Raw genomic sequence first — 72,089 nt, 5'->3', positions numbered from 1 at the left:
TTACTCTGGATAACCAGAACCGTACATCTAGTGGACCCCACGTATCATTCGATTCTAATTGTCTTGTTGGGGGTATTCGAATGGGCCTAGAAAAGTCTGTTGGCTTTGGGCAAGATTATCCAGTGAGTTTGCTACATCTAAGAAAGTATTCACAATCACTGTTAATCAATCCAAGAAAAGTGTGACATACATGCATGCCAATCCCAACCGTCCAAACTATAGGCACGGTGTGGATGATTGGGTAAAATGTAACCCAAAAAGCATACATTGCTCATTGTAGTTTTGAAGCTGAAAAATGAGCAATCTTGCGTGAGACTTTGATGGCTCTCTGTGAAACTCCTGTCGTTGCTTTTCTTTACCTCACTACATGGGGGATGTATTTTGCTAGCTATTAGATGTAGGCTTTTTTAAAGAGCAAGCAATTAGCATCCAATATTTTTTCATTGAACTTGGACTATATTTTAATAGTTCATTTATGATCACCGATCTAATGGCTAGGATTGTCTAATCACTAGACCATAGCCTTCAGTTTCCATTCCTCTCATATGTGTATCATCAGGTGTGCCCAAGTTAGTATGTGCCATCAATGCATGAAGGACAAGGACAATCTCATTCACACCAAGTGTCAGGAGAAATTGGACCCGAAAGATAATCTAAGGTCCAATATTATAGCTTTTTATGGTTATAACTTTGCTATCAGTTACTTATTTCATATGTATAATATGCTATTGTGAAGAAATTAATGAGCTCTACATTACGTGCTGACCATTGCAAAAAAATAATAGACCTAAAAAGTTTTTCAAAAATACATTATTTAAGTGTTAACATTGAGTTTAAAGTTAAATTTTATTACTTTTAGTAAATTTTGATTTTTATTATTTTAAAGTATTTTAGAGTTTGAAGAAGTATAGCATACTTAAAGTCAAATATGTAAGAGAGTTGGAGTAAATTTAAAAGTCATTTAAAATCGTATATTACTTAAAATAAGTTACTTATGCCTTAAGTAGCTATCTTGATTTCTACTTATTAAGATGAAGTGATTAAGTAACTTTAAATAAATAAATAAAAACTACTTATAAAAAACCATAAACTAAACTTATCTCAAAGAAGTTACTTCTCCAATGTCGTAAATAGGAAAAGTAACTTATTTGGAGCTATCCAAATGGGCCCTTAATAATTTCAATAAATTTAAATATAGTTGAGTATTTCAAAAAAAGGTATGAATTTAATTTTTAAAAGTTGGGAATTTAAGGCTTTTAACTTATATAAATCACTACTTTTTCAATTCTTTTAAATAATACTATCTTTTTAGAGATTTTTCACCAAAGGATTCAAGGTTTAGGTTTACCTGTGGAGGAAACAGGCTGTGACCTCTAAGTTACCCATGGCTATAAAATTAGGCTAGTCCAGCGCAGTCGTACTCATACGCGTACATTGAATCCGGACCACCGTCACTTAAAACACATTACCTACTTGACCGGCTAGATTTTCAGGACACGGAACGTACACTGAACCCAGTAGATGATGGAGAATGACCACATACGTTCTAACATTTGGTAAATACCATAATTTTGAGTTGTGTGGGCCCCATTATAATGTGAGAGTGTGATCCAAACCGTCCATCAGATGTGGCCACCATTGTTTCATCTAGATCCCAGTAACCAGCCAGATCCATTACCTGGACGAACACACACCAAAGGGAAGACCGGAAGGAGGACACCTACAATAGAAACTTCCAGATGGAATGTGGAGTCCACCGTATTGTGTACATGCCATCCAACTCAATCATGACTTACGCATTTCCAAAATTTAGGTGTGAATATATAGTGTTTTGGTCGCTATCATACATTGCTCCCTGCGGTGTGTCGCACCTGAGTTTTTGATAGGCATGAATTTTGGGATTTACGGTGGACATGAGGAGGTGCACCAGATGCAAGGTTTGGATTCCACGTACACATCATGGGTGGGCCCCACATAGCTCAAATGTCGAACGTATGTATGATAATTTTCGCATATGAAATGGCCTGCATCTTGCCCACATGCCACACACATACCACATTGGCACGTGTGTGAGATTCGGATTCGGACTGTTAGGCTTGCATACGAAAGTAAGGGTGTGGTGGGCCCACTGTGGTATAAAGAAGGTGGTTCCCTCCATGTCACGTTCCAAGCCAGCTGCCTTTGTTCTCTCCTAATGGGACAAGGGTCCCATAAAAAAGTGCACTAGAATCGCTTCCTAATATTAAAAAATGAAAAGAAAGAAAGAACGAACAGTAAACCATCTTCTACTAAAATAGAAAAGCCCAGCCCACCAAAAATACTTGCCTTAGCCCACCACCCCTTCTCTCTCCTTTCTTCTCCTCCCATCTTCCTCCATCCATCAACTGGCCCTTTGCATCTCTTTCTTCTTTCCTTAGAGAGATAGGAAAGAGAGAGAGAGAGAAGATGGGTAGTGGGCCTTTGAAGGCCTTGGTTGGAGTCATTGCATGTGTTATGTTTCTTGGTTTTTTGTTTGTTGATGTTGATATTGTAGCAAATGGAGGAACAACCACAACAACGACGGCGGCGATGACGACAACGACTGCTACTACTAGTAGTACTGCTATTATTACCACAGGAAGTTTCAAGCAATCAGAGGTCATGGGAAGAGATGGGCCCACTTTTCATCATGATCTGGACCTCAATTACATGAGCAAGAGAAGAGTTCCAAATGGGCCTGATCCCATTCACAACAGGTACACATCTGCTTCGTACTCTTGTATTTTTCCTCTTGTGGAAGGTTGTTAGCTGGATACTGACCACCCATCCAGTGGCTCCTATCCTTGGATGGCTCATGGTTGAAAATCACACCAGCAAACAATCCTAGCTTTTAAAATTTTCATTTCGAATACTGACCATTAACTATTTCCATTTTCTTTACCATCATTTTAAGGCCACTGTTCATGTGGTTAGGATAGCTTGGTGTGATTTTAATCTGTAGCCCACCTTCCCATAGGAGGATGATTGCAGGTAGATTTCTATAATACATTAATTCCAAAATACCAGTAATTATAGTTTATTATTTTTTAATTTTACGTACAAAGTGTACCAAAAAATAAAAGTGGTGTTATTTCATACATATAGGGAAGCCAATGTGCAAGGTTGCAGATATTCTGTCCAAATCTGCATTTGATCAATATTCGGGAACGGCTGGATTTTACTCCTACCCATATTGTACATATTTTCAGTTCTTAATGTACTTACCTATTACCAAAAAAAGAAGAGTAAGATTCATTGCCGATGGACAAAAGTTCGTTAATTGGAGGTTATGACTGTCCAATTGGCCTGATATTGTTACTGCAGCACATCTAAAGTTGGGTCCACATTTTGGACGGTTTGAGTTGAGGTACGGCCGCCGTGCATGCATTTGGATCACCGTACTCTGCCAATGTATCAATATTGAAAATAGAATTAATGGTTTTCTTTCTTATTTATTTCCCTTTTTTTTTTTTCATTTTTACCACCTTTATCCAAATGATCATACATGATTCTTTGAGTGGAAGTATTAAAAAAGAATTGAAACCTTTCTTTGTATTAGAATAGTTCTAAACTGTATTATTGTAATGTAAAAGTAGGAAAGATGGAAATGTGGATAAAAAAACATAAGGTGTACGTATCATTTTCTTCATGATAAGGCTTTTTGCAAAATGGAGCTTGCAATTTTATTTTTATTTTTTTGAAAAAAAAAAAAACCCAACATAGAATAATATTCTGATCTCCTCTCTGAAATAATTTTTAATTATTTTATTGTAAAATAAAATCCCACGGTACGATTATCGTGCCATAATCTATATCTTATGTGTTCATGGGCCCACAGTTATAGGTTTCAGTAACCCCAACCACTCAAATCAAAAAAGGAAAAGAAAAAGAGAATCTCTTCACTTTATTCATTATATCCACATTTCCTAATCATGGTTAGCTCCCTTTTAATTTGTGTACACTTGTGGGGCCTATATTGGGGAAATAACCGTTGGATCCGGGGTCATGTTAGGTGATCCAAACCATTGATCTGACAAGATAAACAGCTGATGATGGACACTAAAAACCTTCAAGATTGGTTGATTCTAAACTTTGGATTTATAGCCTCACGAAATAACTTTTAAGAAGATGGTCCGTATTGAAAGGAGGAATATAGCTGAAAAATCAAAGGGCTGAAATAGTCCCATATATGAGATTTTTTTGGGTATTCCACATTCACAGTGACCCATCACGTAAACGGTTTGGATCGTTCAAGCATGACCACAGATCAACAGGTAGTCCCGACATATCCGACAACATTACATCGAGACGTACTGTATACCATAACTCTTAATTTCCACAGTAATTTTCTCTCTTTTTAGAAGGTTTCATGTCCAACCAGTTGGACCACGAGTTATGGTTCATCCAGTGGATAATTCCCAACCTATTAAGGGAATGCGACATCCAACCCTTCCAATAGTTTGGTCCAGCCACGAGGATTATTCAATGCAAGAATCAGAATCATCTACCCATCAGGTGGGCCATATCCTGGAAAATAATGTCTAGCCATTGATAAATAGCAAAAAAAAAAACAAGCATGGTCAATTCAATGAGTATGAAAAGTGAATCCTCATGATGGGGCCAACCTATTGGACGACAGGATTTCACTGGTCCCACCAGTTGGACTTGAGACCTTTAATTTCACTTACATATATGCGAAAGTTAGAATTTTCAAACGACTACTTTATATTATATTTATAATGAAATGCTTGTTGGGTGTATTTCCAGGAGGGCAGGGAACTCTAGAAGACCTCCTGGTCGAGTTTAGACGGTGAGGATTGAAGCTGTTTTGTAGAAGATGGATTACAAGATGTGGGGCCCATGTTGTATGTCATCTTTGGAATGGGAAACTATAAACACTCCTCTCACGTTAGCAAGCATCCCTACTCTGCAAAGTGATGTACTTTGTCTTTATACAGTGTAATGGGGAGGTGGTGGGTTGTTAAAGAAGCCATGCTTCTCTCGTACAAACTACACGTACAAAAGAACCTTAAAAAAGGATTTGATTGCTTTTACAGACTCCTGCTTTAATATGGATGCTAATTGCACTGACCTCGCACGTGGAAGTTATGCATGCATGTGTAATATCAGAGCCACTTGTGAGGCGATCCTAGTGGTCTGGATGATGGATCCAAAGAACCAGGCCTATCCAATCATCAGGTGAACCACGCGCACATGTATGAAACAAGTGAACGGTTGTGAGAAATTGAGAGATGGTTTTAATTATGCGTGCTTGTGTGGCCCACCTGATGATCGTCTTTTCCTGGTTTTAGGTGCATGGAATATGGATAGTGAGTGTCAGATAAGGTGCCGATCCGATCTTGCCCACGTTGCTCAAAGTGATCTCCTTTAATTGAGAGATGCTCACATACAAGCAGCTGGATAAATTTAAATATGCTACACCCAATCCGTCGAATAAGTTGGCCCCACCATGAGGCAGTCCCGTCCACTCATCAGTAGAACTAAACTTGTATTTTGCTATTTATCATATTTTCAATGGTGTGGCCCACCTAATGAGTAGATGGGGCAGATATTTTAACAAGGTGATCATCATGGTGGGGCCAACCTATTGGATGGGTTGGATGTCAAAGTACATTATAAGTTAAAAGTTGTTCATTGGGTGGACGGTAACTTATTGTCCAACCAGTTGTATGTGAGTATTTTCATCTTTAATAATTTCATTTGTTTTCCTTTAAAGAGAAGGAGAGTATATAGTGACTGTGTTTGCATGTAAAGACCAAACTAGCAGATGCCATAAAAGGAAAAGTGGATGGAACGTGCCCCAAGAAATGTTTTAGCACATACGAGATGATAGAGCATGTAATAAAGAATAATTGAATAAATAAATAAATGAGGCTGGCTCCTCTACCTTTTACAAGTTTGTAGAATAAGCTTACTTTAATTACAAAGCAGTGTGTGGGGCCCACTGTAACTTGTGTATGCCATGCAATCTGTCCATCATATATGGTCCCCTCATGTCTCGGTGGAGCCTATAAATTGAGGTAGACCCAAAACTCTGGTGTGTCATAACATGTAAAATCATGCCTAAAATCTCTAAATTTTAGTAATATAGTCCCTATGTTTTGGAATGGCCTTATTTTCAGGCGTCCATTCACCTGCTTAGGGCGAATGTTATGAATTGATGGGATGTAGTATGTGAAGGACCCACACACAAAGTGGAAGGTTTTGATGGCTAGCTGGTGTCCCAGTTTCAACTGTCACCTTTAGTGTCAACCACCTCTGTTTTGAATTAGCCTGATTTTGGTATACAGGGGGCACATGCACATGGACATATTGAATTTGAGCCATACATTACTGTGTGGTAAGGCTGCTGAGCAAGTGGCATAAAAATAATAAAATAAAATAAATAGAAAGGAGATGATTGTGATTGGCTCTTTTTTGGTTGCCGACCAGTGTAAATATCTCCCTAGAGATTTGGATTATCTTAAGCTGCTCACTTTCAGTTTGTAGGTTCATTGCAGATATTTCTATCAACATGTCAGTACAGTTATCTTTGAGAAATTGACCTGCTATCATGGATAACTTGTTGAAGACATTTAGTCCTATACCATGGTTGAATGTATGCCATCCTACCTGTCTACTATGGCCATATCACCATAAAAATGAAATTTGGAAACCCAAAAATCAAGTTATCAGGTGGCCCACCATGTAGATATGGAGATTTTTGGGCAGATGTGGCCCACTTGATGATTGGATTCGCTTGATTTTTTTGGTGTCCAATATTTATAGTACTGGAAGGACCCCATTAGCTAGGTTAGATACCATTAACACACAACAGCGGGCTCCACCTGGCCATTAAGAACTCATAAAATGTTGGTATTTTCACCAAATTTGGTGCAGATGTCTCCGATATCTCTGGCATATATAAGGACGCACTTGCAATATTCAAAACCAGAGAGGAGAGGTTTTCAATTATCCCAAACAGAAAATAAGAAGAAAAAGAAAGAAAGCGTGTGATTCCATCTATATATATATATATATATATATATATATATATATCGCTCAACCAAAACATATTTCCTTTGGTTTGGCTCTTTCAGGAGTTAATGTGCCCAACTAAATTAATCTCCACATTGAATTTTTGATGAAATGTACTATACTCCAACACAGTTCGATGGATCATTCCATTGTGCATGAGCATACGTGAACATGATCCAAACCGTTCAAATTTTGGGCATGGCCCAAAAAACACACTTAGCAGATTCCTCTAACAATTCGACTAGTGACTATTAACCGTTAGACAGGGAACCCATCAATGGTACAGATTCAATTGGAAATTTTCGGTCAATTGGATAGGAAGGAATAATCCAAATAAGGTGATTTTTTGTTGGGCATCAAATCCACTTTGGGCAACAATACGAACCTTTTGGATTGAGTGCACATCGACAATGTGTAAACACGTGGACATGTGATTGCCTATTATCCATCGTACTCTACCAAGTAAATTGGATTCTGTGAGGGATTGACCGTCTTTGTTCCATTCAAAATTCTAAAATTGCATGGGGAGGGCTAAACGACTATGCTAGTTTAACACCATTTTCGAAACGGTGGTGACTCATCCTCCTCACATGTGTCGACAATGTGCAGCTATCCAGACCATCCAAATTGTGGGCACATTCTGGATGAAGCATATATCTAAAACTACACTAATCAAGAATCCTAACCGTCCAATTAATAGTCATCAAATGGATGGTTAGAAGTAAAATAATGAGTACGGTTGAAGAATCACCACCACTTGTTGGTGCAACAACTAACAAAAAGAGTGTTGCTCGCATGAGAATTAATCTCTTACGTCTCGTAGTAATCATAAAAAAAAAAAAAATAATGGAAAGCAAAGGAAATGAAAGCAACAATCTCTCTCATATGCTCTTCTCTTTTTCTCTACTTTCTCTTTTTAACTTCTTTTCTTGTATCATTTTGAATGGATCGAGAATCAAAGATCCGGTCTAAAGTTGAAAAGGATTCAAACATAGGGCTGTTGATCCATGGACACCACAGCCTTTTGTGTCCTCTTGCTAACCCACCTAGCCTTTTTTCTCATACGTATGCCTCATACATTGATACGATTGGATGATGGGCCCACCATGTGGATGACGTGGCTCAAAGATTGTGGTGACCTGGTGACCTTTTTTTTTTTTCAGTAGCACATCGTTTTTGTATGTGTGGCCCAATTCACCATCCATATGGTGGATAATCAGTGCTGACCGTTTAGATTTTCACCTTGTTTGGATGCTTTAGAATTTGGGTTTTGTATGACATCTCTAGATTTGCATGGTGATAACATATCTCCGTAATTTTCTTCTAAAGGATAGACGGTTGTGGGATTTCAAATATCATTTTATTATTCTGTTGTGACTAACTATATCTATTTAATAAGATGGATATATAATTCGATCCTAGTATGGATTAATTTTGTGTTTGAATGAAAAAAATCATGGGACCTTATTAAGATATTATAATGCATTTAAATTATTGGACAACACTTGCTATATGTGGTACATGTGGGATCAACGTAAGTATGTGTAGCCTGATTAAAATGGTACACTCACTGGTGGGCCACACATATACAATCAATATTGATATGGACTGTCCCCTATGTGACCCTACGATTGATTGACCATTCTCCCAAAAATCTCTTTGACCAAATAAATCTAATTAACCATGCTATTACTCGCCTGGAAAATGAGTGGTTAATATTGATAATATTAAAAATAAAAATAAAAATAAAAAAATAAAAAAGTAAGACCATTGACTAGGCCAAGTGGAGTCCACCTTTGATTGTCCATCTTACTCAAAGATCGCTTTGATTAGATGCTCCTAACCATCCAACTAATGATTGAGAAAATGAATGGTGTGGATACCTCATTTTGACATCCCACTTAGACAAAACGAATATCACTTATACTTGTTATTGTTAGATTTTAATACCATTTAATTTAATTTTGACAATTTTCACTTCTCAATTGCTCCTAAGCCCCATGCATTCATTCATGCCTTACTTCTTTATACTTTTTTTTTTTTTTGGGTGTCTGTAAAGGTGTCAAGGTAAGTCCCCTTTGAAAGACATTCATTCCGATTCAATGCGCGTCATGGGCCTTCATGTGTCATTCATAAAAACGATGAAATGGACTAAAGCACTGCTCATGATAGCGACATTTGGATGTTGATGTATTGTTCGAAACAAGAAACCGGGCAAATACAACACCAGTAAAACAAGTTGTTGTATCATTATTCAGAACCTAATAACAAATTTAATTATACCATTGCTTTACCAAGAATAAAATAAAATGTAGCATTATTGATTATGTTAAATTATAAGAGATTATATTGTGAAAATTGTAATTTTTATTTTATTTTATTAAGAATGAAGATAATATATAACAGAGGTTGGAATTTTATGAAAGATTTGTAGAGTTATGAACGTATATATATTTCAATTATTTGAAATGGCTGATCTTCTTGGTAATTTAGGTATACAGCAGTCAACAAACCATTTGCATGAAACTCCAAGGAAGAGAGATTATCTTCTCAGGTACCCACATAATCTGGCCCATTCGTCAGTGAGGATGGCAATTTCATCCTGTGGTCAACCAGCCCAGCCCACTTTTGATATGAGCTCAAGCCAAGCTAAATAGGTAGTAGGCCCAGCCTGGACTAGAAAATGTGGCTCATTTAAGAAATGGGTCACATATAAGTTGAACGCTACCTGATCTGACCTGCCCATACAGGTTATCAATGTGCTAAGCTAGATGAATGGACATGATCAACCCGATCGGGGTAGGTGTAGAAATAGATTTGATGTATGTATCCACTAATTGGGCCATCTCGGCATGCTTTCCCACCTCACATTCCCTTCTTAAATTTGAGTTTGGTTGTGGACCTGTGGTGGGTCAGTTCGGTCATTCAAGCCCAACTGAATTATATTAAAAGGGTTGGGTTGGGTGCAGGCTTGAAGAATTTTAAGTGGGCCAAGTCAGGTTGCAAAGTTGAGAAAACAAGAGAGAGGGTCTACATCCAATGGATGAAAACAAAAGGGAGCAGGTTGTTAGACCCATCAGATCGATGATAGTTTTCAATACAGGCTGGGGCTGTCAATGGGCCGTCCTAGGCTAGGCCAAGGCTGTGAAAGCCCAACCCAATAGTAGATCAACAGCCACATTTACTACTGAGCTCATGAGAAGCCAAAACGAACAAGCCCAAGTCTTGGTAATGATGATTATGCATGGGCCGAGCCTACAGCCAGCCATACAGTGTTGTGCAACATCTGGGCTGATTGTTAGGTGTGCAGCAGCATGCATGATATATGACAAAAATACACATGAAACCCTAAATGAGCTGGGTTGGGCTGGTCTTAGGACCTTAGATCAGTCCCATCCCAGCCCAATTAATTAAATTTTAGATTAGGGCCAGTCCTCCCACCGAAGTATTCCATCTCAAACGGACGTGGATTAGGTGGTAGGGTGATGGCACAGTGATGTATGTGTTTTATATCCACGTTGTCCGTTAATTTTTAACTAATTGCCTGGCTCTAGGAATGGTCAAAGCCATACTCAATCGAAAAAGGGATGTTACCCAAACGCATCTCAAGTCGTCCATTTATTTTTAACTAATTGCCTAGCTTTATGAATGGTCCAATTGAAAAGTGATGTTATCCAAACGCATTTCAAGTAATTACAGTAAAACTCACCAATTGACTTTTGGCTTTTCCAGCTATATAAACATATCTAAGTAATTGTATGGCTCATTTTAGGGCATTAAATAAAAAATGAAGTAAATTTGAGGCTCAACTAAACCACATCACATGGAAGAGTGAGGATAATGACATCCACCCTTGAAATCTTCCAAAGGCCCACCAAAATATTTATTTTTCATTCGACCTGTTGATAAGGTCACATACACTTAGATGAAGGCAAAACACAAATATTAGCTTGATCCAAAACTTTCGTGGCCCCAATAAGTTTTTTATGGTTGCCATTCCATCACTACTGTTTCCTGTGGTGTGGTCCACTTGATCTTTGGATCTGTTCCATATTTGGGTCCATGCCCTAAAATAAACTGCAAAAGGGATGAATGGTGTGGATATAAAGCACATACATCACAGTAGGCCCCATAGAGCCCAACACACACATCAACACACCACTGCTGCGGTGGTGACCTGTTTCGTGTCCATCCCAAACTGGCCGGAAGTGGTTCAGGTTCAAAAGGTAGACGGTCCATCCTATCCTATTGACAGCCATAATCAAGGGCCCATCGACGGCTTGTCTCACTGATCAAAGGTACTGCTCACCACACTTTCGAATGTCTGTGACCAAAAACTCACAATGATCATATGATCCTAGCCATTGGATCAACGAGTCATTGTGCGTTGAATGAATGCTGTCTGCTACATTTTTGAGCCATTAGAACAAACTACTCTAATTCAACCGTTGTTTCGGTGTGTGATCTCCTGATTTCGGGGCAATAGCATCACCAGCTATGTGTCTGGGATATCCCACACATGTAGACCACCATTACATGCGCAACGAAGGGTAGAAAACACCTCAGGCTAGAGTACAGGTGGCAATGGGCTAGCAGCCAGCCCTGGGCCAGGGCTTGAGCCCCAAGCTTGGCCTCAGAACTGGAGACGAGGGCCTTGTATCCGGGCGATGAATGACCTGTCCCGACACACTAGCCTGATCCAATATCATTGGATGGATCAAGCTGATATATCTGTTTCCCTCCATTCATGTTTATGTGACTTTATGAATAGTTTGGATGGCAAATCAACATTGCAGGTGTGGTCCACTTAAGCTTTGGATATGCCTCATTTTTTGTCTCGTGCCCTTGAGCTTGGAAAAATGGATGGACGAGGTGGATAAAACACATGGATTATGGTGGGGAAATGGAGCTTTGACCCCCACCATGACCTAGGTAAGAGAGGATAGGTCCTGTTAGGGGCTCTGTGGGCCCACCACGATATATGTATTTTATCTACACCATTTATCCATTAGACATTTTAGATCATGATCCCAAAAAGGAGGCAGAACTAATACTTAAGTGGACCTCACTATGGAGAGTCGTGGTGACAATAATGCCCACCATTGAAATATTTTTAGAGCCCACCTTGATGTTTATTTGCAATCCAACTTGTTCATAAGGTTGCATGGACGTGGATGAAGGGAAATCATAAATATTAACTTGATACAAAACTTATGTGGTGCCTAAGACATTTTCAGCAGTAGGCATTCAATCCCAACTTCTTCCTTTGGTGTAGTCCACTTGAACCTTAGATCTGACTCCTTTTTTAGATCATTCTCTAAAATGACCTATCAAAATGGATGGATAATGTAGATAAAACGCATACATCATAATGCGCCCACATAGCCCCTAACAGGATCCTCTGTCCCCAACTAGGACCTGGTGGGGGTAGTACCCAATCCACACCCACAGCTACGCAGATGGGTGCGGCTTGGTCCACCGAGGTGGGTGGGATCCTAATCGGTGGTGCCTACTACGATTTATGTATTTTATATCCACGTCTCCGTCCATTTTGAAAACTCCATTTAGAGATGATTCAAAAAATGAAGTAAATCCAAAACTCAAGTGGACTACAATAAACGAGACAGTGGTGATCGGCCATTAAAAGCTTCTCGTGAGGCACAAAAGTTTTGAATCAAGTTGGTATTTGTGTATTATCTTCATCTTTGAGACCTTATCAACAGGTTGGATGATAAATAAACATTCCTGTGGCCTCCATGAAGTTTTTAATGATGCAGATTCAATCACTATTGTTTCCTGTGGTATGGTCCACCTAAGATTTGGATATGCTTTATTCTTAGGATCACACGCGCGAACCGGGGATCCACTCAAACTGTGCCCGGCTAGACGGTGAGCCAAATTGGTTAGGGTGGAGCAGGAAACAGATGGATGCGGATTTCCTGCCAAATCCTTTCACATAACTCATAAGTTCATAAAGTAAAATGCTAGGTGGGGCCCACCGTGATATTTTTGAGAAATTCACATTGTCCATCTATTTTTCCATATCATTTCAGGATATGAGGTGAAAACTCAGGTGGATCCAAAACTAAGGCCACCATATGAGAAGGAAAGCCAAGCAAAGAGGATATGAGGTGAAAACCCAGGTGGATCCAAAACTAAGGCCACCATATGAGAAGGAAAGCCAAGCAAAGAGTTTACAACTTCTAAAATTTTCCTAGGATCTACCTTGATGTTTATATGCCATCCAAGCCATTTATACTGTCATTCCTACTAAGATGAAATCAAAACACCAAAAACTCAGCTTAATACGAAACTTTATGGTCATAAGAATGTTACATGGTCATTGAATCCTCACGGTTTCCTCTCGTCCATACCGCTTGAATTTTGAATCCACCTCATTTTTTATCTCAGGATTTAAAATTAGCTCTTAAAAGAGATGAGAAATATAGATTTTTCACAAACATTGCAGAGCACAGAAATAAAAACAGGTATAAATCACAAGTAGATTACTCCATAAGAAACAACGCTGATTGAAGGCCCAAAATTGAATATTTTCTAGGCCACAAAAGTTAATATTTATGTTTTCCCTTCATTCCGGTCGTGTGATCTTTATAAGCTAGATGGCTAATAAATATCACTATGGGAGGTAAGAAGATTTCAACCTATGGCTCACTTGAGCTTTAGGTCTACTTTAGTTTTTTAGCTTATGTACTAAAATCAGCGAGTGAAATGAAAGGACGGCATGAATATAAAACCCATATACTACACGGGCATTTGGCGTATGGTATTAGATAGGATTAGGTGGGATGTAATTGCATTTGGTCTTATGCAAATTCCATCAAGTGTTTGGAGAGAATGGGAAAAGCTGAGATTAAGTTAAATGGAATTGCATTTAGTTCCTCTTGGATAACAAGCACAGTACCATTGCTTCCTACTTTGTGTTAGTAAATTTTTTAAAAGGTTTGTTGATGTCAGTAAGTTTTGTAGGTCTCGTCATGATGTCAGGATAATATCCACACCGTCCACATATTTTTTTAGATCATTTTAAGGCATTAGCTCAAAAATCAAGTATAACCAAAGCTTAAATGGACTCTACCATGGAAAGCATTGGGTATTGAATGCCTATCGCTGAAAACTTCTCGGGGGCTATTGAAATTTTGTGTCAAGCTGATATTTGTATCTTCCCTTTATTTATCTAGGTTTGTTTGACCTTATGAACAGGTTGGATGGCAAATAAACATCACAGTGGACCTTAAAAAAAATTCATGGTGGACATCATTGTCCCCACTATTTAATCCGCCCATGCCATAAAATGAGATTGCAAAATAGATGGAGGGTGTGTGGATATAACACATATGTTATTCTTAATTATTCTAAATATTGGTTGGTATATTTATTCAATGATTAACGAACGGCATGGAGTTATGTTTTTCCCATTGTATCCCACGGTGGTAATAGGGGACAATTCCTATCCCACGCAATAATTATATTATTTTTGGAAGTGAATTACGTAGTGAGTAAATTCTGTGGGGCTCACTGTCATTCATGCATTGTATCAACTCCATCCATCCATTTTATAATATAAATTTACGGCTTTAACCCAAAGATTAAGCATATACAAAGATCGAGTGGAACACAAGTGTGAATTTAAGTCTATCGTTGAAAAGTTCCTGGGGGGCCATAGAAGTTTTGTATCAATTTGATATTTGTGTTTTCCCTTCATTCATGTCTGTGTGATCTCATGAACAATTTGGATGACAAATAAACATCACTGGGGGTCTTAGAAAGGTTTCAACAATGGAAATTAATACTTCCATTGTTTCTTGTCGTATGGTCTAATTGAGCTTTTGATATACTTTAATTTTGGGCTCAACTCATAAAATGATATGGAAAAACGGATGGACAGTGTGGATAAACCACATGAATTCACAGTGGGCCCAACAAAGTTTACTTAGTACAATGAGAGCGTACCGAGTAACTTGGTACACAATCGAATTTCGTTATTTTAATCCCATACCACATGATGTGATCTAATACCATGCAATAGACAGGCCCTTGATGTTTATCCCTTGCGCCAGCAACCAGGGACATTCCCGCGGCAGATTTACTATGGAATCCGCTTCCGGTGGAGCAGGCCGTTCCTGCGCACGAGACATACACGGACCAGATCTAAACCCTTCATTTGAAGGTAAAACAGTGAACGGCCTGCAGTTTTTTTTTAAAAAAAAAAACAAAACAAAAAACCCTGTGTGGACAAATCCTATCCCTTCGGTACGAATGGACACCCATAGGCAAAAAATCAGCGATGACTCCCGTTCACCGAAAAAAGGTCCATTATTGGATGGTTTGGACAGTTCAATCAAAGACATTTTTTATTTGCCAGGCAGATCTTACTTGGTTCTTAGTGGACGCGTCTTTCGCAGGAAGTTAGTGCGCAAGTATGCTGGGTGGGACCGACCACTATGTTTATGAGAAATCCACTCCCTCCATCCGTTTTGCCACTCATTTCATCACATGAGACAAAAAATCAGAAGGATTCAAGTCTTAAGTGTGTCACATGAGAGGGGAAATTGAAAAAAGAAATTCCTACCATTGTAACTTTTTGGGCTCCACATTGATGTTTATATGTCATCGAAACTGCTTATAAGGTTATTCCCACTTGGTTGAAGTGAAAACATAACAAATTTAGGCTGATACAGAACTTTTCTGGCCAGTATAATGTTTCAACGGTTCTGGCTGAAAACCCACGGTTTACTCTCGTGCGACCCACTTGAGTTTTGAGTCATATTGATTTTTGTTAGCATATCATGAAATGAGCTCGAAAAACGGATGGATAGACTGGGTTTCTCGCAAATATAGCGGTGGGTTCCACCCATCATCCTTTGGGAACTTCGTGTGAAAGGCTTTCCAATTAAATCCGCGTCCACCCGGTGGGGCCACCGTGATGTATGCGACTATGAAGCGGATTGGCTGGTGCATCAGACACCATTAATGTCTTTCGAGTTGCGCGAACTGTTCAAAGGAGATCAAAGTTACATAAGCCCCACAATGATGTATTTATTATATCCACACCGGTCATCCATTTTTCAAGATCATTTCAGAGCATTAACCAAAAAATTAATCATATCCATAGCACCACACGAAAAATAGCAGCGGAGATAATGATTTTCACCGTTAAAAATTTTGTAGGGCCCACCATAATGTTTATTTTCCATTCAATATGTTCATAAGGTCAAAAATACTTAGATAACGTGGAAAAACAAATTTCATATTGATCCAAAACTTATGTGACCCCCAAAAGGGTTCAGTGGTAGATGTTCAATCCCCCACTACTTTTTGCAGTGGTCCACTTTATCTTTAGATCAGTCTTATTTATCGCCTCAAACCTTAAGATGAGCTCGCAAAATAAATGAACAGTTTGGATATAACACATAATCATGATGTGACCTACAAAACTTGTTAACGTCAATACACCAGCTATATAGCCGGTGTGTGGTACACCAGCCAATCCGCTTCCATGTGACTAAATCCTCACAGTCCAGCCATCCGTGTTGAAAGCTCATTTTTACTCATGATCGAAAAATTAAAGCGTATCTAAATCTCAAGTAGACTGATATAGAAACCGTGGTAATTGGCCATTAAAAACTTCTAGTGGGCCACAAAAGTTTTGGATCAAGCTGATATTTGTGTGATCTCCTCATCAAATCTGTGTGACGTTATTAACAAGTTAGATGGCAAATAAACATTCTAGTGGCCCTTATGAAGTTTTTAATGGTGGGATTCAATTACTACTGTTTCTTGTGATATGGTCCGCGTAAGATTTGAATTTGCTTTATTTTTGGGATCATGCTCTAAAATGAGCTTCAACACGGTTGAACGGGGTGGATATAAGGCACATACATCACTGTGAGTGTCACGCCCCAAAATTTAGGTATCCAACTACTCAATATCCAAATTTCAAGCACGTGAGCTACAATTTATATATTATCTTTAATGCACAAGTAAATACTCACTCTCACAAGGCTATGTGCATATAAAATAAGGAAGATAACTACAAATTTTTAAACTTAATTAAGCAATATTGTTCATATATCGATAACTAAAACAACTAATTAAATTAAGTAACTTAACTTATTACATTAACATTGAATTTTCAAATTAAACCTAACGCAACTAATAATATAGGCCCACTTGCTCGAAATATTCTAACTCAGCACCTATGTGGTTTAAATTTAACGTGAGTACAACGACTCGGTAGGATCATCTCAAACACAAATCTGAAGTATCGAATTTCATGTCTTTAAGTAAGTAATATATTTAGAATAAATATAACAACAGGACTTATGCTAACATCAGGTAAAATGAATGTAAAAATAATATGCATGTTGATACTACTTGATGATTCAATGTAATTAATTAAATAAACATCCAGGATTAATTTCAACACCGTACTTAGTGTATGGCCATGTTGCATTAACGCCCACACGCCGGTACCTTGTGGTGAGGGACCCACTTATACATTAGCTGGTCAGACTACTGCTCCAGTTGTACTTCTGACGTATGTTCACGCACACAATTATACTCATACGTCATACACAAAGGAGACTCCGAAGGATCCAACGGGTTCTAAGGTCTTTCACCCAAGGGATAAATTGCCCTAATTGCTGGTTTTAGGGTCTCTCACCCAAGGAACACAAGTGCCCTACTTACTGGCTTTAGGGTCTCTCACCCAAGAGACACGATTATCCTACTTACTGTTACAAATATAATTTATTTATTTCTTTCTCATTTTTTTTAAAATTCAATAAAAATAGAAGAGCATGAATGACATGAACAATTTTATCATGCCCCAAACCCGGAAATCGGATTCACGGGAATCCCGATCGCCAAATCCGGTGCCGACAACCTCCGTAGTACCCCATTCTCAGCTCCCAGTGCCCATATGCTAGGTTCCGATCCTGGGATCTTATAAGGAGAATTTTTCAACGTACATTTATCTCGTAAGAAGCATAACCACAAGTTTACCCAAATCACAAAGGCAACATCATCATCACATATCCACTAATAAAAATATTTGAATACAATGCTTAAAGGAAAATACATATGTCAAAATCAAAGCTCCAGAAGTCAGCTACATGCTCCAAGCTCCACATTGCTCCAACCTAACATCACCTGCATGCATCTATCGTGCATAAGCTTATAGAAAGCTTAGAGAGTGGTGTATGTGTATGTACAAGGTAAGTGTCAAGTATTCAATACAGTGTCATAATCATACAATATCAGAAATAGTAGCAAGATCATAAATCTTACGATATCAGAATAAGCGGAAATGCTGACAAATCCATAAGTCATACAATTTCAGAGTACGTAATACAGATCAGCTATATAAACGAGGAGCTATAAAGAGTCAAATATCAGATATCGAGGATGCAATGCAATATACAATTCCTGATGAGTTCACGAATACCATCAGCCGTTTCTAGACCATATAAATTCAGAAACACAGTAACTCAAAATGTCATATGTCGCGGATGTAATGCAATATGCGGCGCAAATGCGATGACCATGCTGGAGTGTGAAGTCGGGATGATAGTATGTAGTACCGCAGGCTACGGGATCCACCACAATGAACTTCTATCCAAACCAGTCTCATACCTAATTTGGATAGTCAAACTCAATGTGGTAAATTCCTAATCTCAAGTTAGTCGCGCGCCCCAACCAAAATCCTGGCCATTGCGAAGGCACACGTAACAAATAATTACACTCCACCAGCCCGAGTGGATAGTGAATGAATGAATGAATGAGTATGCAACGCCTGCTCCATAAATCCGTACTGTACATCTCTTGAATCATCACCGGGATCTAGTACACTCTACATACAAATCGCCGCCCATTAACGCACGACCATGCAAGTGGAAGAGACCTCACTATCCGCCTAACCAGTAGTCTCATAACAAACATGCAGATGATGCGTATGGGCATGTATCATGATGTCATTGTGTCATATACTCATAAATCGGTATTAATAACCGACATCGACAACTGACCTCGACAATGTGATCATTTAACCAACATTGCCCCCAAAGAATGGCCCACATAAAGCCTAATCATATAGTGGACCCATGGCCTTACTCAAGGGCCAAATATACAACACCATGGGCTTCACTCAAGAGCTTAATACACATCATGATGGGCCTTTCACATGGGCCTAACATACATCACAATGGGCTCCATCGTCTGGCCCTCAAATGCATCACAATGGGCCTCATCACATAGGCCTCATATACATCACATTGGGCTTTAAACATGGGCTAAATACACATCACAATAGGCCTTAAAATATGGGTCACATATTCATCACATTGGGCCTCGACAATCGAAATAAGCTTCGATAATTGACCTCGACAATCGGCTTATACAATAGGAATTGGAATCGGTCTCGATAATCGAAATCGGTGAGAATGGGCCTAACAAGGCCTAAAGGAATGTCACAATGTGAACGTCCAACCATCATTGCCCATCAATGTAGACCTTTAACCAACATTGCTCACAAGGAATGGTGCTCATAGGGTCAATCGTATAATGGTTCCACGGCCTCGTTCAAGGGTCTAATACACATCATCATGGGCCTCGCTCATGGGGCATATACGCATCATATTGGGCCTCACTCATGGGCCAATGTATATGACATCGGGCCGTATCAACGGGTCGAATCAAATGGGCCGATATAAATGGGCCGAATCAAATGGGCCAAGTCAATTGGGCCAAATCAAAATGGGCTAAGTCAATTGGGCCAATCAATTGGGCCAATCAAATGAGCCAAGTCAATTGGGCCGAATCAAATGGGCTAAGTCAATTGGCCAATCAAATGGGCCAAGTCAATTGGGCCGAATCAAATGGGCTAAGTCAATTGGACCAAATCAGACGGGCCGATTCAAATGGGCTAAGTCAATTGGGCCGATCAAATGGGCCAAGTCAATTGGGCCAAATCAAATGGGCCAAGTCAATTGGGCCGAATTAGACGGGCCGATTCAAATGGGCTAAGTCAATTGGGCCGATCAAATGGGCCGAATCAAATGGGCTAAGTCAATTGGGCAGATCAAATGGGCCAAGTCAATTGGGTCGAATCAAATGGGCTAAGTCAATTGGGCCGAATCAGATGGGCCAATTCAAATGAGCTAAGTCAATTGGGTCGATCAAATGGGCCAAGTCAATTGGGTCGAATCAAATGAGCTAAGTCAATTGGGCTGAATCAGACGGACCGATTCAAATGGGTCTATTACACATCGCTATGGGCCTCTACCCATGGGTTCTAAATACATCACAATGGGCCTCAACCCATGGGCCCTGAATACGTCATATTAGATCACTCAAATACAATAAGTAAGCCACACCACTTGGGCCGCACCATTCATCCAACTATAGAGATCATTTTAGAGCATTATCCTATCAATGAATCAGATCAAAAGATCATCTGGACCATACCACAAATAGCAGTAGTGATAATGATTCCCATAGTTAAAAATTTAGAGGGCCCACCATAGCATTTATTTCCCATCCAAACTGTTCCTAAGGTCACAAGGACCTGGACAAGGAGGGAAAAATTAAATATTATATTGATTCAAAACTTCTGTGACTCAAAGGGGTTTTAATGGTAGACGTTCAACACCACTGTTTTTCTACAGTGTGGTCCACTTGATAACAGGATCTGTCTCATTTCCTGTCTCAAACTTGAGACAAGCTAGCAAAATGGATGGACGGCTGGATGTAGTACACTCATCATGCGGTGGGTCCCACATAATGGACGAACGGTAGGGATACAACTCATGCATCAGGGTGGGAATCCACGTACGTGGCCCACTAGAGACATGAATCTGCCCCACCTGGCCGTCCAGCAGATGGACGGCCCTGATATAACACATTGTGTAGTGGGCCCACAGAATTGCTGACGTATACAGCAGTGGGACCCACAGAACTACTGACGTTAATACATCAGCAATGGGCTGGTGTGAGGTGGTCCAGCCAATCACCGTCCAGAGTTTGGGCGGTGATGATATAGGGGTGGGTCCCACCCGTCCAGGGTTTTGGACGGTATGGATTGACACATACCTCATGCTAGTGCCCACAAATCGTCCAGGCTCGGACAACCTGATATAACACATATATGATGGTGGTCCCCACCAACTTGCTGATGTAAAGCCAGCAGCTGGGTGCTCCAGCGATTGAACCACAATAGTGGGTCCCACGTGGGGCCCACCATAATAACATTATATATATATTATTTAAATATTATTCCTTTTTTTAAAGCAGGGTTGCAACGTCCAGCATCCAGATGGACGGCTGGACGAAGCGCACTCATCAAGTGGATGAAATCCACTTCAACGTGGGTCCCACATGGGAAATGTCCCACCATGATATATTATATAATAGATATATATAATATTATATATCATTAATATATATGTGTGTATGTGTGAGAGAGAGTGAGGACTGCCAGCGTCTAGACCCTGGACGCTGGATGGTGGAGATGTTGATACATACATCACGGTGGGGCCCACACACATGGTCCACCAAGATCTAGATCTACCTCACGTCCACATGGATAGTGAGGCGCCACAGATGGTTGGCGTGGAATATACATCACGGTGGGTCCCACACACGTGGCCCATCAAAGTTTTGGATTAAGCTGATACTTGTGTTTTTCCTTTATCTTGGCCGTCCAATGGACCCGTTGCAAGGTATGCCTCACGATCGGACGATCAAGATCATCTTGCATCATGGTGGGCCACAAGGCGTCACAAAAAAAAGAAGAGAGAGAGAGATAGAGAGAGAGAAACATGAAGGGGAGGGACCTCGCCACTATTGACCCCTCCCATATACAATACATACATCAAGTGGACCCCACAACAAGTAGCCTCTAAAATTCAAAATCAATAGTGAATTACCCACATATCGGCCTTCTCCTTAGTTCCTTGAACTCCTATGCTCCTTAGCTTGCGTTTTGATGGAGGTTGATGAAGAATAAAGGGTTGAGATGGGAGATGAGAGAGTGGGAAAGTGGGCCACACATGGGAGAGAGAGCTTGGACGTTGGAAGCCCTCATGGGATTTGGAAAATTGCTTAGAGAATGAGAGAGAAGGAGAGGTGATGGATTGATATGAGATGGGTGTTGTAAGGAAGATATGAGCTTGGTTGAAAATTGTGTAAAAAGGGAATGGGTAGGGAGAGAGAGAGTTGACTTAGGAAAAAAGAATGATGGCTGCTTGTACTTGAGGTATGGGGTGTACTTGACTTAACTTGATTGATTGATTGATGGGACATGTTGTAGAGATTCTTCTCGAAATTCACAACGTGCGACGTTTCTTTGGAATGAACGCGGGCCCACAACTCCTGGTCTGGGTATCGGATCGGTGCGCGAGTCGCGGCGTTGTAACCGCGACGACGGCGCGGGAGTAGGGTTACAAGTTTTAAGTCAACTCGACTCTAATATGTAGGACTTGACTTAGGATTGCGTGCAAACGTTGGATACGGGTCGAGAGTTGTCGAAATTCGACCAGAAGGACTGTGGAAGCTTACAGAACGACATGGACTATGATACGGGCCTTAAAAATTCTAAAATCAACAATAAAATAATTTAATAAATCTAATTTCTACATTACAATGCAAAATCTATACAAGGTGCATAAATTTAATGCTGATAAAAATTTAGTCCCTAAAATTGTAAAAAGACTGTTTACTGTATCGATAGTAAATTTGAATTTTCTAAGGTACAGGTCGTGTTCCGTAATAGTGTGAAAATTATGGCAAATCCCTTGACTTTTCTAAAAATTTTATTTAGGCTCTCAATTTGTGATTTTCTTTTTATATTTTATATATTAATATAACTAGAATTTTGAAATAATATAAAAATTATAATATTAAAATTCTAACTTAAATAATTATTTAACCATATATACTAAAGTTTATATTAATCGTTAACCACTAAATTCTATAATTCTCAACAATTCCATAAATAATATTAATCTCATTTAATTAATTTCAAATAGATTTAATTCTTAATATTTGAATTGGATTCATATTCCAAGTGAGTGTAATTACTATTAATTTTATAAATAATAAGTACAAATTAAATTATAATATAAACTTATAACTCAATTAAACATCTTTAGGTAATTTTTTATTTAGGTTAATAAATCAACTAATCTAAAGTCCTAGATCTATATTTGTATATATTAGATTTATTGAATTAATTATTCCAAAATATTAATTATACCTCAAATTAAAATTTTAAAATCTTCAAGAGGATTTATGCTACTAATTTAATTTATATACATCAAATTTTCTTATAATTTGTATTTAAGTTAATTAATTTATAATATAAATTTTTATTTTTATTTTTTACAAATTTCTGAATTAATTTGAAGTTGATATAAATGAATTTCAATTAATTAATAAGTCCATAAACTTAAAGTGGGTTTTAAATTATTGATGGCAAACCAATTCAATTCAAATGAGTCTATAAATTACAACAAATTAAAACCATAAATCTACATAAACATTTTTTTAGCAATAATTTAAAATTAATAATTCTTAAGAATTTTATATTTTAAATTAATTATATATCAATTTTTATAACAAAAATTTAATAGATAGAAGCGTCTAAAATTTTTATATATGAGTAGAATCACACCAATAATACAGAATAATTTATTTAAAAATTAAAGGATTAACTAGCCTATTATATGGATTTTAATTAATTAATTATAAATAAATTATATGAAAATTCAAATTTAAAAACATAAAAATATAAAATTCCAGATTCTACCTTAAAAAATCTGATAACCTGGCCCTACTCCAATCTCTCTCTCTCTCTCTCTCTCTCTCTCTCTCTCTCTCTCTCTCCCTCCTTCCTTTTTATTTGATTGTTTCTTTGTTTATTTCTTTCTTTCTCTTTAAAATAAAAAATAAAAAAAATGAGGTGAGTAATGGAATGGAATAGTGGGGATTATGGGACAGTTTCAATTTGGTGGGAGGCTTCGGTGCCCATTAGCATACGAAAAAGAAGGAAGGAGGGAGAGAGTGGGTTAGTCAGTGGTGACATGCGGAAGATAATTCATTCTTCTTCTTTTTTTAATTTTTAATTTTAGATATAATGGGTCCCACGATGATATAAATCTACTACGTCCATCATCTTGGCCTGGCCATGAAAAGGCAAAAAATAAGGCTGATCCAAAACTCAGGTGGGCCACACGCAAGCAGACGGTGGGGTTGGTTCCCACAAAAAATGGGTTGTTACAGTGAGCCCCACAATCAAGGGTCCCACCCACCTCAGTGGATCCGTGGCCTCATCTAATCCGCTCCCCAACCCAACACGAGCGCTTGGACCCACTCATTCACAACAACTGATACAGGGATTTGGTTTATTCACATCCAAGGGTTAGGATCGTCCCATCTATAAGTTTTTCAGCCCATTAGTCACCCATCTAGGGACCCATCAGTCACACACTAATCCAAGCCGGTTCGTGAAGCACACGCATGAAAAGCCATTCCCAACCACAGGCAAGCACACACAACACCACGTCACCGTACGTAAGATCGGAGCTTTCTATAAGGTGGGCCACAGTGTTTAGATGTTTAGGCCAAAAACTAGGGCTGTACATGAATCGAGTTAGCTTGGTTAGCTCACTCAACTCCACTAGAAAAAGCTCAATTTGGCTAGTTTGAAACTGAGTTCAAGCTGAGTCGAGCGGATTTTTTAAGCTTTAAAAATTTCGAATCGAGTTCGAGCTCGCCCGAACTCAACTCGACTCGTATCGAACCAGTTCGGTGACTCATTTACTTTGATATTGATGTTGCTCACCAAGTGTTTGATGAAATACTCAACGAAGTATGGCTAGTTGTAAGGAAGGTATGCATATGAAACAAATCTTCCTTTTTTTCTTGATTTTTATGTTGTGTAGAAGGTGTTTGCTGAAATACCTGTAAAACCACTACTGCTGGTGTGGTCATGTGCTTGTGAAAATGCTACATCGGCAAACTCGGCTCGAACTGGCCTGAGTTGTTGACCGAACCAAGCTAAGCTGGCCAGCCAGGCTTGAGGACCGAGCCAAGCTGAGTTCGAGTTGGGGTCAGCAAGTGCCCGAGCCGAGTCGAGTTGGGCACCTCCACTAAAAACTCATATCGTTTCACTCAGTTAAAAGACATTGTACAGTAAAAGGGACGACTGGAAAATTATACCGAAATAGTTGACCCACTTGAGGTGTGAAACTACCTGACGAAGCCTCTCAATAGAAAGCCAGGATACCACGCTTGTTAATATTAGCATGTGTGCTTGCCAAGGGTGGGGCCCACATAGCGACAACAACCCCACCGTACAAATCCAGATCATCGCAATGATTATTCCACTGTAAGAAAAGACGACGAGGACTCCACGAGAGGACAAAAACACAGCTACAAAAAGGTCATTTATATGCTTGTAAAATACTTTAGTTATAAAGGGTTTATAATTAGAGAGAGGATAACGCACTGCAAGGCCCAATTGTGATGCATGTGTCTTATCCACGCCGTCCATCCAGCTCATTTTAGGGCATGATCTCAAATTTTGAAGCGTTTCCAAAGCTCAAGTGAACCACACCACAAGAAATAGCTGGGATCTCTACTGTTGAAAGCTTCTTAAGGCCCACTATGATGTTTATTTTTCATCCAACCTGCTCACAAGGTTACACATAGAGTTGTACATGAGTTGAGTTAGCTCGTTAGCTCGCTCATATCGATTCGGAAAAGCTCAACTTGACTCGGATCAAAACTGTGTTCGAGCCGAGTCAAGCCAGATTTACTGAGCTCAGAACATTTTGAGTCGAGTCTGAGCTGAACCTACCTCGACTCGGTATTGAGCTCGACTCGAATCGGTTCGGCTCGGACTCGACTCATATCGAGTTTTGAGTCATATATATAGCTTTAAAAAAAAAAAAAAAAACCTTACTTTGCCCGACCCTAACCAATTCGCCCAACCCTAACCCAGCGGCCAGCGCCTAAATCGTTTGAATCTCCCCCTTTAGCCCAAATCAGCCAGCAACCCTAACTCGTTCGCCGCCTCTAGGTCGTCCATTCGCCCAAATCGTATCATCCGCTCACCCAAATCCATCACCGTTCTCCAATGCCTAATGATTACTCTCCTTCCAGCGTTTGTCCGGACAACTGTCATCAGAAAGTGGGTCCTCTCCTCCCCCCTCTCTCCATTTTTTCGGCAAGTAGCGTCCGTCCTATTAGTGGAACCCATCCAACCAGCGACCACTGGCCGGGTGGCTCTGGTTCTTCGGACGGTGGCTTTGGCCCAATTGGATGGTCAGACTTCTCAGACCCCTACCAATGGTAGCTCTAGTATAGGCGGATGGTCGGACTCAGCTCGAACTGGACCGAGCTGCTGTTCCAAGCTCGAAGGTCGAGCTGAGGACTCAAGCTGGCCAGGTCAAGCTGAGTTGGGCAAAGCTTGGCTCGGCTCAACTCATGTACACCTCTAGTTACACAGGTGTAGATGAAGGGAAAACATAAGTATTTTTAATTATAAGCTTTTTTACTACTCTCAATTTTTATTGTTTTCTATGGTGTGATCCACTTAAGTTTTTGATATATTTTAATTTTGGGCTCATGCCATAAAATGAGGCAGAAATGAATAGATAGATAAGATACATACATCACAATGTGCCTGCAAATTTTATTCATTGCATTAAAGTATAATGAGTTACTATGCAATCCTTCTATTATATGGTTTCCCTGTTTGGAAGAGTGGCACGTGACATATTCTCAACCTGTTTTCAAGCCAAAATTCTGTACCCCATTATGATGTGTTATAATAATACTGTCCCTTCATTTTTTGAGATCATTTTAGGGCATGAGCCAAAATAAAAATAATAAATAAAAAAGAAATGAGTCAAATTCAAAGCTCAAGTGAACTACTCTATAAAAATCAGTCTACTCAACCATGGGTGTCAATATTTCCTCGGCTTATTATAGTGTGGTCCACTTGAGCTTTGTATATGCCTTTATGCCTTATTTTGGAGCTTTGTGCAGATAAAACATAAACACCATGGTGGCACCTACACATTTTTGCCCCCTATGCACATAGTACCTGTGTCACACCACTGAACTCGTCAACTAGGGCTGGCCTAAGGAAAGTCTTGGGCCGTATTTTGAACTGTTTCATTTAAAAATTTGATTTTTCACTCCTACTATCAACGTCATATCTCATATAAAAAATAACAAATAAAATAATTATTACTCATTTACACCAAATTTACTGTAATTAAATACTTATTACTCATTTACAACAAATTTACTGTAATTAAATAATTATTACTCATTTACACCAAATCTACTGTAATTAAATAATTATTACTCATTTACACCAAACTTACTATAAATACCGCTGCAAGTCAAACAGTCCATTAAAGATATCAGGGAGGTGTTTGTTTTTTAATTCCACAATATAATTATATGTAAATAGGTAATGATTAATTGGCAATGTAATTATCCATTTTTTAAAAATTTTATTTATGTTCACTGACCATTTTCTTTTTTAGCACTAAAATGGAAGAGGGTGCGAGTTTTATGTGGGGCCCACTGTGATATATGTGGCTTATCCACATCGTCCATCCATTTTGTGGGATGATTCCAGGTTATGAATCCAAAAATGGGGGTAAATCCAAAGCTTAAGTGGAGCACGCCACACAAAAACAGTGGGTTGAATGCCTACCATTAAAAACTTTTTAAGACCACGATTTCCCGTGGTGTAGGCCACTTGAGCTTTGGATATGTCTTGTTTTGGGGCTCATTCCCTAAAATGCGCAAGTAAAATAGGTCGAAGTGGTGGATATATCACATACATCACAGTGGACTCAAATGATTTAAATCAATCTTTCCTAGACTAAATTTCAAGGTGGAAAAATTCAGGGAAATCAAACATACGTAAATAACATTAATGAACTATTTAAAATTATAAAAAATTGAAAGTTTAAAGGCTTTTAATACTAAAAATCTTGGAGCAGATATTATTCGTGTAACATCATATTTACCAAACGTTTCTCGAATGGTGGTGAAAAGTTTTGACTCTTCGTATTTACCAAACGGGCCTTGAGTGGTGGATGAAATCTGAAAACTACCCGTTGTCCGTACATGAAAGAGAATTTCTAAGAACAGGAATCCTGTATTACCCCTAAAGTTCCCCAAAAATAGAAGGTATATTGGCCCTAACTTGTTGTATTTTCAAAAATCCAATCCGAACACTACTTATATGACATAAATTTACCTATATATATATATATATATATATATATATATATATATATATATATATATAAGCCCAATCATGATTTAAATGGACCATGCAATTGAAAACAGTGTACACGGGATGCCCACCTTTCAAATTATTTCCCCCTTTATGACTCACTTGAATCATGGATTCTCTTGATTCTTGGGCCATACACCTAAATATTGTCGTGGAATCTAATGGTTGAAGTGGATTCCTCATCATCTTCACGGGGCCCTGTAAAAAATCATCATTGGACATTTTTCCAACTATTTCTTTTGGTGTGGCCCACTTGAATCATAGGTTAATTTGATTTTTTGGCCTTGGACCTAATGTGGGATTATACTACCAATGGTCCGAGTGGATTTTATAGGGAGATTATCCGTTGGCTTAAGCGTGCCCCCCATATTTTTTAAAAATCAGTTGCTGGCACCAGTGAAGCAGAATGCGTGGTGTGCGCTAGCAACACATTTCCATGGGCCCTACCATGATGTATGTGTTATATCCACACGAGTCCATCCGTTTGGTAATATAATTTAGGATATGATCCAAAAAATAAGCGGAACAAAAGCTCAAGTAGACCACATCATAAAAAGTAACGGAAGAATGATGCCCGCTATTATAACCTTTTTAGGCCCACCGTGATTTCTTTTGTCATTCAAATAAATCATAAGATCACGCGTACCTGTACGTAGGAATATATATATCTACTTGACCTAATACTTATAAAGCCTTCAAGAAGTTTTCAATGATGGGAGTTTCATTTTCACTGTTTTCTACGATGTGGTCCACTCGAGATTAGGAGCTGACTCAAATTTTGGGTCATGCTCTAAAATGATCTTGCCAAATCGATGTACATACATTATGGTGAGGCCCATAAAAATTGGTGACGTCAACACCCTCGTGAAATCTGCTTTAGATGCCACCATGTATAAAATCTAAATCTCTTCAGGTGGTTGCTGGAAAGACGTTGCTCCACTATTTATAGGGCTACCATGATGTGTATGTAAAGTCTACTTTGATCATTAATTGTGTAATCTGATATTACGCATACGGTTAAAAAAAAATTTAAAAAAATTTATAATTTTCTTCTTCACCGAAAACATAAGTTGACTTTCCGGTCAAAAATCTACTAATAAAGATAAAGTTGACTTTTCTATCCCCTTGTAGCAATGTTTTGGTAAATATAGAAAGTAAGAACATTTTACAATGATATCATATGCTCTTAAAAATTTTCAAATAAAAACCTAAAGAATTAAAAGGTTTGGTTGGACAGTGTAATTAGCCATGTATTTTTTTACAAACAATAAAAGCAACATAAGTTATGGTTGAAAATAGAAATTTAACAAAATGTCGTGCTTTATATTACAACAATTTAATTACACGGCAGTTTACTTTTTAGGCAATTATAAAGGGAGCACTGCATTTGGGAAGCTTCCTCACCATCACTATTACCTCTCTCCGTATAGTTTTCAAATTCTAATATAAATTTTCCGTTAAAATTTTTGAAATCTCTTCTCCATAAATTCCGATGATTTAGTTTTAACTATTTGCAGGTCACGCAAGTAGTACCCAATAATTTCCGAATGTGTATGTATTCATCACACACTGCCAAGTACTGAAATATTACATCCTGTTTTTTGGACCCAAAATAAAAAAAAACCAAGTGTACCAAAGCAACAATTTTCATCACAACCGTTCCATTTGGTGCCGCTTACCTAAAGTTAATGTCATGGACGACATCAAAATTTCTAAAGTAAGCTCTTATTTAAGGGATGTTTGATTTTCTAATTACAGCGGTAATTCAAGGTAAATGGTAATAATTATTTACCTTTATATTTTCGGTTGGATTTCTAAGGTTACGTCGACGAATAACTTCATTTATAGCATTCCTCGGGTCACTCGTGGAGAGAAATATTAAATCGTGGGACCCACTGTGATGTGTGTCTTATCCACACCGTCCATCCATTTATCCAGCTCATTTTAGGGTATGAGCCGAAAAATGAGTCAGATCCAAAGCTCAAGTGGACCACACCACATGAAACAATGTGAATTGAACTCCTACCATTGAAAGCTTCCTGAGGACCCAGAAGTTTTGGATCAAGATGAAATTTTTGTTTCCCATTTATCCATGATTGTGTGACCTTATGAACAGGTTGGATGACAAATAAACATCAATGAGGGCCCTAAGGAGAAAACAACTTTCAACCAGTGATGTCTTTATGATCATTGTTAGCTAAGGTGTGGTTCAATTGAGCTTTTTATTTGCCTTATTTTCCTGGTCATGCTTTAAAATGTTCTGTTAAAAAGGATGGATGGTATGGATTGGTTACACGTATCATTATAGGGCCCACCTATTTAAATCGGTAATAACAATATTTCCATGGAGTCCACTTCAAAACGTAAATCGTGACCAATTTACAGGTGGCGTAAGTCATAATTCCTTATTTCCCTGCGTTTAGCGTTGGAACCCAATGCTTATACACACCAATGTACACGTCAGATGCGTGTGCATGGAAACGGATTGGCTACTCCCCCTGACACCAGCCCCGTGGCTAGTGGTCGATGCTCTGTGGGACCCAACATGATGTATGTGTTTCATCCATTCCGTTCATACATTTTTTCAGATTATTTTAGGGCTTAATACCGAAAATGAGAAGGATATAAGTCTTAGGTAGACCACACCACATGAAAACAATAGTGATTGGATATCCACATTAAAATCCTCCTAAGGCCTACTGTACTGTTTATTTGACATCCAATATGTTGATTAGGTTATACAGGCCCAGATGAAGGGAAAAAACAAAAATCAGCTTGATTCAAAACTTTTATGGCCCCCGAAATGTTTTTAATGGTAGACGCTCATTCAACACTGTTTCCTGTAATGTGATCCACTTGAGACTGGGATATACCTCATTTTTGGTCTTATACTGTCAAATGATCTGTAAAAATAGATGGACAGCATGGATGGAACAAATACATCATGGTGGCGCTCACATAGCACCGAACATCAGCCATTGGCTGATGTCAGGGGGAGTAGCCAAAACGTTTCCCGTGTGCATCGATCCAGACTGCCCAAGTGGTGGGTCTGCTGCCGAAGAGGCACGTACACAAAAATGAGACCGATCGAATGATCCTAACCTTTGATCAATGGACATTTGTTCAACAATCCATAATCATCTAAACATCATTATGCAGATCACATGGACGTTATTGGATAAAACCATCCAATTGGTGGGGCCTCATGGCACATCCATGAAAACTGACTGGGCCAGTAATCGTAACATTTATTGGGTGGACAATTTGTTTGAAAAATCAGTGGGCCCTACTTTGTGGCCCACCTAATATATTGGCTTAGCATGAGGATGTGCTGGATACTAATTTATTTTAAATAAGGCTTTTATAAGTCATTTGAAAGTTTTTATAAAAATTTAATACTCCAATCTCTATCCAGTATGAATACCGGATTATGTAAGCAGATTCGGTGGTGGTTTGTTGACGTCACCAAATCCTGTGGGCCCCACTAGGATGTATGTGTTATATCCACGCTGTCGATCCATTTTTGGTAGATCATTTCAGGGTATTTACCCAAAAGTAAGGCAGATCCAAAGTTAAAGTAGACCACACCACAAAAAGCAGTAGAGACAATCGCGCCCACCGTTGAAACCTTCCCAGGCCCACCATGATGTTTATTTCACATCCAACCTGTTTATAAGATCACACACACCTGGATGAAGGGAAACTCAAATATCAGATTGATCCAAAACTTCTGTCGCCCCCTAGAAGTTTTCAAAGGTAGGCATTCAATCCACTCTTTTTTCTATGGTGTGGTCGAGTTGAACTTTGGATCGGCCTCAATTTTTAGTTCATGCCATAAAATAATACTGAAAAATAGATGGACGGTATGGATACATCACATACTTGATGATGGGCTCACAGGACTTGGTGACGTCAACACACAACACCAGGAAATCCCCTCCTCCGGATTAGAAGTGATAAACACTTCACGAAATATTCAAACACAAGTGTTTATCCGTAAACATTTCTACGACAAGAACACTTTACACAGCTTACAGCTATACTGGACAGACGGTTGAGTTTTTTTCCGTAAAGTATCAACGGCGTAAAAGAAAATACACAGTCAGTACGAAGTAAAACCCTATCAATCACTTCGGCATCAAATCAATGCATTTGTCGTCTTCAATTCAACAAAACCTGTGCATACACCGATCTGATGTGTATATTCGAATCCAACCATTTCTTCGTCAGCTTCTAATACACACATATACACAGAGAAAGATACATAGAGACAGAGAGACAGACATAGAAAATCTCTTTCATTCCAAGGTTTTATTTTCCCTCTCCGCTTCCGTAAGCTGTCGAGGCGAATGATTTCCTCGGTTAGGATCTCTCGATCAACGCTGGCGGATCTGAAGGTCCAGTGATGGCTGATCCGCCTGGCTTCTGCATCCGTCTGGGTGTCGGCTGCAGGTCTGGATCGGAGCTGGCTGTTTTGCTGATAGGGTTAGGGCATCGTGCGGAACCGTCGGGCCGGGAAGCATGCTGAGCGTGCTGCGGGTCCACCTCCCGTCCGACGTTCCCATCGTTGGCTGCGAGCTTACTCCGTACGTGTTACTCCGGCGCCCGGACAGCTCCATCACCACCGAGGATGCCCCTGAATCCTCGCCCATCAATGGGTTCTACTTGAGGTACAAGTGGTAAGTTTCCGTACTTCATTCTCCATTTTTTACAGCACCTTTTTTTATTTTTTATTTTTATTATATATATATATATATAATTTTATGCTTGTTTAGGGTGCGTTTGGATGCAGAATTGACTTCGATTGCAATATCCGAGTTGATCGCAATATTTTTTTAGTTTAATTTATAATGTTATTATTATAGTGTGTTAGTTGCATCCATTTGTGTTTCAAGTCCAACTTAAAATGAATGAAATTACAATTTTGAGACTGATAATTCACTCAGAATGAAGCATGTCTAACCAAAGTTCTACTTTGATTCTACTTATTTATTACAATTGAAGTTAATTTTACTTATTCCTCTGCCTAGAACAACATGGGAAATGAGAATGGATTTTACTGGCACCGGCCGGAAAAATACAAAAGTCCGTAATAATAATAATTATAATCATAAAAGAACTAGTTCAATGCCCTTATTAAAACCGAAGGTTAGGGAAATATTCCCACTACATGCTGTTGGTAAATCTATACCTTGTAACCACCTGGAGTCATTTATTTCTTGAATATATTTTTCGATTCTCCTTGCTTAATTTTGTCATGGCAAAGCTAATGTGCGCTCAGAGCACATTGATACTCTTAGTGTGCCCTGGATGCAAATGACACATGGATGGTCAAATCATTGATCTGGACAGTCCATCAGGTTCATTTTGCTTTTCATGGGCTGGTAAGAAAACCCTCATAGTGATTGGAGGATACTGACTAATGCAAATAGAATCAAATTGTTCATGCTAAATTCTGTTTACCAGATTGAAGCATGAAGATTATAAATGGAAAGATAAATATGTGGAGTTGCTCCAAGCAAAGCGGCTGAAGTTGCACCAACAGTTTCTAGGGCATTACACCTCTAGAAGAAAAATGCCATCACGGGAAATTGGAAGAAAATTTTCTTATTTCATGTAAGCATAGAATATAGTTCATATGCAAGATCTATTAACTTATTTATAGGCGAAGTACACAGGTTCCAAGTGAAACTCAAACTATCCCTATTTGGTGCAAACACCTCATCATAAACACTCATAAATCAACCCTATAGAATCGAGTATGGTCAACCCTATGCAAATATTCTCCATCTAGATTTTCATAGGGTTGAGTAGAGTGAGGCCGATCATGATATTGTTTTGGCATCCAATCGTCCATCAGTTGCACCAAGCCCTTTTAGTCCAAGAGCCCAAAAACGAGCTTCTTCCATGACTTAGGTGGGCCACACCACAAAAAACAGTTGATACTTGATAATGGACGACACCATAGGTGTGCGTGTGGGGCCCACCATGATGTGTTTCAGACATCCAACCCATCCCTAAGTTGCAACCCCCTGGATGAGGGTCTGTTTCATGGCATTCCCTCAGGTGGGCCCAAGTGATTCTGGAGGTTATAGGCATGATTTTGCAACATTCCAAATGTTTTGGCCAACTTGAGTTTTGGATATGGCTGATTTTTGGGCTCTGGACCTAAAAAGGGGTGGTGCATCTGATGGACAGATTGGATGTCTGAACAACATCATGGTCAGCCCCACTCTGCTTGACCTTATCAGAAGCTCCTATGGGGTCGATCTACATGAATATTCTCCTCCACACATTCATTCATACTTCATAGGGTCGATCTACGTGAATATTCTCCTCCACACATGCATTCATAGGGTCAACCTATGATGTCGTCCCATCTTGCTTGATGTAGAGGAAGATTATTGGGCCCCCAAACGTTTCAGATTCGAGCTTTCTTGGCTAGAGGTGGACCTATGATGTCGTCCCATCTTGCTTGACCATATGAGAAGCTCCTATAGGGTCAACCTAGGGTGTTGTCCCATCTTGCTTGATGTGGAGGAAGACAATTGAGGCCCCAAACCTTTCAAATTCAAACTCTCTTTGTTGGAGGTGGAAGGCTTCCACTCCTTAGTGAGTTCATGGTGGGAATCCTTTGAAGTTCAAGGTTATTTTGGTTTTGTCCTTTGCCAAAATTAAAGCTTCTAAAAAGAAAGGTTCGAGAGTGGGAAAAAGAAGTGTTGGGAGATTGCCAAGCAGAAACAGACTTTATGCTTTGTAGGATTCAAGCTCTTGATTTGAAGGAAGAAGGAAAACCTCTACTTGAGGAAGAAAAATCCTTATGTTCCAAGTTAGCTCTCGAATATGCTAGTAGGTTGAAAGAAGAGGATGTTAAATGGAGGCAATGGTTCCGAGCTACTTGGCTCAAAGAGGGGGACAAAAACACTGTTTTTTTCCACAAAATCGCGAGTGCCCATGCAAAGAACAACAAGATTACCTCCATTGTAGTGGATAATTTGAGGATAGATGATAAGGAGAGGGTGTGTGCAAAGGAAGTGGTTAAGTTTTATCAATCCCTCCTTAAAAGTGAAGATTGGAAACGTCCTACCTTAGACAATCTTCATTTCTATCGCCTCTTGGTAGATGACTCATCTTCGCTCGAGCGTCTATTTTTGGATGAGGAAGTTAAAGAAGCAGTTTTCTCGTTGGGAAGGGATAAAGCCCTGGGCCCTGATGGATTCCCAATTCCCTTCTTGCAAATATTCTGAATACAATCAAGAAAGATTTGATGAGCTTTATGTGTTAGTTCTTTTCTAAAGGTTGACTTTCATTGGGTATGTGATGCAAGACAATTAACCACTTGCTCTAAAAGCTCGAACTGATAGAGCATGTCGAATTAATCACTTTATCTCATAGCTCAGGCCCTACATCGCATGGGTTAGGACGTCGGCCGAACCCTCCTCGTGGGCCCCACTTCACATGGGCTCGCCTCTCACGAGCTGCCCACTCCGAGTGTGTCCCTGCATCCCATAGCCTACCCCACTCGAGACCGATGTGAAAATGCCCCTGCATTAATCACCCCTAGTGAGGAGTCTTGAACATGAGACCTCCCGCTTTGATACCAATTTGATGCAGGACAATTAACCATTTGCTCTAAAAGCTCGAATTAATAGAGCATGGCGAATTAATCCCTTTATCTCATAGCTCATGCCCCGCATCGCATTGGTTAGAACATTGGCTGAACCTTCCTTGTGGGCCCCACTTCACACGGGCCTGCCTCACATGGGCCACCCACCCCGAGTGTGTCCCCACATCCCACAGGCTACCTCACTCAAGATTGGTGTGAAAATGCCCCTGCATTAGTACGGGTGCTTCCTTCATTTTAATCACCCCTAAGGTTTCTAGAGTGGATAGGTTGACTGACTTCTGGCTGATCAGTCTTATAGGTAGTCCCTATAGGATTCTTGCTAAATTTCTGGCCACTAGATTTTGGCGGGTCCTTGGTAGCGTCATTTCTATGCATCAAGGGGCATTTGTCAAAGGTATGCAAATTATGGATAATGCCCCCATTGCTAATGAATGCATTGATTCTAGATACAAGGAAAGGAAGAAAGGGGTGGTTTGCAAAATTGGATATTAAGAAAGCTTACGATCTCGTTGATTGGAGTTTCTTGGACTGTTGGAGTGTTATGATTAGTTGGGATGGTTAGCCGATCCATGCAACAACCCACTGGGATGTGCCGATTCATGCGCCAACCCACTAGGATGTTATACTGAGAGTATTGCGCTACTTGAAGGGTGCTCCTGGGCAAGTCGTTCTTTACAAAAATAATGGACATCTTACAATCAAAGCGTATGCAGATGTAGATTGGGATGGATCTATGATAGACAAACGATCAACCTCAGGGTATTGTACCTTTGTTGGAGGGAACCTTGTAATGTGGAGGAGCAAGAAGTAGAGTGTTGTGGCAAGGTCAAGTGCAAAGCAGAATATTGTGCTATGGGGCATGTTGTATGTGAACTCTTTTGGATTCGATCCCTTCTTTGGGAACTTAAATTGTTTGATGGGACACCAATGATCTTATACCGTGATAATCAGGCAGCCACACACATTACCACAAATCTAGTGTTTCATGAGAGGACAAAGCACATTGAAACGGATTGCCACTTCATTCGTGAGAAAGCTGCACTAAAGGATATTACTATGGAACATGTATCATCCATGGATCAACTTGTTGACATATTTACCAAGGGGCTTTCCCGTGCACAAGGTTCTAAAATATGTAACAAGCTAGGCGTAGTCAATGTATACGCTCCAGCTTGAGGGGGAGTGTTAGAAACTATTGTAATTTAATGTGGGCCCAAGAGATGCGTGGGCCCAAGAGATGTAAATTGGGCCCCAAGCCCTTTCTATTTTTTAAGGTTTATTCTAATAGAGGGGAACAAACGTTTTCAACTATTCATGAAACATCCCTCCATCAACAACCTCCTTCCCCATTCTCTTTCTCTCACCCATCTTTCTTCCTCCCTTAAACTAATCCAAATCCATACTACCGCACCAGATTTCATGGTATTAGAAGGTCAAGTGTTCGAATCTTAAGAGCAACAAATATGCCCTAGTTAATATATTCTCCAATGACGGGTAAGCCCGGCTTGTTTATGGTGTGAGTGTCTCTCCACCCGACCTGTTTATGATGTGAGTCCCCCTTCACCCTTGCCTAGTATGTTCCCGTGCGGAGTTCCACCGTGCTCGTGGGAGGGAGTGTTAAAAGTCCCTTGATATAAATTGATACGCCATTAACGGCTTGAGCTTTTAGAGAAAGTGGTTGTTTGACATACTACATGCGTGGCAGGATTGACGATATGGAGGCAGTAGATCAAATAATGTGTTAGCTCGGCTAGATTCTCAGTTTTGATGAATGGATCCTTCAAAGGTTACTTCAAAAGCTTGAGAGGTATTAGACAGGGTGACCCGTTGTCCCCTTTTCTCTCTGTAGTTATAGCGGAAACAGTGGGCAGGATGCTCTCTAAGGGGCAAGAGGTGGGTTTGTTTTTAGGCTTTCAAGTGAGTCAGTCACTTCCTCCGATCTCCCATATTCAGTTTGCTGACGACACTATTCTCTTTTGCAAAGCGATCGATGTTAAGATTGATAATTTGAGCATGGTTATCCATTGTTTTGAGGTAGTATATGGGCAAAAGGTCAACTTGGCTAACTGTGAAATGCTTGGTATCCGCTTGAATAGTGGTGAAATCGGTCATCTAGCTGGTCTTTTCGGGTCCAAAGCAAGATCTTTCCCATCTTCCTATTTGGGGCTTCCTCTTTATGTAGGGAACTCGACTAAGCATCTTTGGGACAAAGTGGTGGAAAGATTTGAGAAAAAAAATGGAGGTTTGGAGAGGGAGGTACTTGTCTGTGGGTGGGCAGATTGCCCTCATTAAAGCGGTTCTATCCAAACTTCCCATCTATTTTATGTCCTTGTTTAAGTGTCAAAAGGTGGTTCTTGCTCACATCGGTAGGTTTATACATGATTTTTTTTCAAGGGGGACTCGACCGAGAAGAATAGGTTTCACCTTTGAGTTGGGATGAAGTGTGCAAACCTTATGAGGAAGGTGGCGCTAACATTTGTGACTTGGAGCCCATGAATGATGCCCTTTTAGGCAAATGGTGGTGGTGCTTCAGTACTGAGGAGGGAGCTCTTTGGAGAGAGGTTATTGCTAGCAAATATAGTTGTTCAGTTGATAGATAGTGGAACAAGGAAACTTCTCTCTATAGAGCTTCATTGGTTTGGAAAGGCATTTTTAGTATGAAGCCCAAAATCTTTAGTGGTGTAACCTTCTCGCTTGGTGATGGGGGTGAAGATCGAGTCTCGGGATGACATTTGGAGGGGTGATTTGCCTCTATCCATCCGTTTTCCACTCATCACTAGCCTTGCCTCAGATCGAAGTATCACGATTAATAGATATTTTGAACTTTACGATGAGTCGGTTGTTTGGACTCTGCCTTGTCACCGATCCTTGACTGACAAGGAGGTGGAGTTTGCCGCCCTTTTGGCATGGCTACACCCTTGTAGGTTCATCTTTGGCGAAATCGATGGTATTGTTTGGTCCAATAACAAATCCGGGTGCCTCTTAGTTAGATCTTTCTACTTCATGCTTTGGAGAAAAGGGGGGAGTGTTGCAAACACTTGTCATGTTTGGCATTATGGAGCCCCCTTTAAAATCAGGGCTTTTGCTTGTCTAGCTGGTAGAAAGAGAATTCTCACCGTTGTCAACCTCCAAAAGCGATTCATGACGATTCCAAACATTTGCCTTCTTTGTACGTCTGACGTAGAGATAGCGAACCATCTCCTCATTCATTGCTCTTTTGCTAGCCAAGTTTGGGCCTCAATTCATGCGAGATTCAGCCTAGCGTGGTCCATGCCTTTTGATGTTGGCAACGTCTTCTCTGTTTTGCACGGGTAGGCCTTGGCAAGAGTACCGGTGCGTTATGGAGACATTGTCTTCTTGGGAGTTATGGGCAATTCGGGGCAAAAGGAATGGGAGATGTTTCCATAACAATAGTCGTAGCGTGGTTTGGGTTGCCAACCATGTGCGGGATGTTGTCTTAGAATGGGGCGCAGCCTTAGGTCGTAAGAGTTAGTCTGGTTTCTTTGTTCTCTCTTTGATTTTTGTTTCTTCGTTTGTTTCACTTCTTGGCGCTATCTCAGCGCCTTTTTTAATTTAAATTTCAGTTATCTTTCAAAAAAAGTCCTAACGAAGGGTTGACCTTATGTACATTTATCATTGACCATGTGCATTTAAATGGGGAAGTGCTTTCATTGTGAAAAAACCAATAACTTGTGTAAACTCTCCAGAATACTCTCTCTCTCTCTCTCTCTCTTATGAATGGTTAAAAAAATGGAAGAGTGATGAGGACATCGTGCACACGCACGCCCGCACATCACCACCCCTACGCACGTACGTACGCAGAAGGAGGACCCCACCATCGATCTGGCTCGATGACGACGTCCAGGGAGGGCCTCTAGCTAGAAGACAAGTTTTGGTTCAGAAAAGTGGGCCCGATAGTCAAGAAAAGCCCATCATGGGATCTCATGATTGTGGCCCACTCGTCGGATTGATTTCATATTTTAGGTTTTGCTTATTGTTATTATTGAGAATATTGTGAACGCTTTAGATTTCTCTGTTTGGTTTTTATTTTAGTTTACTTTATCGCCAAGTAATAGGTTGCGCACATGGTGCGAGTTTTGGGATATATGATTTTCCCTATAAATAGGCACCCCTGTAGTTCTTTTGATTCATTGAAGTTAATAAAAAATTCCTGCTTTATTTTTCTGCTCTCTTCATGAGTTGTGGAAGAATTCAAAAGTGGGTGCGAAGCCCTCCCTTTTCGAAGGGCTAACTACCGTGGTGCGAAGCCACATTGATCCCAATTCACCCCCATCTTCCATCATCTTTTTTTTCCATCTTCCCCCACCATCTGTACTTCGAATTTGTCCTTTTGTTGCATCAGATTTCTTCATTACAGCAGGTTTCCAGATTTCGGCCCGCAAGCGAGCTGAAACTTCGGCGGAGCACCACGCACAAACCGTACATCGGATCGAGTTGAGATTTGGAGGTTTTGGAGTCCATCCCTAGCCGACCAGGGCCAAGGTGGCCTTTTTCTGAATAGTGGGCCCCACACACATGCGGCCGGGATCACACGCACGTCCGTCTGGGCCATTGTTGCTGTCCACACGCGGGATCATCTTTTGGCTCAGGTTTTTATCCTCTTTTATCCTCTCATAGCCGTTTTTCATGAATCCTAACCCTAGATTACATGATCCCTAATTGATTTGCCCCTTTTTATCACCTTAGGGTTCCTTGAATTGAAATTAGGGAATCCCTTGGATTAGAGACTGATTTTTATGCATGAATAGTTGATTTTATTTCCCTTTGACATCGTTTGGTTAATAATTTTATTGGTCCAGTCCTAGCCTGTGTTGGCTTGGACCCGCATAGATTCCCCTTTTTAATTGAATGTTTGGATTTTCATGTGGGACGTGGAATTTGTGTGATTGTTTCTGAATTGGTAGGATCTAAGCCTGAAATCTTGCATATCATATTTAATTTTCCATGTCCTGCATCAAAGAGAGAATTACCATATATGATTGTCACATTTGGTTGTGGGGGTAAGTTGATAATCACTTACAAAATTCAGATAAACTCTTGTGATCATGGAATAAGGTTTATGTCCAGTGGGCCAAGGAAAAAGACGAAGGTTGGTGTCTGGTGGGCAGTCAATTGTAAAACTTTTTCCAATCTACCACATGAAGGCTCACCCCAAATTGCTGGGAGAGCTACTAAGATGAAGAAGCTTTTGTGACCAAGGAAGGCTCTTTTACATCAAATAGCGAGCTATTGTTCTATTTTTGTTTTCAAATTAGTTTTGAGATTTGTCAGCTAGGAGTGCTGCTTTTCTAGGGTTACATGTTCCCTCTATGTAGGTCTGTAACGCTATTGCTGCCTCATTGCATCTTTCTAACACTTGGTCAGAGTTGTTTATTCTTTAAAAAAAGGAGTATAAATTTAGTTGCACAAAACTTCTCATGCCCTTTTCTTGCATCGATCTTCCAGTTGGAAGTAGGTTTAATCGTTTGGTGATAATCCTGCAGATGCCTTTAGTATGGGGTAGTAATTTTCAGATACTGTTGGTTCTAAATGCTAGTTACTCAAGATGCATTATGGTGTGGTGCTTAGTTCATGAGTTATGAGGATACTGTTTGGGTTTCAAGTGTGGAGGTTCTGTTGCAGTATCTGGATATCCCACATGTATCACATGCTTTAATTCTTTTTTCTTTTTTTTTTCAGGTACCGCATACAAAGTGACAAAAAAGTTGCTATTTGCAGTGTACATCCATCTGAACAAGCAACACTGCAGTGCCTAGGTTGTGTCAAGGCAAAAATACCTGTTGCTAAGAGCTACCATTGCTCTCTTAGGTGCTTTTCAGATGCATGGCAGCATCATCGTGCTTTACATGATCGAGCAACTAGTGCAGTAAATGAAAATGGAACCGAGGAGGAAGAGTTATTTGGGCGCTTCAGTAGTTCTGGATCTGGAGTTCTTAATGCGGGACTATCTGGTTCAACATCGGCTGTAGGACCAAGCCCAAGCTTGAATAATTGTTCTGCGCCTATATATCCTGGAGCTGTTACAGAAAGGAGCTCTGGTGAAACGTGGTTTGAAGTTGCACACTCGAAAACATATACGCCAACTGCTGATGATATTGGTCATGTTCTCAAATTTGAGTGTGTAGCTGTAGATTCAGAAACAAGAATGCCCATTGGACCTGTTAACACCCTTTTGACCTCACGTGTTATCCCAGCACCCTCCCCTAGTCCCCGGCGCTTGATTCCGGTGAATGGAGTTGATCTGATGGACCAGTTTGATTTGAATGGCCATACATCTTTGGGAACTTTCACCGTGCTCTCATACAACATTCTCTCAGATATGTATGCCACCAGTGAATTATACAGCTATTGCCCATCTTGGGCCCTCTCGTGGCCATACCGCAAACAGAATTTGTTACGAGAAATTGTTGGTTATCATGCAGACATCCTTTGTCTTCAAGAGGTACACGGTAAACCTGGTCATATTTATCCACCACCTGGGATTATTTACTTTGAAATTAAATAATCGAACATGCTCTTGTGAATTTTGTTCTGCATTGATCCAAGCCCCTGACCTCAAATATCTGGGCCCTTGAGCAGCCCACCCCCCCTACCCCCCCCACGACACACACATGCACATCTTTCTTCTTCTTCTTCAACTTGGTTAGAAATCAGAACATAATTTCAATCCTAAAAGTTCACTGCAGAGTTTTATCCTAACCCTACAGTTATAGATCATTGAACGTGGACCATGAGCACTGCTTGTTATTGAAGAAACAGCTTAATTTAGAGGCCTGGATCCTTTGCCTTGAATTTGATGCAAACGCAGTCTAGATTTTTTCTTTTTAGAATTGAAAAAATTATATTAAAAAGCAAAATGAGAATCTATGGCTGAGGACCAAATCTCTTATACAAAGAAGTGATCGTATTGCATCGTCTTTGGCTAAGGAATTGTCAACTTCATTTGCCTTTCTGCCCATGGGGATAACAGAAATGGTCAACCTAAAGGCAACATCCCTAATTTTCTCAAAAGCAAAAGGTAACACCCAAGGCTCCAAGATAACACACAAGGGTGGGACTGCTCGGAAGAAGCCCACAAGATAGCATTAAAGGATTATCGTTTAACAATTTAAGGACTGGAGAAGCTATTGTTGGAAATCTTTAAACCTCTCTAAGGCCTAAAGCCTCCACATTACTGCTTCTCCCCAACTGGATGTAGATGATATATTTTTTAAATTCATCCTTATTATCTCTTAGAATGCCACCCATTCCACAGTGGGCCAGGATCCCTTGGGAGGCCACCAGACATTTAACTCCCTATACTATCTAAAGAATCAGGATTAGATTGGAGAGCTAGTCTTATGTTGGCTACTTTGTTCAGTTCTGACATTGGAAAGCTTCAAGCAGAAACAGCATCCTCGATGTTTACAAACTCATGAAAGTTTAATGTGGTATTGATTCTTCCTTTCAGGTTCAAAGTGACCACTTTGAGGAGTTTTTTGCCCCCGAGTTGGATAAACATGGGTATCAGGCTCTATACAAGAAAAAGACGACAGAGGTTGTCTTACAATTGGTTGCTTCTCAAAAACTATAACCTGCAAAGTTTCTTCTTCTTTTGTATTCTCACCATTGTCATGGGATACAGGTTTACAGTGGAACTGCCTATTCAACCGATGGTTGTGCTACATTTTTTCGCAGGGACAGATTTTCACATGTAAAAAAATACGAGGTATGGAGAGATTTTGTAAAGTAGTCCATGGTTTTCTTACGTTCTTTCACATTGTGAGTGATTAATTCCTGTACGCAGGTTGAGTTTAATAAGGCTGCACAATCATTAACAGAGGCAGCAGTTCCAATTGCGCAGAAGAAAAGTGCTCTAAGCCGGTTGCTTAAGGTGATCTTTTTCGCTTTCAGTTTTTTAACTTAGATCAGTTATGTTTCTTAAGTTGCTGATACATTCTGGTCCTATAATTGCTTTGACCATCCTATTCCTGTCTATAGGATAATGTTGCGCTGATTGCGGTTTTGGAAGCAAAATTTAGTAACCATGGGGCTGATACTCCTGGGAAACGACAGCTTCTTTGTGTGGTGAGAAACTGAGCATATTTTTTAAATTCTCTTATCCATTTTGGCAATACATCCATGACAAGGTCTTGAATACTGGTGTCAGGAGTGTATCAGCCGGGACTGAAAACAACATGGTACAGGTTTATGAGACCCATTTTGGACCATATTTATGCAAATTTTTTTTTTTCCAAAAAACAGAAGTGAAAAAATCAGGAAAATGTAAAAAATTGAAAACACAAGAATCTATCATTTATTTGTTTGTTTGACCATTGACTCGTGGAATAGAGAAGACTGAAAAGGAGTCGTATGTAAGCTGGATATTGAGAAGGCCTATGACTATGTTGACTGGGGCTTCCTAGACTGCAAAAATGGAGAGGGTGAATCAGGGACTGCGTCAGTTGGCAAGATTCTCAGTTATGGTCAACAGTTCGCCCATGGGATTTTTCAAAAGTTCGACTTTCTTCCTTACTTTTCATTGCGGTGGCAAAAGCTTTGGGTAGAATGTTGGACAGAAGGCAGGAGGTTGGCCTTTTTAGTAATTTCAGTGTAGAGGGGTTGAGGTCCCCAATCTCCCACCTCAGTTTGCTGACAACACAATCTTTTCTGCCAGGCTGATGCCGCAGTGGTGGATAGAGGCTCAAAATGATCATCAGGTTCTTTAAAGTGGTTTCGAGACTGAAAGTGGTGCTCAGTTGCCTATGGAAGAGGTCAAGTAGTTGGCGGCTAAACACTTATGGGAAGCCGGCTTATCTAGGCCTTCCCCTTTGCATTGGGAAGCCGGCTTATCTAGGCCTTCCCCTTTGCATTGGGAAGCTGGCTAAACAGTTATAGGACAAAGTATCAGAAAAAATTGAAAGGAAATTATCTAGATGGAAGAGTTGATACCTGTCTATTGGTTGTCGTACCACCCTCATCAAAGTAGCCTGGTCAAACATGCCCCGGTGCCTTATGTCGTTATTTAGATGCTTAAAGTCTATGCTGGCTAAACTAGAAAGGCCGGGATGCAACTTATCATGGCAGGGATCAAAAGAGGAGAAAAGGATCCACCTCTAGGAAGAGGTGTGCAAACCTTATGAAGAGGGAGGAGTTGGCATCAAGGACCTGGAGACAATGAATCTAGTGTTGCGCTAGGCAAGTGATTATGGAACTTCGGATCGGAAGAGGGGGCCTTGTGGAGGGTGACTATTACTAGCAAATATGGATGCCAAGATGGACAAAGGACTCCTCTTTATACAGGGCATCTGCAATATGGAAGGCGGTTTCCACTGCAAAGTCTAAGTTCAAAAGGGGGATTGGATTATCCCTTAGTAGTGGGGAAAAGATTTGCTTTTGGAAGGACGTGTGGATAGGGGAAATCTACCAATAGTCGGTGTTCCCAATAATAGCCCATCTCTCTCTTGCAACCTTCCAGTAGGTAGATGCTTCCCTTTTCGTGGAGACGTAACAGTTTTGTTCTCCTCCTTCTCGAATGAACCTTCTAGACAAAGAAGTGGAGTACGTGTTTCTCGTGGATCGCATGCAATTGTGTTGTCCTGCGAGAGCAGAGTTGGATAAGCTGGTTTGGCTGCAAGACTAGTTGCATTGCTTCTCAGTTCGCTCATTCTACCATGTGCTTTGTGCACCGTAGAGGGATGATGCGCATGAGCAGACGCGGTTTTATGGTGCGTCCCAAAAGGTGCAGCATTGACAATCTTCAAAAGCAGTCCATGGCGCTCCCTAATGTTTGTCTTATGTGGATGGCAAGTGCAAAATTACTCTTGCTCCAGTGGTAGACTCTCAGGAGTTTCAACACCCGGTCAAGGGTTCGAGTCAAAATTAGTTTTTCATCTTTTTATTCATTTCCCATTCATGCGTCAGGTGTGGAACAATTTTCAAAGGCTGTTTAATATGTCTTCGGCGATGCCAAACACAGTTGGCCGTCTTTACGGCTTGGCATGGTGTCAGGCTAGGGAAGCAAGTGGGAGTTATTTGAAGGTTGTACTTGCTGGCTGGCCTTTGCTTGATATGGGGGGAGATGAATGGTAGATGCTTTCGGAACAAGAGCAATAGGGTGGAGTGGGTCTTTAGTAGGGCAAAAGTCTGTATAGTGGAATGGTCTTCATGTATAAATGTCTTAAAGGATTGTAATTTTCTATTTTTGGGTTGTAGAATTTGCACCTTCTCAGTGCATTTTCTAATAAAATATTGTTACCTTTCTAAAAACATGTATTGGGCCATCTTTTAATATGAAGGCTGTCTGTCCGACTAACCTGTTGAAAGCTGAACTTTTGAGTCTTTGACATCTATATTTGGTGTAAAAGCATTTGATAATTAGAAATTCTCAATTTTTAATGATTCTCATAAGTTGCTACGACGTTATCCATTATTATCTTCACATCTAAACTATATAGTCATTACCACGAGGTAGTATCATCATGTATAAAGAATTTGGCTACCTGCTCACTACTTGGAATTTTTGAGAATTTCACTAAGAATTTAGAATTTATTAAAACTTGAAACGCATACTCATAGGTTTGAAACTTTTAACCAAAGTAATGAGATGTGAGAATAGTAATTACCTCTTCAAGATCATCAAAATGTTAATACCGCACAGATGCTCAAAGGGGTTCAAGGTAATCATCGTCAAGGTGGTTGTAGTGTGGTTGTCCTCATCAATACTAACAGTGTTGAGAAGGACAGCCTTATCTAAGGCTTTACTAAATTGTCCCAAGGTGAAAATGGACCAAAAAGTTGATCATATTGTTTCTGTTTGGGCCATGCAACTGTCATCAAGGTGTCCCGTATCGGTATCGGTTGGCGTAACGGTGACCTCCAAAACCGATACGGATACGGGGGCGTAACGGCCCGTAACGGCGCAAAAATTTTTTTTTGCCAAAAAAATATGAAAAAATATGGATTAAATCCGGAATATTCTAAGCATTCCAAATATGCATTCATTTATAAATTGGAACATGTTTATGGTGGTGTAACGGTCCACTCTTTCGTGAGAAGTTGTATCAAACTGTCTGATGAATTTATGAACCAGATAACCTGAATTTGACTACAAAATTCATATATTTAATTTTCTAACTATCTACTATCAATGATAGATATATTAGAATGAATGTAATATGAAAATATCTTACATTTAGGTGTTTGCAATTATTTTTGAGGGTCAAAATTCATGCGTAAAAAGAAAAAAAATATATTAAAAAAATATAAAATGGCACCCCAAATATGTAAAATGCACATTAACATGTTCTACTATGATTAACACATCATATGGCATCATTAAAACAGCTAAAGAATCATTAAAAAATGATTTTTCAAATTTTCAAAAAAAGGGCCGAAATAAATGCGTAAATAGAAAAAAATATAAAAAAAAATATAAAATGGCACCCCAAATATGTAAAATGCACATTAACATGTTCTGCTATGATTAACACATCATATGGCATCATTAAAACAGTAAAAGAATCATTAAAAAATGATTTTCGAATTTTCAAAAAAAGGGCCGAAATAAATGCGTAAATAGAAAAAAATATAAAAAAAATATCAAATGGCACCCCAAATCTGTAAAATGCACATTAACATGCTCTACTATGATTAACACATCATATGGCATCATTAAAACAGCAAAAGAATCACTAAAAAATGATTTTTCGAATTTTCAAAAACAGGGCCAAAATAAATGCGTAAATAGGAAAAAATATAAAAAATATATAAAATGGCACCCCAAATCTGTAAAATGCACATTAACATGTTCTGCTATGGTTAACACATCATATGACATCATTAAAACAACAAAAGAATCATTAAAAAATGATTTTTCGAATTTTCAAAAAAAGGGCCAAAATAAATGCGTAAATAGAAAAAAATATTAAAAAAATATAAAATGGCACCCCAAATCTGTAAAATGCATATTAACATGTTCTACTATGATTAACACATCAAATGGCATGATTAAAACAGCAAAACAACCATTAAAAATTGATTTTTCGAATTTTAAAAAAAGGGGCCAAAATTCATGCGTAAATAGAAAAAAATATATAAAAATTATTAAATGGCACCCCAAATCTGTAAAATGCACATTAACATGTTCTACTATGATTAACACATCATATGACATGATTAAAACAGCAAAACATATTAAAAAAAGTATAAATACCTATTTTTGACGAATTTCTGAAAAATGGCCCACTGAGCTTTGATTCAAAAAAATCTGTAATATAATATGTTTTTATCTCAAATACCTAGCCAAGGTTGGTCGAAATTAGTAGTAGAAGGAGTGAGAAATAGTTTGGAAGCAAGAGGTTTCAAAAAAACAGCAAAAACAGACCTTAAAATGAAAAAAAAAGAAGCTACCGTTACGTCTGGTACAAAATCGGGTATCGGCCGATACGACCCCGAAACGGGTAACGGTTCACACCGTTACCGTTACGTATCGGCCGTAACGGCCGATACGTAACCATTTTGGCACACCTTGACTGTCATACACAATGGTGCAGCCTCTACTCTCCCATACCTTCCTAAACTCCTCTACATAGTGTTCCACTGGTTTATACTTCATATATTTTGTGCCAATTTCATATGGTGCGGGTGATCGTACCCCTAGGCATGCCTTCATCTATCAGAACCTGCCAATAAGGAGATTTTGTAGCATTTGGAGTGATGTTACCATGTATAAAGAAGCTTTGTTGCTAACCCCTGATGGCTATCTACTAGACCTTTTTTAAAGAATTGTTTCAACTTTTTCTGCTTCAAGATTCTTTCTATGCAACATCAAATCGCTTGCATGCATTGTTGGCTCCTTCTCAATGGCATGTTGAAATGGTGTTACAAAATCTTCTTACATTGCCTTCTAACTGCCTCTTTGAGTGTCGACTCTGCTCCAGACATCTGAAAAATCAGTAAAACATCTAAGACGCAAATGAGCAGTGAAGCATAAGATAGCTGATGGTTTTGGCCACAGTTAAACATATCAACATCAATGCTGAATGCCTAGGGAGAGCTAGAGAGAAATTTAACTCTTTTAGGATGGTGGTCATGGAGAAAGTGTTATGAAATATGACAATTTGTTTTCAATATTATTATAAGAATAGGGATTGGGAGTGTGTATTTCATAGAGCAAGGCATGATGTAATTTGTGGGGTTTCATATCATATGGATTTTGGCCAGGATGATAGGCTGCTGTTTTCTGGGTTGTAGGCTGTAATTGTTTGACCTTTTGACTCCCTTTTCAATAAAAATCCAAGGCGGGGCGATTGGGAGTGGTAGGACACCCTAGAATTATTTAAATTATCAGGATATAATTACTTGAAGGATTGTTACAATGAATAAGTACTATTATAATAAAATAATTCACCGATAATATTCTCGATTTAACTTGTAGCTGTGCCCACTTTGTGTTGTTCACTCTAAATCCTAAACAACTAGTGGGTTAGGGGAGTCACTATCCTTGCTCTTATCTGATAATCCAACTGGGGTGCCCTAGTTTTGAAGGATCTGGGTATCCCTGCGGAAGAGGCTTGGGCTTTGGAGATATCAGCAAGGTGTCTGGAGAGATTACTGGGGAAGGAGATGTCAGGTTTGATTTTGAGAAGAATTTGTGACAGGAATTCCTAGGTTGGATAGAATTGGGGAGTCGGGGGATGGAATAATCATGGGGGCAGTTGTCTTGGCATAGTTGATCCTACATTACCTTCCAGTGGTAATTGAAATGACATCTTCTTTGTCATCCTGTTTCCAATTTTCAAATGATTTTACTTCTTATGGAGCAAATCATGAGAATGCCATCCTCAAATAGCTGGACAAGTATCTAATGGTGGCAGTGGTGATGACAGTGATATGATGAAGATGACGAGGATGATGAAAATGATGATAATGATGAGGTTGATCATGGTGATGATAATTGTTCTTTAACTTTTCTGTGTGTGCCGCTTTATTATGCATTTTTGTGGGCAACCCATATCCATTTATTTTATTATGGCATGTTATTGCAGGCAAATACACATGTAAACGTCCAACATGAACACAAGGATGTTAAACTCTGGCAGGTTCTCATCCTGGCATTTTTCTGCTTCTGTGAAATTACCACAGCAGTGCTCTTGGATTTTTATTCAACTTGCTTGTTCTCATATCATCGTCAGGTGCATACTCTTTTAAAAGGATTGGAGAAAATAGCTATTAGTGCAGATATCCCGATGTTGGTTTGTGGGGATTTTAATTCAGTTCCTGGAAGGTATGTAAAGTTCTGATACAAATTCAGTTTCTAAGAATTATTTAATTTCTCTTTACACAAACCGTTACAGTTTCTTGTTATCTTAATGAGGATCTTGGACTTGATTTCAGTGCTCCTCATGCACTTCTTGCAATGGGGAAAGTGGATTCATTGCATCCTGACTTGGAAGTAGACCCTCTCAGAATCTTGCACCCTGCAAACAAGTTAACTCACCAGCTTCCATTGGTAACAGAACATGTTATACCCTTATTATCCTTATAAAAAACATGATATAACCAGGCACACGATGTGACAATGCATTTCTAACAGGTCAGTGCATATTCATCCTTTGCAAGAATGATGGGAGTTGGAATTGGTTTAGAGCAACAACGTAGGAGAATGGACCCCACCACAAATGAACCATTATTCACAAATTGCACCAGAGATTTCATTGGTACTGTTGACTACATTTTTTACACTGGTAAAACTCCTTAATGCATGTCTTATTGTTCTTTATTCCTTTCTAGGGTTTTTCAAAATACGTATCTTGCCATTCTTTTTCCCCCCATCTTGTAAATATTGACGGAAACTCGTTGATTGTAATCAACCTATGTAATAGACTATTAGATAGCACCCGATTGTAATCAACCTATGTAATAGTCTATTACATTGCACCTGTGGGAGTTTTGTGCTCTCATTGCCAATCCCCGGGCTGGATAAAGAGGGTTATGTCAGTTTAGCGGTTGGTATCAAACTTATGCAACAACTTTCAGCATGAATTCGAATAATATGACATTTCAAACTCATGCAATAACTTTCAGCATGAATTTGAATAATATGACATTTCAAACTCATGCTAGAGCATTCCCTGTAAGAGATGCATTTCATCGGAACCCGAGTGTGCTGAGAAATGGGTAAGGTTGGCTAGGGGATTTCCCGGAAGTGATGTGCCACAACAATGCCCAGTTGCTGTGAAAAGTAGGCAACGGTTCCCATGTTATTCTGGACCCGCACAAGTAGAGAAGCTAGTTCGGGATAATAGAATTCGTCTTGCCACATGGAATATAGGAACATTAACCGGTAAAAGTATGGACTATGGAGTTAGTAGATACGATCAAGCAAATGAGAGTTAACGTAGCTTGTGTTTAGGAGACCTAGTGGAAAAGGGCCAAAACTAGAGAAATTGATGGATATAAACTTTGGTGTGTAGGGAAGGACAATGATAGAATGGGATAGGGATAGTGATAGATAAAAATTTAAAGGGTAAAGTTATAAATGTTAAGAGAGTAAGTGATAGGATTTTATTAATAAAATTTGTGTTAGGAGAGGAGAGGATAAAATCAAGATAAATTTTTGGGAGGATATGGATAGACTAGTGCAAGGAATTTCCATCAGAGAGAGGATATTCATAGGAGGAGACTTAAATAGTCATGTAGAAAAAGAAAGTAGAGGATATGAGAATGTACATGGAGTATGTGGTTTTGGGAGAAGAAATGAGCTGGGGTATGCTATCATTGATTTAATTATGGCATGCAATCTAGCTCTAGCAAACACATACTTTAATAAGAGATGTGAACATTTAATAACTTTAAAAAATGGATCATGCACAAGCTAAATATATTTCTTTCTACTAAAGAAAACAAAATTATGTGTGGATTACAAGGGTATACCAAGAGAGTCTGGTTGCGCAATACAGGTTAAAGGTTATGGATCTTTACATTGAGAGATGGAAAGAAGGGAGTGAAATTAATAGGTGTCCAAAAACTAGCAGGTGGAATTTAAAAGGAGAGAACAATGTTAGAAATAAACTAATAGGAGAAGGAAAGTGAAATGTCAAGGAAGATGTAAATGTTATCTTTAATGAGATGGCCAAGTGCATTGGGAAAGTGGCAAAAAATGTTTTAAGAGTATGGAGTATCTAGAGGGAAAAGCCAATCGTATAAGAATTTGGTGGTGGAATGACAATGTACAAAAAGCTATTCATGAGAAGCGTTCATGTTTCAAAGCCTGGCAAGGGACCATAAATGATGAAAATTTTGTACAAAATAACAATTGCCAAAAAGATTTTCGAGACTCTAGTGAAGTTAAACTTAATGCTTCTGATGATCTTTACAATAAATTAGGGACGAGAAGATGATAAAGATGTTACAAACTTGCAAAAATAAGAGAGAGGAAGGATAGGGACCTAGATCATATTAGATGCATTAAGAACGATAACTAGAGGGTACTACTAATGGACAATGAGATCAATGAGAGGTGAAGAAGCTACTTTCAGAACTTGTTAATGACAATCACTCTAAGAGCATATGGATAGGATTAAGATAGCTAAATGACGTCGGAGACTATAGATACTTTTATCGGATTAAGATAGCTAGAGTGAAAGAACCTTTGAGAAAGATGAAAACATGAAAGGCCCTTAGACCATACAATATACCAATAGAGGTTTGAAAGTGTATGGGAAATAATGGGTTATCTTGCTTTGCAAAGTTTTTTAACAAGATTATAAGATCAAAGAAAATGCCAAATGAATGGAAGAAAAGTACCATGGTACCAATTTATAAGAATAAATGTGATATACTAACTATCGTGAGATTAAACTTATGAGCCATGCTATGAAAATTTTAGAGAGTGATTGAGCAAAGACTAAGGCATGAGACAAATATATCAGAAAATCAGTTTGGTTTCATGCCTGGGAGGTCTACCACTGAAGCTATTTTCCTACTTAGACAATTAATGAAGAAATATAGGGAGAAGGGGAAGGATTTCCATATAGTCTTTATTGACTTAGTGAAAGCATACGATAGGGTCCTTAAGAATTTTAATCTTGTGGATGTTGGGAAAGAAATGAGTTTTAAGAGGATATATTGACATGATAAATGATATTTATGAGGAAGTGTTAACAAACATGAGGAAATTAGATGGGAGTGGCAATCGAGGGAGACTTAGCTTAATGAAGGGGATAAAAAGACAATATTCTTCCATGCAATGGCTAGCGCCCAGGCTAGAGCTAACAAGAGCACAAGTATGGTGGTGGAGGGGGAAAGGTTAGATGACAAGTCAAAGTGTGTGCGTCAATAGTGAATTTCTATAAGAACTTTCTTGTTGGGGAAGGTTGGGAAAGGCTGGGGTAGATGATCTATATTTTGATTTAATTCCAAAAGAGGAGGTGGCCTCTTTGGAAAAACCATTTTCCAAAGAGGAAATCAAGGCAACAATTGAGGATTTAGGTAGGCGACAAGGCATCTGGATCGGAAGAATTCTCTATTACAGTTTTTCATGAGTTTTGGGAGACAATAAAAATCGTTGATGGGCTTCATTAATGAATTTCATGACAGTGTTCAGCCTGCGATAGAGTTAGATGCTACTTTCATCTCTCATACCAAAAAAGGAAGGAGTGAAGTGCTTGAGAGATTTTAGACCGATGAGTCTTCTAAGTAGGCAATAAGGCACCCGGAGCGGATGAATTCTCTATTTCATTTTTTCAGAAGTTTTGAGAGAGCGAAAATCGACTTAATGGGCTTTATTAACGAAAACAGTCACCGACAAAGTTAGATGCTACTTTCATTTTTCTCATTCGAAAAAAGGGAGGATTGGAGCGCTTGAGGGATTTTAGACCAATCGGTCTTCTACGGAGTCCTTATAAAGTTCTAGCAAACATTTTGGCTTCCAAATTTTGAGCAGTATTAGCAGGTGAGGATATTTAACAACCAAGTAGTGTTCATGATCGGGAGGCAGATTATGGATAGTATATTAATCGTGCATGAATGCATGAATTCCCATAATAAAGAAGGAAAGAAAGCAGTAGTTTGAAAGCTAGATATAGAGAAGGTTTACAATAATGTGGATTTGGAATTTCTCAGTTACATGTTGGGCTGACTGGGGTGTGGGCAGAAATGGAGAAGTTGGATGCAACTTTGCGTTATGTTGGCTTAGTTCTTAGTCTTTGTGAATGGATATCCGAAACGTTATTTTGTGGTATCTAGAGACTTGCGGCAGGAGAATCCTCTGTGGCGGCGGCAGAACCTTTGAGCAAGAGGCTAGACAAAGGTGTGGCTGTGGGACTTACTAACGGCTTCCAGGTGGACAGGTCAGAGTTCCATGTCGGTGGCGCCAGTTTTGCTCTATTCCAAAAAATAAAGTTGCTTAAGCAAAAGATAGGGGAATAGAAAAAAGAGGTCCTGGGTGGTCGAGAGGAGGAAAAGTCCAACCTTCTTTTATAAATTCAAAGGTTAGATTCCAAAGAAGAGGAAGAGAAGCTCATAGATCAGGAAAAAGCTTGGAGGGAGGCGTATAGTGCAAAATACAATGCTAGATTAAGAGAGGAAGAAATTAAATGGCGGCAAAGGTCTAGGGCAACTTGGTTGAAAGTAGAGGATGAAAATATCAAGTTCTTTCATGCGATGGTTAGTGTTAGAGCGCAAGCAAATAAGATTTCTTCATTATTGGTGGATGGGAAAAGGATAGAGGGGAAGTCTAAGATTTGTGAAAATATAGTCCAATATTACAAAAACCTTTTGTCAAAGGATAGGGGTCATAGGCCGACTCTTGATCATTTACACTTTGATGTTATTTCGGCGGAAGAGGCAGTTTCTTTGGAAGAACCTTTTTTTTGAGGAGCAAATCAAGAAAGCAGTGGAAAAAATTAGGTAATGGTAAAGCTCTAGGGCTAGATGGTTTTCCGTTAGCTTTTTTTTTTTTTTTTCCCGAAATTTTAGGAGTGTGTGAAGGGAGATGTGTTAGGCTTCATGCAAGAATTCTTTGAGAAAGGATTAATAGCAACACAACTAGGGAGATGGTTCCAAAAAAGGAAGGAGCAGAATATTTGTCAGATTTCCGTCCGGTTAATTTGCTAGGTGGCCCATACAAGATATTGGCAAAGGTGTTGGCATCCAGATTTCGAAAAGTGTTGGGCAGTGTGATTTCAGAGTCATAAAAGGCCTTTGTGGATGGTTGGCAAATTGTTGATTACTCTTTACTAGCTAACAAATGTGTCAACTCTTGCTATAAGAAAGAGGAGAAAGGTATAGTTTGCAAGCTAGATATTGAAAATGCATATGATCATGTCGATTGGGCGTTCTTAGATAATATGTTGGGCAGGTTGGGCTGCGGATCAAAATGGCGTTCTTGGATTCGAAATTGTGTGAGATCGGCAAAATTTTCCACATCAGTGAACGGTTCGCCAAATTCCAGCCAACACAGCCAATCTCCAAATTGCCTTCCTGACCTTCCCCACACCTCCCCCCATGCCAAATCAATAGAAAACTCTCCATTGAATCTGACATAACCTAAGACACCCCCAATAAATTGAAAAAGCTATCCCAATGCCCGTGGCAAATGAGCAATGAATGAAGGGATGATCAATGATCTCCTCACTATGCTGGCACACCACACATACATTCGGGAGAACCAGCCTTCTTGTGGAGATTGTCCACCACCACCACCTTTTTCTTTCACAGGTAATAGGTGGGAGTTTTTTTGTTTCCTCTTTCATTGTCTAATTTGTAATTCTTTAGGCTACGGCATTTTCACAGGAACATGTTCATATGATGAGTGTAGCTGAAATGAGGATGTTGAGATGGATGAGTGGTAAGACGAAGAAGGATAGAATTAAAAATGAATGCATTTGAGAGAACTTAGGAGTAGCACCATTAGGTATTAAGATGAGGGAAAGTACTCAGATGTTTTGGTCATGTGCAATGGAGACAAAGAACTGTGTTGGTTAGGAGTGAGTTGGTACAAGTTGAGGCCTCTAAAAGGGCAAGGGGAAGGCCCGAAAGGGCGTGGATGGAGGTAGAAAGAAAAGACTAATGACTTATGGTCTAGTTGAAGTTACAACCCTTGATAGAGTAGAATGGCAGAACAGGATTCATGTATCTGACCCCAATTAATTGAGATGAAGGCTTAGATGATGATGATGATGTAAATATTGACAGAAACCTATTGCGGGGTTCGGATGCATAAGTGAAAATGGACAAAAGGAAAGTGCGAGGGTTCCAAGTTTTTAAAATGATGAAGTATCCTTCAAATTTCAGTTATGTTTCTTTCGAGTCCCTTAATATGAATGCTAATGAAGGAAGTTACAATTTCGTTACTTACAATTTTTTAGACTGCTGCAATTCACTTCAATACTGCCTCCAAACACACCCATAGTAGTTGGCATTGTGTGGGAGCTTTCTGATATCAATTGGGTTGTGGTTTCAGCGGACTCTTTAACAGTGGAATCATTATTGGAGCTATTGGACGAGGAGAGCTTACGGAAGGACACAGCACTTCCTTCTCCAGAGTGGTCCTCTGATCACATAGCACTCTTGGCAGAATTCCAATGCAAGCCTAGGACACGGCATTGACACTGCAAGGTAAGGAACTGATTTGTTGACGTTCTTCGTTGTATTCCAATATGGACCTTGATAGACGCGCCCTTTTTTTTGTTATTGAAAATGCCAAAGAAACAAAAGAAGAGATAAAGAAAAAGGAAAGAAACTATACAAACCACCCCAAACAAAAAACCCGAAGAACTATACACAAGAAGGGAGTAGAAACAACACAAAAACCCCCCAACAAAGCACACCAGGAACCCAGCCACCCCCAAAGACTAAGCAGACCACTCGACCTTGATGCATTTATGCTGTTAGGACTCCAACCTCTTGCCTTCATTGGGTTTGCGAGCAAATCTGGCTGCTCATGGTTTGTTTGTGTAGCATTCCTGAGCTCTGACAGTTCCAAGCTCCTGTCATGCCTATACAGATTCCTCTGGTGCTTCATTTTTTTGTGCTCCTCACTGTAGATGGCAATGGCCTGGGTTGGACTGTTGGGATTTTCAGCCTGACTTGCGATTTTTGGTCTGTGACTGGGGCCCAGGCGACTGAACCTAGGTCTCTAGAATTCTGTATGGAAGTTTGGCTTGATCCCAGCTCCATGGCTGTTTATGATGGCCTGGGCATAAACCTTGTGCATGATTTATAGAAGGCCTTTGTGTCTGATGTTCTGAAAGTTGTACATAAAATTGTACTGCCTTTGTCTTGTAAATTGTAATCCACAATGGTGTTAGATATTTATATTTTTCAGAAAATATAACAGAATATCAGAAGATATTTTTAAAAATGGGATATGATAAAATATTTTATGTTCTATCATACCTCATCAAAATATGTCCAACACATTTTATGACTTGAAATAATACCATAGCATGTTGTTTAGAAACAACAAATAAACATGTTTGTGGACTTGTAAGGTTCCAATTCCAAACCGAAAAATCCCTAACAGAAAAAGAGAACACCCAGCCTGAGCCAAATTGTGTATCAGTTGATATCGTCATGTCCACTATGACCATCATTGTAGGAGCTGCCCATGTATGGCATTTTTGGAGGATATAAAACTCATAAATACCTTAGCAAGTGCTCGATGCAAGTGCAAGAAATGTTACTTGAGCTTGAAAGGCTGCTGGTAACTTTTGAAAGAAAAAACAAATAGCAATTTTAGAGACTGAATTCAATGCCGACAACAATGATCATTAGGTTTGAGTGTGATCATAAAGTTGAAACCATGACTTGTATCTATGATTTACTGAAAATCACAAGATTCAATTAAGATTTTTGGAGAATGGGATTAATAATATGGTTCAAATCATTTCTCACAAGTTCCATAAATCGTAAGATTCTTATAGCAATGTAGGATTCTTTGAAAAGATATTAATAACAGTACTGTGGCATGGACCAGACCTGGCCAAATGTTGCCCATAGTCATGCTGGCTGAATATTTTTGGCTTGCTTAAGAAAATGTTAGGTATTTTCTGTTGCTTTGCATGTGAGCCTTTCCTAGCCACGACATACATCTCGGGTTTGGAAACATGCAACTCCTCCTTCAATGATTGAGAGGGATGGATCTATGCATTCAATAATGTTTGTGTTATTGGTTATTGAAGTTAACAGTGTGTCCATTTCCCCTGCTCATGTTCCCAGTATCAATCCTGATGGCTAGGCTTATTGGGCATGTGTTAAGCATTCAATCCAATTTTGGTTGGCTGATATGCATATATTTTATAGTTCAGGCTCACCTCACTGGACATAGGTGTTCCAATGAAAGAGGTTCCACTGTATTTCACAATTATATTAGCTATATTTGCCTTTTTTGTTCTATTGGCAATTTGGCATCCAATTCAATGAAGTTTGCTATATCAATAAGAATCTGGTCTGGAAAATCTTGGATGGTTTTATTCTAATATGTGAGGTATCTAATAGGGGGTGCAACTTAGGTGGGTTGGGGCTGGGTTGAGGGTCAACCTGGGCCCTACCAACATCAACTTGGGTTAACCAGTGGCCCAACCCAACTTGAGCTCCCCAACCGAACATACACTATCCTCAACCCATGATTGGGTCAGGTTGGCCTCGTTGGGCCAAAGATTTTGCATCTTATACTATACATTAACTATAATAATTTATACTATATAAGTAACATGTGTTAGGTTCAGCTAGGGTTGCTCGATGCCAAAACCTGAGAACCTTGCGTGGGGTTGGGGTGAGGATTTCTGGACCGAGCCCAATCCAACCTGACCAAAATTTTGGGTTGGACCAGTTAGGTATCAGGTTGAGCCTGACCCAAGTTGCACCCCCGTCTCTAAGAACATTGTAGCTGTAAATGTCAGATGATTCCTGCCATCATGAAGTGCAGGTCAATACCATATGCTATGCTGACTGGGATGATATCATTGATTACTAGCATTTAATCTTTCCATTAGCTTTTTAGATGCATATTATTCACCACACGAGCCAATCTACATTTCAAATATTGGAAACCTATCAAGTGGTGGTACTAGTGTTGAATATGTATATATGGTTTTTAAAAATAAAAATAAAAAATCTTTTACTGCTTAATGGCTTTTAGGATGCTGTAGGTCACCAAGTCAAATTGGTGGTGATGTTTGAGAAAAGAGCGGATGATGAAGAGAATCCCATTGAGATGATGGAAGTGATCTAAGGTAGATCACTCTCCTTACGTGGCTTCAAGATGTTTCCTTCAGGAGTGCACTGGTCTACTTGTAACATGCCCACTCGTCTCATATAAAATTATGGAAATGTCTTATTTAAAATTTTCCAGTCAATTCATGCTTTAGCCACCATCCAGTATAAATTTTTATTTAGAAATTCAATGTATTAGATATTTACTTTCATTCTCAAAAAAAAAAGAAAAAAAAGAAAAGAAAAAAAGAAAGGTTGGATGAGCATCAGCTGTGTCGCCTTTTCAGGCCCAAAGCTTTGTTGTCTGAGTGAATAGGGAAGGAATACTATCATAGCTTCAGTCGTGGTCCACCTTTTGACTAAACCAATCGTGTATTGATTTTCAGATGTTAATGGCTTTTTAGATGTTTAGATGTTGTTGACAGAGGAATCATATGATCCTTGCCCTCCAGACATGCGGTAGTCTACTTGGGTTTTTATTGATAAAAACTTTGGCAGACCGTGATGGATGATGACACACAGGTGCTTAGAAATTGTATTCACGCATTCCTACAAGTAATTCAAAATAATCCATCTAAATTATGGGCCTCAGTTTAGATGTATCATGAACCAATCATTATGCTTATTTGATTATCTGACTATAGGATTGGTGGACATTTATTCCACGGTTGAGAATGAAAATACCTTTTGCTTCTACTTCTTCAAGAAAGTGTCCACAAATCAGGGTTTAGGATTCTTTAGCCAAGCTGAATCTAGGACTGTGAGTCTGTGACACAGTGGTAGTTGGTTCTACAATTTTAAATAGTCTAACTTGAGTTAATAACTTAATATATGCTGTGTATTCAATTTCTGAGTGCTTGAGCATCATGCGTCATACACAACTGCTGAAAATTAATATATGCTGTGCATACAATTTCTGAGTGCCTGAGCATCATGCATCATATGCATGCTGAATATCAAAATAACCCGTTTCTATTTATAAATGTGGGACCATGGTTCAGTGATGCAGACTGTTTATTTTGTGGGACCATGGCAAAAAAAAAAAAACTTTGATGAGATGATCCTAACCTTTTAGATCTGCGGCCTACAGAAACTATTAAGAAGAGATCAACACTTTGATGAGATGATCCTAACCATCTTTCCTGTCAATGTGTTTTAAACAATTAGCCCCACCATGGAGATCAACCTTCTCCAAAACCAGGCTGGTCTGCTCACTGTGTTAGGTGAGCTGCACTGGTATGTTTGTTGATGGTGTGGTCCAAACATCTCTTGAGAAGGAAAGGAAAGGGAAGGGATGATGTTGATGTTTTGCCTAAACTCTTGCCGGTAACTGTTGATGCTCTGCAGTGTCAGAGCCTGTTTGTTTCATTAGTTACCATGATAATATAAAGAAAATGTCCAATGATTACAAATTACTTTACCTCTCTCCATTAGACCACCAATTCTCATGTTTTATTTATCGGCAGTAAAATCATAATGATGATATTTTTATAATAATGTCAAATTATCACTAAAATAAATTAATATCACTGTTTGGATTCAAAATTTTACAGTTATATCAAGAAAAAGTACAAATTTCTTTACCCATCTCCTCTTGAATACATATGCATTTGATTGAAGATTAGCGTGTTTGGTTTGACAGTTGTAAAATCATGATGATAACACATTTACTTTGGATTACTGGGATAATTGGCGAAACAAATTAGTTCCAAGTATTTTTACATTTTTACTGTACATTCATTTGCATAGCCATATCATTTGCCATAATACAGGTATCTTATCATTAATGCTATTTTTGGTGTATTTTTCCCCTTAAAAGTTATTTTCCCCACCATTTCTGCTGGTTAGATGAGTTGGTAGAGACCCATCCCCGCTGGCAGAATTATTAAAGACCCTTCGAAGATGGTTTCTCATTAAAAAAAAAAAGAAAGAGTCATTTTCCCATGTTTGTAGATTATTTCAGCTAATTTTTTTTTAGTTGGTAGCATTGTTGCGCACATGCGAGGTCCACTATTTGTGTCCCACCACTGTAAACTATAATTTCTGTTTCAGAGCGATGTCTTGTACCTGTTGGGTAGCCATGAAAGCTCCAACTGTACAATGCTCCCGCGCATCTTTCATACTTTATAGCAACTCTTAGAGGCCGTTTGATAAAATTTATTTACAACACTAGTTACCAAATTTTGATAATTTTCAGTGATTCTCGCTAATTTAGATAGCCTAGCAAATCCAACTTGTTAAGTGCTCAAATTAATTTTCATTAAAATTATAAATTTTTTTCAACACCTCTCTCCATTTAATGCTAAAGGTTGAATGCCAAAAGCAGTGGTGCATTAAAATTTCTTTTCACTTTTAATTAAAATATTCCACCGCATGATGGTGAGGGGACAAGACGTGTATTAATACAGGCGTTTAGCAGTACCATCATAAACTCCTTGTAGGGTCACCACACTTATTAGACTCGCAGTCGTAAATGTAATGAGTATGTAATACAGTTCCAAGGTAGGGGATTGGCTGGTGTACCACACACCACCGACCTGACTGGTGTGTTGACATCACCAAGTTCTATGGGTCCCACCATAAGGTATGTGCTATATCCAAACCGTCCGATCATTTGACGAGCTTGTTATAAGACTTAAGCCAAAGATCAAGTGGACCACACTGAAAAGAGCAAAAAGCAATGGTGGATTGAACGTTTACCATTGAAACCTTTTTGGGGTCAGAGCAGTTTTGGATCAATATTATATTTATTTTTTCTCTTCATCCAGGTCTACGTAACCTTATGAACAGATTAGATGGGAAATAAACGTTATGGTTAGCCCTATGAAGGTTTTAGATGGGAAATAAAGGTTATGGTTGGCCTATGAATGTTTTAACGTTGAGAATGGCTGTCTCACTGCTATTTATGGTGTGGTCCAATTGAGCTTTGGATATGATTCATTCTTGGGCTCGTGATCTAAAATGATCTCACCGAATGGATGATAATAAATGCATCGGTGGTTTGTGGTACACCAGCCAATCCGCTTCCTTTACAGCCACATGTAAATGAGCCCCATTGCATATGTGAAAGCATGTCCATGCCATCGTTGGTGGACCATCCCTCTATAAAAATTCACACATCTTGGGTGACGTCCAGTAGCCATGGAATTGGACAGTCCATACTAATCATAATAAAAATATCCGATCATTAATTTAAACCATCCATCGTAAAGCCGATCCATCTCGAAAAACCGCACATAAATATTAGCATGAAAAAATCACACATTTATTTACATCCACAAATCGAAATTCTCACCTATAAATATTCTACACCCATCTCGTGTACAGCTTAACCTATGATAAATAAAAAGCCACAACCATCTCGATAACATGTGACCATGTGGGTATGTTAATGATATGGTTAAAAGATTTACCGTCCCTGAGTCGACTCGGATGAGTCACATCAGATTCGTCCATCTTAAAATCATGGTAATAACCAATCAATCATAAGTCCCATCTGTCAATGGGCAGTCCACATCTATCATGTATGATGCCCAGGTCTCCTGGATTAGACAATTAGAACCCTTGGATCAATGGCCCACAAATAAACAGTCATGTGAAAAGCGCAACAATGTCATGCAGACCATTTACAGATCCAATCTCAAGTGAGGCCCATCATATCAACGCTCAACTTCACCGGAAGATAGGCTCCATTTCTACGGCATGGACGTGTCAGGCTCATAATGGCACGTACAACGGAACGTAGATGCATGCATGTATACTATTCTGGTTTCACGATGCATTCGTTCTCCGTATTCATGTCAGTGTCTCTCCATTTCTGTTTTCTGATTAAAGCTAACCAAATCTCTGGAATGTTCATAGCTTAAATGATACCCCATTCCACTACAGGGAGTGGATTAACTGAGACCCCGGCCTCACCCAAGACGGTGCGGCCCTTACCGTGGGGCCCACCTTGATGTATGTAATCTGTATCCACACCGTCCATCCGTTTTTCCAGATTACTTTAGGGCATGATACGAGGAATGAAGAAGATCCAAATCTCAGGTGGACCATATTCTAGGAAACAGTGGTGATTGAACATCCTACCATTAAAAACTTCTTAGGACGCACCTTAATGTTTCCTTAGTATTTATTTGCCATCCAATCCGTTGATAAGATCACGTAAGCCTGGAGGAAGGGAAAAAACGAATATAAGCTTGATCCAAAACTTTTGTGGCCCATTAATGGTCAATCACCAGTGTTTCTTATGGTATGGTCCACCTGTTAATTGGATCTGCTTCGTTTTTTGGATGGCGCCCTAAAATGATCTGGAAAAACAGATGACGGAATATACAGAATACACACATCAAGGTGGGCCCCAAAGTATGGGCCGTACCGTCTTCGGTGAGGCCAGGTCTCACCTAATCCGCTCCCTTCCACGGTTCCACCGCAACTCAACGCTCCTTGTTTGGCAGTGGGATTAGATGTGTTTTGGCAGTGGGATTAGATGGGATTAGGTGGGATGGGATTCCGCTCCATGTTTGGGAAGAATGGAAAAGCTTGGAATTAGAATAGATGGAATTGCATTGGGTCACGTGCCAATTTCACTCAATTTTAGCAAGTTGTGTAGGTCCCACCTTGATGTGTGGGCTATATCCACACCGTCCATCCATTTTTTGAGATTAGTTTAGAGCATGGGCCAAAAAATCAGGTAAATCTAAAGCTCAAGTGGACCCCACCATAGAAAGCAACGGGTATTGAATATTTACCGTTGAAAACTTCGTTGGGGCCACATAAGTTTTGGATCTACCTCATTTTTGGGCCCATGCCATAAAATAAGGTTACAAAACAAATGAGCGGTTTAGATATAACACGTGTGTTATTCTCAATAATTCCAAATGATTGTGGGTATATCCATTCAATGTACCACCATGTTACCAATAAAGCAGGGAATTAATCTCAGGGCCCGTTTGGGCGGTGGGATTAGAAGGGATTAGCTGGGATGGGATTCAAAAAACATAATTATTACCCATGGCAGGAATTGTCCCCTGTTGGCATGGTGGGATTAGAAGGGATTAGCTGGGATGGGATTCAAAAAACATAATTATTGATAAGATTAATGCCATGCTTTGTTGATAATACAGTATTACATTGAATGGATATACCCACCATCATTTGAAATTACTGAGAATAACACAAATGTGTTATATCTAAACCGTTCATTTGTTTTGTAACCTCATTTTATGGCATGGGCCTAAAAATGAGGTAGATCCAAAACTTATGTGGCCCCAAAGAAGTTTTCAACGGTAAGTATTCAATCCCCGTTGTTTTCTATGGTGGGGTCCACTTGAGTTTTAGATTTACCTGATTTTTTGGCCCATGCTCTAAAATAATCTCGATAAATGGGTGGGTGGACTGTGTGGATATAGCCCACACATCATGGTGGGACCTACACAACTTGCTAACATTGAGTGAAATTGGCAAGGGACCTAATGCAATTCCATTTAACGTAATTCCAAGCTTTTCTTCCCAAACATGGAGTGGAATCGGCAAGAACCGGATGAATCCCATCCCACCTAATCCCTTCTAATCCCACCGCCCAAACAGGCCCTTATCCCATGGCAACTGGGATCCCTGCCATGGGTAATAATTATGTTTTTTGAATCCCATCCCACGTAATCCCTTCTAATCCCACCGCCCAAACACTCCCTTAGGGATGCTAGGTGCATTTGGTTGCATGTGATGGACCGGGTGCGTTGCAGCACACATGCTAACATGGAACATGTGTGAGAGATCGTGTCCATTAATCAGATGGAGCATGCCTTGAAAATACCATGGCCTGAAACTCGGTCTGCTCCAGTCATTAGAAGGCCATTCGTGAATAAGGAAATTGAATGGTTGAAAAGATAAAAGACCAGTAGTACATATCTACAAGGATGGCCTACCTGATTAGCAACCAGCCTGATTTTTGGGGTCGATCATCTTCATGGTGGACTGCGGCTGATTAATGGTCTGGATGACACAGCGGTGGGTCATATTGGCTTGCAAGCTGCAATGCCTTGTATACATCTCGCGCCGAGGAATACCCATGCTTTGTTTATAGGGAATACGTGACAGTCCTGACACAGACTTCAGGAACACAATCCACAAAGTGGTCCAACGTATTTTTTGCTACTATGTGGCATGAGCTCTGGTGGGGTCGCACGATCATGACCGCCCAAATCACTGACCGAGAGTTAGTGGAAGTTGGACACCTATCAACTGACTTAAAGTTGAAGGTGAATGAATCATCGGTTCAGATCACCTTACTGTTGTATGAATAATAACAGTAAGGTGGGGGCTGCTCATGGGAACCTTATCCATCCATATAGTTTATTTTGACCCAGTGGCATCCACATCACCTATCTGGACCGTCCATTAGGTCCAGTTCACTCCTCAGAGGCTTCCTTGAAAAATGCATATTAATCAGATAATCCAAACCATCTAATTAGTGGCATACAAAATGGATGTAGAAGATAACCCAATTACTGATGTTTAGAACCATCTAATGGCCGTGAATTTTCTCCACTAATAGACTAAGAAGGGACTGGACCTAATAGACGGCTCAGATGGATGATGTGAATTCCCAGAAGTCCAAATGAAACTATGTGCACGGGAAGGTTTCCATGCACAGAAGGGAAAATGACCACTGTAGACAAAGCCTTTTATCCAGCGGTTTTTATGAAGGAATACAAACTTATGTTACCAACTTAGACTAGCACGTGCGGACAGCAAATTTGTGGACGAAACTACCGCTCCTTTTCACTTTTCACTGCTGCGTCGTTTCCTCTCCCTCCCTTCCCTCGCTCCATTCTGGGAAAAAAAAAAGAAAGGAAGACGAAAACTCCACTACATCTTTTGCTTGGATCGCACCATGTCTAGCTGGATCCCACCCTCTCTATTCATCAGCATTAGGGCGCTTTTCTAAAAATGGTCCCTCCACATAAAAAAGTACGCACTACAGGTATAATGTAGTACACTTACCTAAACGGTGTAAATTTTTTGTGGGCCATTGAACTGCTGGATGAAACTTGCATCTTGGTTTTCGGTTCATCCATGCAAAAATCATCCTATGAACATGATGGATTACAAGTAAAACATCATTGTGGGGGCATAACAAGGTTTCTACGGTGGAACCACTGTTTCCTGTGGTGTGATCCACTTGATATTTCGATATGCCACCACTTTGGGCTGAAACCCTTACTTTAGATGGAAAAACGGATGAACGTCGTGGATAGTCCACGTACATTCAAGGCAGGCCCAACTCAGTTTTATTTATTTATTATTATTTTTATTTTTTACTATTAAAATTTTCTTTTTGGGTTAGCTTATTAGTACACACCCATGTGTGTACACACACTCCATGTTAACCACCCCCCCTAGGGATCGATACCAAGACCTCAAGTGTTGACACGAGGTATCTCTACTTAGTCTGCCAATTGAGCTATGGATTTGGGTGTGCCCAACTCAGTTAACTCAGCACTATAAGTGTGTACTGAACAAACTATAAATCTAAATTGCGAGAGGTATTGGTCCATTTGACCTACTTCTTGGTTCATGATTGGTGAAATTCCCCAAGCAATTCATAAATTTGACGGAGATATCATAAAAATATGAAGGGGAACTTCCACGGATTCATGTAATGTAACGGAAAATTTTATCAACCGGTTCGGTCAATTTCATTAATTGCTCGGTCAAATTCACCAAAGAGAATTTCATGTAAATCTCAGTCAATTTCATTAACTGCTTGGTCAAATTCACCAAAGAGCAAATTGTTAGGATAGGTCAATTACATTTAAAGTTCATTCCAATTCATGTTAGCCTCACCCAATTTTAAGCTTGCCTCGCTCAAATTCATGTTTCCCTTGCTCAATTTCTCGATTGCCTTGTTAAATTTTTACGTTGCCTTGTTTAATTCCTAGGTTCCCTCGCTCAATTTCTAGCTTCCCTCGCTCAATTCCTAGGTTGCCTCGCTGAATTGATAGATTGCCTAGCTCAATTCCTAGGTTTCATCGCTCGATTCCTAAGTTGCCTCGTTCAAATCTTAGGTTGCCTCGCTCAATTTCTAGGTTCCTTTGCTCAATTTGTAGCTTCCCTCGCTCAAATCCTAGGTTGCCTCGCTGAATTTCTAGGTTCCCTCAATTCCTAGGTTACCTTGCTGAATTTCTACATTACCTTGCTCAATTTCTAGGTAACCTCGCTGAATTCCTACGTTGCCCCGCTCAATTCTTAGGTTGCCTCACTCAATTTCTAGCTTTCCTCGCTCAAATCCTAGGTTGTCTCGTTCAATTTCTAGCTTCCCTCGCTCAATTTCTAGCTTTCCTCGCTCAAATCCTAAGTTGCCTCGCTCAATTCCTAGCTTCCCTCGCTCAATTTCTACCTTTCCTCGCTTAATTCCTAAGTTACTTCGCTGAATTCCTACGTTGCCTCGCTCAATTCCTAGTTTCCTTTACTCAATTTCTAACTTTCCTCGCTCAAATCATAGGTTGCCTCGCTTAATTTCTACCTTTCCTCACTCAATTTTTAGGTTCCCTCGCTCAATTTCTAGGTTACTTCGCTGAATTCTTACATTGCCTCGCTCAATTCCTAGGTTACCTAGCTTAATTTCTCAATTCCTAGGTTGCCTCACTCAATTTCTACCTTCCCTCGCTCAATTCCTAGGTTACCTCGCTGAATTCCTACGTTTCTAGCTTTCCTCACTAATTTCTAGGTTCCATCGCTCAATTCCTAGGTTACCTCGCTCAATTTTTGGCTTTCGTCGCTCAATTTCTACCTTCCCTCGCTCAATTCTTAGGTTACCTCGCTGAATTCCTATGTTGCCTTGCTCAATTCCTACGTTGTCTCGCTCAATTTCTAGGTTCCCTCGCTCAATTTCTAACTTTCCTTGCTCAAATCCTAGGTTGCCTCACTCAATTTCTAGCTTCCCTCGCTTAATTTCTACATTCCCTCGCTCAATTCCTAGGTTACCTCGCTAAATTCCTACGTTGCCTCGCTCAATTTCTGCCTTCTCTCGCTAAATTCCTACGTTGCCTCGCTAAATTCCTATGTTGCCTCGCTCAATTCCTTGGTTGCCTCGCTCAATTGATAGGTTGCCTTGCTCAAATTCTAGGTTCCCTCGCTCAATTTCTTGCTTTCCTTGCTCAATTCCTGGTTGCCTCGCTGAATTTTTAGATTCCCTCGCTCATTGTCTCGATTCCGTTGCTGAATTTCTTAGTTGCCTCGCTTAATTTCTAGGTTTTCCGCTCATTTTCACCTTGCCTCGTTCAATTTTTTAGGTTGCCTCGCTCAGTTTCATCTTGCCTCGTTGAATTTAATGTTTACCTTGCTAAATTTCATGTTTCCCTCACTCATTTTCTAATTTGTCTCGCTCAATTTTTAGTTTGCTTCGCTCGATTTCAACTATGTTTAATTTTTTGCGTTATGATTCTCTAAATAGTGAAATTTGATTTTAATATATTTTTCATTACATGTTTGTAGGTAACGATTCTTGTTCTCAATTCCCAAACTCATCCTCTAAGTGTTCATTGAGATGGTGGTTAGACACGGTGAAGGGTAGATTAGAGAAGCATAATACTCGGCTAAGTCTATTCAAGCAATCTTCATTTTCCTTCTTGTTAAACCTCTCATCCTTTAGATTTATATGGGCTCTATTTCACCTTCTTCTTATAAGATATAAAGGTGATCTTATATTTGAGATATGGGGGACACGGTTGCAATTCACGGAGATGGACTTCGCCCTCATAACAGGGCTTAAGACTGGGGAGCTTACAATACCAAAAAAAATCCCATAAGTAGTACGTTAATGGACAAATACTTCAGAGAATATCCAGTTTTTAAGAAGCATTTATTAGATGTGTTTAATAAATTAGTTGACACCAATAAGCACGAGGATGTCGTAAAGGTTGATTTACTTATGTGTGTAGAGTGTTTTGTTAGGGGAACCGAATCGAAAACTATGTGTAACATGGATTGCATGTACTTGGTAGACTCAATAGAGGATTTCTATAGCTATCCTTGGGGTAGTTTGGCCTACAATATAATGTCGCAAGGGGTCGCAGCTGCTGTGATGGCATCAGGTGTGGTTCGCTACAATGTATATGGTTGTGTCTTTCCTTTGCAGGTATAGTGAACAGGTAATGCATTCGTCACGTAACATCAAAATAGGTCGTAATATGCTCTTTGATCATGTTTTTTAACTGATAGCATACTTCTTAAACATGGACAGGTTTATCTACCCGTCAACCATGATAATGGTCATTGGTTTTTTATGGTCCTATATTCAAGACAACGGGAGATCATTATTATCGATAGCTTAGTGTCAAATACTCTCCCAAAGTATAAACAGATGATCAATTTGATGACGGAGGCGCTCCCGATTCTCTTCCATGCCACCGAAGACGTCATCGCGCTTGAAGGGAAGACTTGGACTGCCAAATCCATGAAATCTGTGCCGAAGCAATGCAATAGTTTTGACTGTGGCATATTTGTAATGAAATTCATCGATATACTGTGCAGCGATCGCACCTTGGAGGGAACAGACATGCAAAAATTCACTATACATTGGAGGAAGTCGATAACGTATGATTGTTTGTCTGTAACCTGTAAATGATACTTGTCGTAAGCATAAGATGAAAAGCATAATTTTATGGAATGTTGTATTATATAGTGTTGTATATACCCCGCACAATTTGTACTTCAGGAAAATTTATAATGAATTAAATTTCATAACGTGTAAATGTTTCCATCGCTCAACTTTCATGCTTGTTTTGTTCAACTTCTAGTTTGCCCTGCCTAATTTCAAGTTTTCCTATCTCACCTTATACTTACCCTTGCTCAATTCATATGTTGTCTTACTCAATTTCTACGTTGCCTCGCTCAATTTGTAGGTTGCCTCGCTCAATTGATAGGTTCCCTCACTCAATTTATATGTTGCCTTGCTCAATTTCTAGCTTCCCTCGCTCAATTCCTAGGTTGCCTCGCTCAATTGCTAGGTTGCCTTGCTCAATTCTTAGGTTTCTTCGCTCAATTTCTAGCTACCCTGGCTCAATTCCTAGGTTGCCTCGCTCAATTTCTAGCTTCCCTTGTTCAATTCCTAGGTTCCCTCGCTCAACTCCTAGGTTCTCTCGCTCAATTTTTAGGTTGTCTCGCTAAATTTCTAGCTTCCCTCGCTCAATTCCTAGGCTGTCTCGCTCAATTCATAGGTTCCCTCGCTGAATTTCTAGCTTCCTGAGCTCAATTTCTAACTTCACTTGCTGAATTTCTAGCTTCCTGAGCTGAATTTCTACGTTGCCTCGCTCAATTCTTAGGTTCCTTTGCTCAATTTATATACTGCATCGCTCAATTCCTAGGTTCCCTCGCTCAATTCCTAGGTTCTCTCGCTCAATTTTTAGGTTGCCTCGCTGAATTTCTAACTTCCCTCACTCAATTCGTAGGTTGTCTCGCTCAATTCAGAGGTTCCTTCGCTAAATTTCTACGTTAACTCGCTTAATTCGTTGTTGCCCCACTGAATTTCTACTTTGCCTTGCTCAATTGTTAGATTGCCTCGCCCAATTCCTAGGTTCCTTCGTGCAATTTATATATTGCATCGCTGAATTTCTAGCTTCGCTCGCTCAATTCCTAGGTTGCCTCGCGTAATTTCTAGCTTCCCTCGCTCAATTCCTAAGTTCCCTCACTCAATTTGTAGGTTCTCTCGCTCAATTTTTAGGTTGCCTCGTTGAATTTCTAGCTTCCCTCGATCAAATCCTATGTTCCCTCGGTCATTTCTTAAGTTGCCTCGCTCAATTTCTAGCTTCCCTCGCTCAATTCGTAAGTTGCCTCGCTGAATTTCTAGCTTCCCTCAATCAAATCCTATATTCCCTCAGTCATTTCTTAGGTTGCCTCGCTCAATTTCTAACTTCCCTCACTCAATTCGTATGTTGCCTCGCTTAATTTGTAGGTGCCCTCACTCAATTCTTAGCTTCCCTCGCTCAATTCGTAGGTTGCCTCGTTTAATCCGTAGGTTCCCTTGCTCAATTCGTAGGTTGCCTCGCTTAATTTGTACGTTCCCTCGCTCAATTCCTAGGTTGCCTCGCTTAATCCGTAGGTTCCCTCGCTCAATTTCTAGCTTCCCTCACTCAATTCGCAGGTTGCCTCGCTTAATTTGTAGGTTCCCTCTCTCAATTCCTAGCTTCCCTCGCTCAACTATGTTGAAATGTTGTACTATATACATTGTTGAATATACATTGTACATCGTTGTCCCACTCATGTACCATTTCCTGTTGTATACATTGTGTTATATACATTGTTGAATATACATTGTACATTTGCTATTTTTCTATCTTTGGTAGGGTGATGTGAAATGTCACATACGGGTTTGCATCTGCAATCCCTGAAAATGCTCAAAATTTTCCCTCCCTCATAGAGTCAGTTTGCCTCGGTGAATATCATGCTTGCCCCGCTCAATTTCTAGTTTGGCCTGCTCAAATTCGCTTCACCTCACGGTCATTTCCATGCATTTCACGGTCGTTCCCGGCGATTCCATGTTGATTAACCACATATGATACTTTATGTTGAGGGTAGACCCCAGTTATTAGCTGATTTTATGAACCTAATACCGTTTAATGCTCTATTTTAATCGTGTTTGTGCAGCAAGGTGAATTTAGGAGCTTGGACTGAAAAAGGATGCTAAATGCATGGATTTGATGCTCCAGAATCACTAAAGCAAGGGATGGACCGTAGGGGATCGAGATTAATAGATTTACACGCCAGAAATTCGAGAAAATCAAGAAACTAAAGCTCAAGTGGCCTAAAAAGGGACCAAAATGTGAAATCACAGGGTTCCCGCCA

The 72,089-nt window shown here is 39.6% G+C and overlaps 2 protein-coding genes across 5 annotated transcripts; both read left to right on the top strand.

Annotated features, from left to right (window-relative positions):
* The first annotated feature begins 2,285 nt into the window (after positions 1-2,285).
* LOC131222677 (CLAVATA3/ESR (CLE)-related protein 25-like) lies at positions 2,286-5,074 on the top strand. The gene is made up of 2 exons (XM_058217837.1): positions 2,286-2,735; positions 4,786-5,074. The coding sequence occupies exons 1-2, from the start codon at positions 2,446-2,448 to the stop codon at positions 4,823-4,825; spliced, it is 330 nt and encodes a 109-aa protein (XP_058073820.1). The 5' UTR covers positions 2,286-2,445; the 3' UTR covers positions 4,826-5,074.
* A 27,443-nt stretch (positions 5,075-32,517) lies between these two features.
* LOC131222676 (carbon catabolite repressor protein 4 homolog 1-like) lies at positions 32,518-59,666 on the top strand. 4 transcript variants are annotated; one of them, XM_058217835.1, is made up of 12 exons: positions 32,518-33,078; positions 41,727-42,489; positions 43,498-43,584; positions 43,672-43,755; positions 43,834-43,920; positions 44,028-44,114; positions 50,075-50,128; positions 50,222-50,313; positions 50,424-50,538; positions 50,623-50,746; positions 56,494-56,648; positions 59,183-59,666. In XM_058217835.1, the coding sequence occupies exons 1-11, from the start codon at positions 32,921-32,923 to the stop codon at positions 56,637-56,639; spliced, it is 1,797 nt and encodes a 598-aa protein (XP_058073818.1). In that variant the 5' UTR covers positions 32,518-32,920; the 3' UTR covers positions 56,640-56,648; positions 59,183-59,666. The 4 variants fall into 4 exon arrangements, with proteins under 4 accessions (XP_058073818.1, XP_058073817.1, XP_058073819.1 ...); XM_058217834.1 differs by having other exon boundaries at positions 32,526-33,078; positions 50,623-50,773; positions 59,173-59,666; XM_058217833.1 differs by having other exon boundaries at positions 32,527-33,078; positions 50,623-50,773.
* Positions 59,667-72,089: the final 12,423 nt, after the last annotated feature.

Source organism: Magnolia sinica, chromosome 13 (assembly GCF_029962835.1).
Source record: "Magnolia sinica isolate HGM2019 chromosome 13, MsV1, whole genome shotgun sequence".
In the NCBI taxonomy this organism is placed as follows: domain Eukaryota; kingdom Viridiplantae; phylum Streptophyta; class Magnoliopsida; order Magnoliales; family Magnoliaceae; genus Magnolia; species Magnolia sinica.
Note: the sequence above shows the minus strand (reverse complement) of the source record. Positions and strands in the feature narration are given on the sequence as shown.

Coding starts and splice junctions, on each gene's coding strand:
- LOC131222677 (XM_058217837.1), top strand. CDS start 2,446: ATGGGTAGTGGGCCTTTGAAGGCCTTGGTTGGAGTCATTGCATGTGTT. Junction 2,736..4,785: donor CCTGATCCCATTCACAACAG/GTACACATCTGC, acceptor GTGTATTTCCAG/GAGGGCAGGGAACTCTAGAA.
- LOC131222676 (XM_058217834.1), top strand. CDS start 32,921: ATGCTGAGCGTGCTGCGGGTCCACCTCCCGTCCGACGTTCCCATCGTT. Junction 43,756..43,833: donor CACATGTAAAAAAATACGAG/GTATGGAGAGAT, acceptor TCCTGTACGCAG/GTTGAGTTTAATAAGGCTGC. Junction 50,314..50,423: donor TTTAATTCAGTTCCTGGAAG/GTATGTAAAGTT, acceptor ACTTGATTTCAG/TGCTCCTCATGCACTTCTTG.